Source organism: Salvia splendens, chromosome 15 (assembly GCF_004379255.2).
Source record: "Salvia splendens isolate huo1 chromosome 15, SspV2, whole genome shotgun sequence".
Classification (NCBI taxonomy): Eukaryota; Viridiplantae; Streptophyta; class Magnoliopsida; order Lamiales; family Lamiaceae; genus Salvia; species Salvia splendens.
In genome coordinates, this window is record NC_056046.1 from 34,153,910 (window position 1) to 34,225,998 (window position 72,089).

Genomic DNA, 72,089 nt, shown 5'->3' on the forward strand with positions numbered 1-72,089 from the left:
TCGAGATCTACATAGATCTGGAAGAATCTGTTTTATCTATCTAAGAAACAAAAATACTGCTTCCCAGCCAATCTCTCCAGCAGTCTGGTGTGATAAAGGGGTAATGGGAAATGGTCCTTCCTAGTTGCTTCGTTCAGCTTCCTGTAATCTATACACATCTTCCACCTGAATCCCTACTTCTTAGGCACCATGTGAACAGGGCTGACCCACTCACTATCTGGGATCGAATAGATAATGCCCAGAGATAGCAATTTCAATACTTCCTTCAGGACCTCTTTCCCTCATGTTCGGGTTCAACTTTCTTTGCGGATCCTTATGAGCTTTTGCACCTTCCTCCAAAGATCAGGGCTGATCCCCACTAGTCTGAGAGAAGTCCATCCAATGCCTTCTTGTTCCTTCGGATGACTTCCAATAACTCCCCTCCCGTTCCTGGGTCAGTTGCTGTTTACTATCACAGGGAACATCTCGTTCTCCTCCAAATATGCATACTTCAGACCAGGTGGAAGTGTTTCAGTTCTTTTCTGGGCACACTCATTGCTTGGGGCAAGGGATTCTTCTTCCATCTCTGGCCCTGGTAAATTTCCATACTCGCAACATGGGCTGATCTCCTTGACCTGACAAGTTCAAGATTTCCGCAAAACTCCAACGATCGCTTGCACAAGTTCCTCATCGGTCAACTCGAAAGTGTTCATGGCTTCACACAATCCTGCACTTCTCTGTCGATGTTGTGTGACTCAACTCTGAATTGTCCGATCTGTTACTGCATTAATTGAGTCTCAAGATATTCTTGGACCAGGGGGTTAATGACATCTATGGCATGCAAATTTTCTACATCTAAAGGTTTCTTCATGGCTTCATCTATGCTGAACGTGTATTTTTCCCCATGATAATCCAAGCATATGGTACCATTCAAAAACATCAATGATTGTCTTAGCCGTGCGTAGAAAGGTCTCCCTAGAAGTACCCCGCTAGACTCGGCAGATTCATTTTCACTCATCTTTATCACATGGAAATCGGCACGGTACAGGAAATCATGCACCTTTGACTATCACATTTTCTAAAACCCCCTTCTGGACAAATGCACGACCTATCCGCTAACATGGATTACCCACTTTCGTATCCACGATTCCTACTCCTACCAACCTCTTATAGATGGAAAGCGGTAAACATTTATTGACGCTCCTTGGTCACACATAGCATGCTCAATTCTGATATCACCATTAGAAATGGGTAGAGTGAACATACCCGGGTCCGTGTATTTTGAGGGCATCCTTGGCTTCTGTATCACTGCCGACACGTTTTCCCCGATCAATATCTTGTCACTGGGTTTAGTCTTCCCAACGATGAACTCTATGAAGAACTTGCTGAAGATAGGCAGCTTCAAGGCCTGCAGGAACGACAAGTTGATCTCCAGCTTCCCAAAGATGTCCATGAAGTCTACCGGTTCATCCTTTTTTCTTCTTGGCCTCTCCTCCGTAGGGAAATGGCTTTACTTGCTTCACCATGCTAGGGGAATCTCCCTTAGAGTATTCTCCAGTTTCCTTCATCACCTTTTCAACCTCTACCTTGGGCTCCGGGTCTAGGAAGAATGGGTCAGCCATCCGGGGTAGTGGTCTTCCCAAATCACCAGTCTGAACGTCATCCTCTGTTCTGGTCTCCCCTGTTTCAGTATAGCCTTTATAGGAACTTGGGTTCTCCTTCTCCTTGCTCATCGCGAGAGGTATGTTTCCATCCACTTTCATCGTAGGACCTTCATAACCATGTCCGGACCTCAGAGTGATTTGACTAATGTTTTCCCTGTCCGGTGGCTTGACTGTGGCAGGGATTTTCCCTTCGTTCCCTCGCAGCACACTTAGGGAGGTTGCGATATGAGATAACTGTTTTGCCATCATGTCCATCGCAGCCTTGTGTTCCATCTGAGCATCCTGAAGTTTATGCACCACGTCATTGTTGGACTGCAAATTGCTCTGCATGCGCTGCTGCGTACTGACTAGGTCGTGTACCATGTCATACATGCTTCTCTGTGATCTGGAATTCGGTTGACTGGTACCTGATCCTTGACTGTGATTAGGTCCATTTCCCTGATTCGAGCAAAAATTTCGTTGACCTCTTGAATTGTTGTTGTACTGATTTCCTGGCCCCTGGTTCCCCTGGTAATTGGGTTGGGAGTTCTGATAATTTCCTGGGTTGTTCCTCTGGTGCGGTGGCACATATGACTTCCCTTGGTTATTCTGGTTCCTATTGCCCCAATTAGAGTGGTCTCCTTGATTCCGATTGCCCCAGTTGTTCTGCCCCTCCTGGTTTCTCCCTGACCAGTTAGACTGCCTCTCTGGTGGGTGTGCATAATTGGTATTCTGCTGTGGAGGTGGCTGGGTTGGATCGTTGTCGGACCATCTAAAGTTTGGGTGAATTCTCCATGGAGCCTCCTTCTGTTTCCCTTAGTTCCAACTCCCATCTGGATTCCAGCTTCCCATCGAATTCACCTAGGCCTGGTATTCTCCCTTTTGAGGGCCATAGTACTGCTGGGGTGGAGTTTCTTCTGGGCCTGGAGTTTTCTCTATTTCTTGTGAGGCAGGGCTTTTCTCGATCGCATTCAGAAGTGCTTTTTCCAACCTGTCAATCCTGACCTCCACTCTCTCATCACCCAGTTCCATCACCGCATTGGCTGAGCCTCTCCTCATAATGTTGCGTGGGTTATCATATGCCTTCTTTGCATCAATCAACCTTCCCAAAGTTTCTCTAGCTTCACTTACTTACTTCTTTGTAAAATTTCCCCCACTCGAGGAATTCATCAGATCCTTTGACTCAGGGTTTGCTCCCTCGTAGAACAGATAAAAGGTTTCAGCCTCTATCATCCTGTGATTTGGACAAGCATCGAGCAACCCTTTAAAACGTGACCAATAGTGACTCAAGGACTCATCATAATCCTGCTTACACTCCAGAATATCCTTCTTGAGGGCATTGATTTTGTTCGAAGGGAAAAAGTAGTCTAAGAAGACCAATGTGAAAACTCCCCAGGTACAGATAGAATCATGTGGCAACCTTAACAGCCATGTGTTGGCTTCTCCCTTCAAAGCGAATGGAATTGCGCGTAGGCGATAGTCCTCCTCCGTTGCATAGTTGGGCCTTTTCTGAATACTGCACAGCTTGCTAAACTCGTTCAGGAACTCATATGGACACTCGTTCTTTCGCCAAGAGAACATTGGTAGAACGCCTAGCACATTCGTCTTGATGTCGATGGACCTCTGACGCTGATTTGTAAAAATAGCCTAGGCTGGCTCACCATCTAGATGGGCAGTGAGCGAACCGATCTCAGGATCGGGATCGACTACGTGTGCCATGTCACCGATCTTTTCTTCCTCTGTATCTGAATATGACTCAAACTCCTCTTTGACTGACGATTTATGATCCTCGTCACTATCTGAACTCAACGGTTCTGGATCTCCTGTTGTTAGTCCTGATCTGGTGGTAACTGGGAATGTTGTTTCCTTGAACTGCCAACTAGACTGGGCGCTTCTCCAACCAGGTGTGTAATTCCAATGTCCGAACCTTAAGCCCTTGCGCATAAACTGAACTGGAAAGAAAACAGACAATTTAAAATGAAACTACATACGCCAAAACCTTTAAACACAAACATACACAACGTCATCCATCCCCGACAACGGCGCCATTTGAAACTATGGGATTCAAGGACTGTGTGTACTTTGTTATGTCAAGTTTATCGGGTCCAGAGAATTCGCTAGATCACATGGTCTAGGAACTCAGAGAACCTTCAAAATCCAGGTCGTCGGACACACAATTTCCTGTTTCAAAACCCTCAACCCGCTATACTATTGGCTAGTACAAGGAAGTAGGGATCGATCCCACGAAGATGGATGTGTTTGCATGCATTTGGAGACTTTGGAAGGGGTTTGGCTGCCACCACGGAACTTGGGGTTGAGAAATTAGCTACTAGACTGGGAAACGAAATTTACCTGACAGCTAGACCTAGGAAACGGAAAATACACATGCATACATTAGGACTAAACTTTCTTAAATAACTCAAAGAAAACAGCGATGACAATTCCTCGGCCTGGCAAACAGATTTCCTAAACTAGCTAAACAGTAACAAAGCATGGAGTGGGGACCATTTTCCCAAAATAGAAAGGTACAAAAGAAAAATTGCAACAACGATCTTCATATCTTCATATCTTTCAACATTCTAAACAAACATGTGGAAAACAGAGCATTAAACCAGATCAAAACAGAGCATGACGATTTGAACGCCGGAAATTACGATTAGCCAGAAAATAAGTAGATCTACAACTACTAGACGAAGCAAACAAAAGAACAGGAACTAAACATCCACAACCACGCAGAATTCAATCAATCTGCTTCAGATCCACACATCGGAAGCTCAATCCACTCCTGATCCAAGCAATCTGAATCCAACTACAGTTAAACCTAACTCCATCAACGCCGATTGAAAAGATTCACTCCGATCAACTACAATTCAACCCCAATCCAACAGATCAGGTGCGAAAAGCATCCAAAACAAGTAAATTAACTCCAAACATCAGAAATCAACATCCAACATCAGAATCAACTCAACGATAACAGAAAATAACACTTCCATAACCATCAGAATCAAGTTTCAACAAAAGTAAGAAAACTCGAGCTTTGAACAGCAAAGTCTCGGTCGGAATTCAAATGAAAATTTAACTAAAAAGCAATAAATTGTTTCTTCGCCCTTATAAGGACGGTGTTACACCACGTTAACGTCAAAAACCCGATGAAACCCCCTATATTACCCCATTTCTGTGCAGTGTGTAGAGAAGTGTGTGTGCGAAAGCGTGAGCTAAGCGAGAAGGTGTGATGATGATTTTTCTACTGCGTGCTCCTCTATTTATAGACGGGGAGTTGATCTTCTAGATTCTTATTTGAAATCTTCAATTTTCCCCCTTTTGGGGATTTTCTCCGTCTGGTAAATAATGTTCTTTTGCTCTCTTTACTGCTTGATTCCTTCGCCCGACAATTATCTTCCTCCACTTCCTGGCCCTGGAGAATTTCTCTACACACCTGGCTTAAAACATGTGTTAGATCCTGGAAATTACTGAATTTACCCCCATAACCGATGCGTGAAATTAGCCTTATCAATATTTCTATCCAATAGATCTGCCCCCTTCAAAATGGTATGCTAAGGGGGTTTTCGGTTGCCAAGATAAAATCTCATGATTAAAAATGAATGTTTGGTTCATAAGACTGACCCCTACAACTTAATCCTAGATGGATAGTCTCATGATAATTAGTCATAGCCTCTCCCTTCCAAGTAAAATAATCTCACAACTTAATCCTAGATGGATAGTCTCATGGCATTAGTCAGGGCAACCGAACGCCACCTTTGTATTTGTGCTTGGTTTCTTTTCTGTTGTGCAGATTTTTATATCATAAAAAAAAACAATTGTGAACGCACACTAGATCAAGGAGTATACCGGTTTTTAATCAGCTCACATATCATAGAAGAGTACCGAGAGGCTTGGGGATTGAGAACTATCCGGGTTACCAAAGTCCAATCGAAGAGAACCCTATTTTAGTTCAAGTTCAGAAAGTTTGAGTGAGACAGAAGCAGAATCGATGGCTGAGAATGAGTACAATGACGCCCCACCACCTGTGGGAAGGTTTGGAGATATCCTTAGATCGGGAGTTGAACACCCGGGGGAGTTTGCTTATGCAAATGACAATGTCAAAGGATATGCAGTGTATTAATCACTGTAGGCAACATAAATCAAAACCAAATTTACCCTGTTCACTGTGTAAAGGGCCTCCACCATCAATGGAGAGCGATTGCTCACAACACTTGCAGTCTGTAGTGAAACACACATCCATCAGGATCTTATAAGTTTTCTCCCCTGTGGTGAAACACACATCCCTCAAGATCTTATTGTCTGTGATCACCCAAAGAAATTGGGAGTTGCATCAGTTGGATGTAAAGATAGCCTTTCTACATTGTGATTTGGAAAAACCATATACATGGAGCAGCCTCTCGGGTTTCAAGTTCCTGGGCAAGAAAGTAAAATTTGTTTGCTAAAGTAAAGCTTGTTATGGGTTGAAGCAAAGTAGCCGCCAGTGGTATAAAACTTTTGATGCACATCTGATGAATGTTGGTTTTGTCAAGTCTGCCTATGATAGTTGCATGTACATCAAGTCACTGAATGGAAAGGCAGTGGCATACTTGGTCTTGTATGTTGATGATATGTTGGTGGGAGCTGAGAATCTTACAAAAATTAGCACTATAAAGCAAGAACTCCAAAAGGACTTTGAAATGAAGGATTTGGGGGAAGCCCGGAGGATACTAGGAATGGACATTCATAGAGATAGAAGCAAAGGGAAATTGTGGCGGACTTAGACTGATTACTTGACAATGTTGATTCAGAAGTTTTGAAGAATTCTAAGAGTGTCTATTCCATTGGGACAACATTTTAAGCTATCACTCGAGCAGATCCCGAAGAAAGAGGTCGAAAGATTAGAAGTGCAAGATATCCCTTATGTCAACATTATAGGAAGCATTATGTACTGTATGATATTTACAAGGCCTGACTTAGCCCATGGGATAAGCGTGACCAGTAGATATATGAAGGAGTTTGGTAATGATCATTGGATGGCCTTGAAGTGGATTCTGAGATACATCAGTGGTACTAAGAATACTGGGATCTTGTTTAAGTAGCAAGGAAGTAGTGAAAATCCATTATTGGGGATTTGGAGTATTGCGATTTGACTCAACTTATTTCAACACAAGTAATACCCGCAAGTGTACGGGGCTAGTGTAGCAATTAGCAAGCAAGAGTATCGTATCCCACACAGACAAATTTGTATCAACTTAACTACCACGAACAAATGTTAACTACTATTTAGACAAACGGGAAAGGTTTGATTTGTTTTAACGCTAATAAAAGCATATAATAAGCAAGTAAACAAATGAAAACCAGTAAACAAGTTGTGAAAAAATAATATGGAGAAAATTGTAGAACTCAAGGATCCGATGCACAATTCCAAGCTCTTATCCAATCTATTTGCCTTACCTTTTGGTGTCCCTAGAGTTATTAATTCGATCACAATTATAGATTAAACCCCATCCCAAGGTGAGAAACCTGTAGATTAGGTGTTAGGTGCTAGAATTGAAGTCCACTTCTAATCCTAAACCCCTAACTCCCAAAAGCACGATAAGATCAAAGACCTCACTCAAAACCTCAAATCTCCCGAGTTCTATTGTATTAAGGTGTGAATTATTCTTATTTCCAGATTAATTATTTTATCTCCCGATTAATCTAATTAATCCTACACAATCAAGTGGTGATCAAGCAATTGAAAGGAATAAATCCAAGAATAATCAAATAACTACAAGAGCAAGGTAAGAACGAAATTGATTAAATAAAAACTATGAAATTAGTGCATCATCACCAAGAATTCTACAAAAAGTGTTTAGCTACTCATATTCATGGAGAAAACCAAGTTTAACACAAAGGAATCCAACAAACACATGAATAAAAGATACTAATTACTCCCGTGAGATAGATCTATGGAGTGAAGCTTCAATCTTCCGAAGGTGTTCTTGGGGTGTGTATGGAGTGTGGAGACGGTAGGTGTAGAATATGAATGTGTTGACTGCAACCCTAGCCTTTTTCTTCTATTTTTCTCCTGTCAAAAATCATGTTTTCTGCTAAAAGACCCGTCAAATCAAAGTACCCGGCCGGGTGATATTAATGTTAGAGTTTGTATACTAGAAATCACATTTCGAGTGATTGAATACTGTAAAAACTCTTATTTTATTTTACAAGGAATGAAACAAATTATTTTTGCCATAATGTTGTTATGTTTTACATTTAATGGATGTTTATTGCATGTTTAAATGTATAAGTAACTTAACAAAGTCTAAGTCTTTGTTTTAGTAGACCGGTTGTGGGCGACGTCAACTTTAAGGTAACACGGTCAGTTTTGAACAAAGAAAAACAAGAATTTCACAACCCAAATACGCCTAGACTACCTATCGTGAAAGGTTGCAATGTCAGTCCGCATATTTCTAAGCGTTACTGAAATAAGATGACATTGGTGTGGTAGAGCACTGAATTGGATCTAACAGCGAGACAAGTCTTTATGCTATCTACTGAAAGACGAGGTCTTGATAATTATTTATTTCTTATTCAATGTACGTTAGCATTGAGCATACGGTTTTGATTATGCACTACTTTGACTTACCAAATGGTTTGGGTGTTTCGCAACCCAGGACGGCGGCGCCGGAACCATTCTCGAGGTCGTTTTCCATCCAGGTACCATCCACATTCAGTTCAATCAACTTCCGCTAGATTTATGTAATTATCCTAATTAATTTAATTGATTAATTGAGCAGGGATGGGAGGGGGAATGAAGTCGTTCAAGGAGAAAGTCATGGTGGTGGATAACGAGAAGCGTGTGAAGGAGGCAGAGGTTGTGGAAGGTGGATTTCTAGATCTAGGGTTCACGCTGTATCGTATGAGATTCAATGTGATAGAGGTGGAGGGAAACGAGAAGCAATGTATAACTCGATCTACGATCGAGTACGAGCTCAAAGAAGAAGCTGCAGCGAATGTTGAAATCGCTTCCATTGTCTCACGCTGTATCCATTAAAAAGGATACAAATTATGATAATATTATTATTATCATACATGGCTAAGTACATAACTTCATGTACAAATTTTTAAAATGCATGTTACGTGGTAGCAACTGCAGAGATTGATAGTCATTCTATAATTAATTAAACAATTTATTGAAATTATCCGACTAAGGCGGGAGCATCACTATAAAAAAAGGGTTAAATAAAATGAAATCAAATTAATTATGCCATTCTATTGTTCAATAAATAAATGTTGAATTTGTTGAAAATTCGGTGCAATATCTCTCTCTAGGAACCGTGCATTTAGTTATATTATAAATCAAAATTGACAAAGTATTAGATGCAAGTGGTACCATAATAAGGATTCAAATCGATTAGTTATATATGCAATACATCAATAGGGAGTAATGACAAGTTAATCCGACTTAACTTCACATTCCTCCAACTACCCCACTAATTTTCCTAACACTAAATTTAGAGTAAAATAAAGTAAATCAATTAGTAGTATAATTCTTATAATCTCTACACAAATATAGGGATTAATTAAATTGAATTTAGTGTTTCCGGTATTAAATGATCATTTAAAGGACATGAAAAATGAAGTAAGGAATATAAGTTATTTTTCACTTTTCACCTGTCCAAAACCGTCTGCGACTTCCAGCTCCTTCCCCAGTGGCACTGCCCCTGACAGAACCATCCTAATCGAGCTCAGGTCGAAGTTATTCACCAACGGAATTATTATTGACATAGATGTTTCATATTTTAATTAGTGTGATAGTAGAACGTGTCGCAGAATTATTTCACCTACTGACATAGATCAATTGTTGTAACTAGGCATGCACAAGGGTCGAAAACCGCCGGTTCAGGGTCATGAACCGGCGGTTCAAGGGTCGGGGAATGTATGAACCTAAACCGGCCCGCCTAGCTCCCGGAGGTTCCGGTTCCGGTTCAAAAAACCGGCGGGTTACGGGGCGGTTCAAAACCACCGGTTTTCGGCTTGAACCGCCGGTTCCGGGCCGGTTCGACGGTTTGACGATTTTTTTTTTTTTTCCATTTTTCAACTTTTCAATTTTAATCAACTTACATTACACTTTTCAAGTTTGTTTTTTTATGAAATGTGAGTAAATAAAATTGAAAAAATACGGATAAAGTTGCAATTTTATTGAAATTGCATGTTTACAAATTACACGTTACAAGTTACAACAATTACAAATTGAAAACATATGGCGGTCTTGAAGTCTTAAACAAAATTTAAATACAAATGAGACTACTAGTGAAGAACTAATTACAAAAGACAAGAAACGATGTTGAAGTTCTTAAACGTATAAGTGTATTGTATATATACTCTTAACCGGCGAAGAAGATCTTTCTACATAACTAAATTAAGGACACCTTTAGCAATTCAACTTTAAATGTTGAGTTTCGTCTAACAATCAACAAATATAGTAGAATTGTCAAAAGTTTCCCTCATTTAGCCGTATAGAGAAATACACTTCATCGACTAGAGTATATACAAATACAATTATGTAATTGTTTTTGCATATACAAAAACATATGGCGGTTCAACCCTAAACCGGCGGGTTGTCCGCAGTTTCCGTCAGAAAACCGCCGGTTTCTGACCGATTTTGCAGGCCTACATACTGACCCTACGGCCTAGCCTCTGAAAAGTTGCCGGAACCGTCAGAAACCGGCTCCCGATCCGGCGGTTTACCCCTCAAACCGGCGGTTTACCCCGCGAACCGCCGGTTCCAACGGCTATACTAAACCCCTACGCGAACCCTACGAACCCCTAACCTACGAAACACTATTTAACCCTTTGAACCGGCGGTTCGAACCGCCGAACCGCCGGTTCAGGTTCAATATATTGCCGAACCTGAACCGGCCCTTCCGACCCTTCAACCCTTCTGCCGGTTCAACCCGCCGGTTCCGGGCCCGGTTCCGGTTCATGAACCGGCGGGCCCGAACCGGCGGTTAACCGCCGGGCCGGGTCGGTTTGTGCATGCCTAGTTTTAACACCCCATATTTTGTATTTACATTCACATACATACATATATATATTATAGGGATGGGGTCCTCTTCTATTGCTTATAGCATCATAATCCAAAATCAAGACCAAATCTCAACCTTAGATTTTAAAATGAGTGGATGAGATTAAATCTTACGGATCTCAATAAATAGTAGACATAATATCAACACAGTTTTATTGAGATTTTACATGTATTATATTGAAATTTTACATGCAATATATTGAGATTTTATATGCATTATATTGAGATTTTTTTATGTATTTGTTGATAAAAATATACTTATCAACATATACGAAAACTGAAACAAAAATCATCAAATTTCATCATCCGAACGTCGTCGGAACATATGCATGTGAGATCTCGTTAGAATCCCTATAAAATTACCTTTAATTTGATATATTTTTCGTGAAAAAATAATTTAAATCGAGAGAGTTACGTAAATTTAATGTTTTCGGATAATTTTAATAAAAGGGAATTGATATTAATGTCCTTTAATTTTATTTAATACTCATTTAAATTTTCCAGTTGACATTATATCAACTACTAGTTCTCATAATCTAATGGTTAAAAATTGGTCTTAGTTTTGGATTGCTAATTAGTTAGCAATTGATCACATCCCTATAGGGATGTATTCATATCCAAACGCTAAGTATAAGTGAAACACAAAACACATGCAATCCATTGGATTTTGTGATCTAACGGTAGATTAATGACGCGTGTCATCTAATAATGTAGATTTTTAGCCTAATAATGTACCTCGGCTAATAATGTAGCATTTCGGTTGAATAATGTACATTTTTAGTCTAATAATGTACCTCGGCTAATAATGTAGATTTTTAGTATGATAATGTAACTAATCACAACCATCCAATCTAATGATCCAAGGGCTGTGATTTGTGCTGCTTTTTACACTAAAATGTTGTAAGAACCCTAACACACTCAGTAATTACTCCTCATTAAATCCTCCAATAAAAAAAAGCACCAAATATTCTATTACTATTCACAGTTTTATGTTCGTCAACTTAATACTAATTTAAAAATATTAATAATCACAGATAAATTTCAAGATCAATTAAATGCATTCCATATACTACTCATTTTATCTATCCATTCCATGTTTGTTTCATGTCTTTTATTCCCTTAATCAAATTCTAAGTTACTATTTCCACTAGTTACTTTATACTCTGTAATTACTAATCTTACAGAGTAAATCCTCAAATTTAGTTTAACATCCATAGTCATTCTAAATCATATCTCCAAAGAGTCTTCCAAAAGAAACTCTAAAACTTGACATCCCGATCACTCACAATTGTCTTTGGAATCCCATGTAGCTTGACCACCTCTATAAAGAACAAAGTGGCAATGATCTTAACATCATTTGTCTTCCTACATGGAACGAAATGAGCCATTTTGGAGAATCTATCTACCACCACAAAAATGCTATCTTTTTTTCTAGGAGACATGGGTAGACCAAGCACAAAGTCCATGGAGATATCTACCCAAGGGTGTGTAGGTGGAGGAAAAGGAGTGTAATGCCCGAAATTGTTAGACTTAGATTTGGCTTGCCTACACTCTATGCATTGCCCACAAAACCTCTCAACATGTTTCTTCATGCAAGGCCAAAAGAAATGCTCACTCAAAATATCAAAGGTTTTCAACACCCCAAAATGTCCCATCAAACCACCCAAATGAGACTCCTTAATCAACAAGTCACGAAGAGAACAAATAGGGATGCAAAGCTTGTTCTCCCTATACAAATGTCCATCCAATCTATAGTACTTATCAAAGGCACCTTTTTCACAAGCTTCAAACATAGAAGCAAAATCATGATCATGCTCATACAAATCTTTAAGAAATTCAAAGCCCACATACTTGGAAGCACACAAGGCAAGCAATTGTTTCCTCAAGCACATAGCATGATTCTCATTCAAAGCATTGTCAAGCAAAAGATTATGAGGCTTTCTAGAAAGAGCATCGACAACCACATTTTCCTTACCCTTTTTATACTTAATCACATAAGGGAAGATTTCTAGAAAAGCACTCCACTTAGCATGCCTCTTATCAAGCTTATGTTGTCCCCCAAGAAACTTGATGGAATCATGGTCGGTGTGAATTACAAACTCCCTATGCATGAGATAATGTTGCCAATTCTCAAGGCACCTCACAATGGCATACAACTCTTTATCATAGGTGGGATAGTTCAATTGGGCTTGGCCAAGCTTCTCGGAAAAATAGGCTATGGGCATCCCTTCCTGCATGAGCACACCACCAATTCCTACCCCACTAGCATCACACTCCAACTCAAAGGTTTTGTCAAAGTTTGGTAGGGCTAGCAAAGGAGCATGGGTATGGTCATCTTTCAAGGTGTTAAAGGCTTTCTCTTGCTCTTCCCCCCACTTAAACTCCACATTCTTCTTCACAAGGTGATTCAAAGGGGAGGCCTTAGTAGAAAAATCCCTCACAAACCTCCTATAGAAACTTGCTAAGCCATGGAAAGATCGAATTTCACTCACATTCTAGGGTGTAGGCCACTCCCTAATCGCCTTCACTTTCTCCTCATCTACCTTCACACCATCCCTCCCCACAACAAACCCAAGAAACACAACTTCATCAACACAAAAAGTGCATTTAGGCAATTTGGTATACAAAGCATGCATTCTCAACACTTCAAGATGGCATGCATGTTCATCCACACTCTTACTATAAATCAAGATGTCATCAAAATACACAACCACAAACTTTCCAATAAAGGGACGAAGCACAGGTTCATTACACTCATAAAAGTAGAAGGAGCATTAGTCAACCCAAAAGGCATAACAAGCCATTCATATAAGCCAAACTTGGTCTTAAAAGCCGTTTTCCACTCATCTCCCTCTTTCATGCAAATTTGATGGTAACCACTAGCTAGGTCATTCTTAGAGAAGCAAGTAGAGCCACATAAGTCCTCAAGCATATCATCTAGTCTAGGTATGGGATGCCTATACTTAATGGTGATCTTGTTTATGGCCCTACAATCAACACACATTCTCCAACTCCCATCTTTCTTAGGCACCAAAATAATGGGCACGGCACAAGGTGAAAGGGATTCTCGAATCAAACCTTTGGCAAGAAGTCCCTCGACTTGCCTTTGAAGCTCTTGAGTCTCCTTTGGGTTTGCCTTGTAGGCCGCCCGGTTGGGTAGAGACGACCCCCGGCATGAAATCAATTTGATGCTCAATCCCTCTCACGGGTGGTAGCTCATTGGGAAGCTCTTCCGGGAAGACATCCTTGAAACCTTGCAAAACACTTTCAATCTCCAAAGGACAAGGGTTAGTATTAGCATTTAAACATAAATCGTTCCGGACCATGAGGAGAATGGTTGAACGGCTTTTTAATGCCCACCCAAGGTCGGGAGACTTAGCTAACAAGCAACCTTTTCCCTCCCTTGCTTGTGGTTTTTCTTGTTTTGGTATTTTGGTTTTGTTCTCACCACCCTCACTCTCACTTGGCTTTTTTAGCTCACCCTCTCTCACTAGCCTTTTCTCTCTATCCCTTTCCCTTTCCCTTTGTAGATGTTGGTGTGCCTCAAATACATCCTTAGGCAAGAGAGGCTTCAACCTAACCTTCAACCCATTCACCATATAGAATTATTCATTGGTGAAACCATTCTTTTACACTCTCCTATCAAACTCCCAAAGCCTTCCCAACAACACATGACAAGTCGTCATTGGAATAATATCACACATCACCTCATCCTCAAAGACACCATTCTTCAAGGGTACTAAGCATTGAGCCTTCACCTTTAGTTCCCCGAACCCCCCTAGCCATTGAAGCTTATAAGGATTGGGGTGTTTGTCCATCTTCAACCCCAACTTGGCCACCAATTGTTCACTAACCACATTAGCACAACTACCTCCATCAATGATCACTAGACAAGTTTTGGTTTGTACCTTACAATTAATATGGAAGATTTTGCACCTTTGCTCTTTATGCTCCTCAAGATCGGGTTGCACATTGAGCATCCTTAGCATCACTAGCGCCTTCGACCCCTCATCTTCTTCTTCCCCACTAGAATATGACATGCGAGGTTCCACACTTGCCTCCTTGTCTTCTACCAACCCGTCCTCCTCTTCCTCACTATACACGCTACCATCTTGCCCAATAACCATAACTCTTTGGTTAGGGCACTCACGCGCATAGTGTCCATACCCCTTACACTTGAAACATTGTACCTTGTTACTTTCCATGGGAGAAGGATTCTTGGTAGATTATGGGCTTGGGTTCGGTGATGCCTTGTATGGTGCTTTGCTTTGATTAGTAGGCGAGCTCTCCATCTTCTTGGGAGGGGTACTCCACTTGTTTCCTCCCATCCCAGTTTGACTAGAGGCCATTTTTGCCTTGCTAAGAGCCACCTCTTTGCCTTGCCTCTCAAAGGTCTCGGCAAAACTAAGCACTTCCCCCAAAGATATCCCCCTCATGGCCTCAACGCCTCAACTTGCACCTTATGCTTCAAAGTAGTGTTGAGACCATGGATGAAACGGTCTTGAGTAGCCTCTTCCGACTCTTCCACCCCTATCTTGTTCATCAAGGCGAGAAGCTCATAGTAGTAATCCATCACACTCATGGATCCTTGCCTTAGGTCTTGAAGCTCCCCTAGTAGCTTAAGATAATAGGACCTAGGCACAAAAGATTCATTCATGATTCGGCACAACTCATCCCATGAACGCAAATCCCCCAACATAGCTATCCTCCTCTTCCTCAACACATCATTCAACCAAGTATTAGCATTACCCCTAAATTCCGCCAAGGCAATCTTCACCTTGTCAACCTCGGAATAGTTGTGGAGGGAAAAGATTTTATCCACTTGGGATTCCCACTCTAAATAGGCTTCGGGATCAAACTTGCCATGAAATTCGGGAAGGTTGTGTTTCAAAGTTTTGGAAGGATCATCAAACCTCATACGGGGCTCCTCATCGTAGTACCTATCCCTCCTAAACCTATCCCCATAAGGTTCCATCCCTCCATGTTGGTTTCCTACCCCAAAACGACCATAACCCCCATTTCCTCCTCCAAACCGCCTATTGGCTCCATTACCCCCCCCCCCCAAACCGTCCATTCTCCAAGTTTTTGACCCTATCCCGAACATTCGTTCCTTGTCACCCCTCATATGCCTCCTCTTCAACAAGTTCCTCCGGGGCCTCATGGGGTATGGCATTGCCTATGGGAGTGGGAGGCCTCGTCCTCCGTTCTTCCTTCAAGGCATTGAACTCCTCCATCAGAGTATTTTGGACGGCTCGTGTGCGACCTTCGGAGGCTTGGATATCTTGTTGGAGATCACGTCTAAGATCCGCCAACATTTGGGACATCATGCTCACTAAATCTCCTTGGGGTTTGGAACTACTTGAGCCCGCGCCCTTCCCTACCTCCTCCTCATGGATGTCCCCCGTCTTGTTGGATCGAGTGATGGGAGGCATCAAGTGTGCCTACAAGAAATAATGAAAGCTAGGAACTAGTCCTAGAGGTTAGTAAAATAAGAAAGAGAGAATTAAGAAGCTAACTCACCCCAAAGTGTTATCCCAACCCCCCCAAGTCACTCACCAATGTCACTCGGTACGTTTAGAATATAGTGGGGCTAGTATCACACACTCTCGATCCAATTCCAACTTGTTGGTGCCCGGACAATTCAATCAAGGTATACACCTCAAGAAAATATAGACGCCAAGTAGTAAACACCAAAGTAATAATGATTAAACATATGAAAGCAAGGAAACTAGGCCTAAGGTAAACACACACATCAAAGAAAACAAGACATGGGATAAACTTTTTGGCTGAAATTTGGCTGATCTTCACGAATTTTTTGGTATTGATCCCCACGCCCAAATTGGATGAAATTTTGTGTATAGCTTCACTTTTTAGTTTATTTCAAGGATAAAATAGCCCCAACAAGTCAGATTTTGATATAGGGTATTTGGTTTTTTTCCCAACTACGCAAAAACATGGCAATGATGTAAATCCACACAGTTATCTAGGCAAACAAAGGAACTTTTCGATGAAATTTTTTAGGATGATTGGTCACATAACATAGATCATACACACCAAATTTCAGCTTAATCTAAGAACATTTGATCAATCCGATCATCCCAACAAAAACAGAGCAAAACAAGGAATAAAAGAAAACTCAAGGAAACAATAGATCAAACACCTAGTGGGTACTAGGCTCTAGATACCAAATGATGTAGATCCATGTGATTTAAGATCCATATCCTAAGGAATTACCCATTTGTGATCCTTGATCTAGATATTTTTGTGAGATTGATTTTCCATTTGACAATAAACACCAAAGATAACAAAAGATCCAACCACAAAAATTGAATCGAACAAGAAAGGATGGTAGATTAGAGATGGAAAGCATGTGTATAATAATGAGATAAAAGAGCTACAACCATAGGTAACTTTCATTATCTCCATCACCCCTTGGCTCCACTACTCAATGGATACACTCCATTGATGCATACCTCTACTTGAATTAATCTAGGATGGAAACAAGCAACCTTCGAGGAAGGAATTTGGATACAATCCTCAAAGAGGAAACTCTGTAGCGTAGAAACAAGCAACCTTCAAGGAAGGAATTTGAACCCTAAACCCTAAACCCTAAATAAATTACATCAAAAGGTATTTATACAAGGTTCCAATTCCCAAGAAAAAGACGCACAAAATCTGGCCGGGTGGAATATTAGTGTGTTTGTAACACCCGTACTTTTTATAGTACTTGGCACGTTTAAATCAAGGATCGGTGGAGGAATTTATATTTGGAACAACACAAAATTTTAGTGGTTGCGTTGGACGATTTTAATCGTTGTGAAGACAAGATAGTGAATTAATTAAAGTTTCCGTGAATTTTAATTAATTTAAAGAAATATGAGAATGTAAAGTATTTATATACATGGGCTTCTCTCAAATTAAAATGGGAGTACAAATGTTTATATAGAATGGCCTTGGGCCATAACAATCAAAAAGCCCAACAACTAAATAATTATACAAATTGGGCTTGCAACTAAATAAGCCCAAATCAATTAAATCAAATGGGAGCCCAATTCATTCCAAAATGTGGGAACAAGCCCAAGAACTTTTTCTCTTCTCCTTCCTCTCCCCCATGGTCGACGGTTTCTTCACCATGGAGACCCTCCATTTCTAACTCTTCCATCTTCCATCCTTCCATCTTCCACCATTAATCCTAGAAACCAAAGGTCACCCATTACTTCTTCATGTAATCTCTTCCCTAACTCCTCACAATACACACATTACATTTCAAACAAAGTTGTGAGAAAGAGGGCTAGAGAAAGAGCCGAGAGGTTTCAAGGAGTTACTTCCATTTTTGTTTCAACACCCAAGTTTACGTTCCAAGGTATAATTTCTTCCCTTTTTCCGAATCATGAACTGTTAGCATTAGTTCATAGCATTTGGCATCACATAAACCAAACACGAATTTGAACGCATAACTTGAATAGACGTAATCATCAATCGAACACTCGCCGTATTTAATCGAAAACCCGAAAGAACTTAACTTTGTTTTGAGAACGTAAATTGCGGCTTGATTCGGGGTGGTTCGGAGTGTTTCCGGAGAAGAGGAAGCTGCCGGCAGCGGCGAGCTGCCGGTGACAGCAGCGGCTCCTCCTCGTGGCAGCAGCAACTGTCGATGGAGCAGCAGCGGCGGCTGACTCCAGGCGGCGACGGAGCAGCAGTGGCGGTCAGCGGCGGCAGCGTTCGCACACCGACGGCACTGTGCAGCGGCTGAGTAAGCCGGCAGCTGGACCCCCACCGCGACGGCGTCGCTGACGGATCGAAGGCGACATCGGGAGTACAACGACGCTGAGCGACGCTCTGCGGTAGCACTCCTCTCACCGGGCAGGCGGCTCCGACGTGAAAAGGGAGGGGCAGCGGAAATTTTAAATGAAAAAGAAGAAGAGAGGAAGAGGAGAAGAGAGAGAGAAGAAGATGAGAGAGACGTGTAAAATGGTGGAGGAAAAAGGGATTTGGGCCTTTGTGATTTGGGCCTCATTCTTTTATTTCTTGTTGGGCTCATTTCTTTTAATTGGAGGAACAAGGTGGGCTAAGCAAATAGATCTTTGGGCCCGTCAATTAAATTAAATCGCGGGAAATTATTTAATTAATTTCCGAATAATTCGAGGTTGAATAATTTTACCCCAAGTCTGAAAAAAATAAAATTTGAAGGAGACTAATTGGTGAAAGTTAGTCAAGCGCTTAATTAAAATCTTGGGATTAAATCCTATACCATGGAGGAAAATATGAGGAGTCAACGAAGGAGTTAAGCGTAAACGGCCGACCGGCGCCGCACGCGACGCCTTGGGCTGCCGCCGAATAATCGAAAACGCACGAAAACTGAGAAAACGAATTAAAAGATTTTAATTAGAGTGCATGCATTCTAAATACCTTCGTTACCGAGAATTTATGTGAACCTTATGTATTTTCTAAAAAGGTGGTTCGCACGGCCGCTAAAGACGGAACGAGAAGCTACTTAAGCAAAACTCTAAGCTTTTGAGGTGGGCTTTCTAACTAAGTATTTTGTGAGCATTCGAACTAAATTATTTTCAAGAGCTTGCGATTTATTATATCCGGTTTGAGCATCTTTTAAAGTGATGAATTGCTTTCTAAGTGTGATTGCCAAGTATTATTTCATTCCATGACGATGTGATATATGTGTTTAAGGTGTGAAAGTGATGGTCATATGTTGTGAATTGATTGTGAAAGTGATAGCTTTTGAGTGGTTGTGAATTGCTCAACTTTGTGGATGTGATATGATGATGCTCGACCTTGACAGAAAAATGAGTTATGTTTTAAATATGTTTTTGAGGAAAAATAAAGTTTGCAAAGGGTATGTCATGCCATGTTTTTGTTTTGGAGAAATGCCTATCTGTTTGTTTAGCAAGGGAGTTGTCCCTACTAGACCTATTGAAATCGAATTCGGGTCTGACTGGGGAGTGAGTCCCTACTCAGGCTAGTGTACACCAATGGGGATCGTGAGCCGCCTTTTGGGTCGGCCGGTCTAGTGAACGAGTTTGCGGCCACATTCTCGTTCACAGGATGTTGATGAGATTGATGTTGATGTTGATGATTGCTTAGTGGGGAGTGAGTCCCTACTATGAGTTTAATCGAATTCGGGTCCTAGCAAGGGTGCGTCCCTACTCGGACTAGTGTACACGATGAGGACCGTGAGTCGTCGAATGGGTTGGCCGGTTTTCGTGCTCGTGGTAAGTGGCCCCTTACACGGCACCCTAAAGAACAGATATGGCAGTTTCTTAAGTAAATCAAAGAGAAATGATTGTTTTTGAAATGATGAGGAAATGATTTTAGTGTTTCTCGGCATTTTTAAAGTAAAATCCGAGTTTCACTCAACGGTGGCTTGACATAACTTTATTGATGAAATGTATTTTGGGCATGAGTTCACTGAGTGCATCAAGTACTCAGCCCCTGCATATGTTTTCCCTATGTGCAGGTTGAGCGTTGACGAGGACGGAGGATGTTGAGCATTTGGACAAAGACAGTATTCATTAAATATTCCAGTTGCTATTGTGTCTTCAAACATAGTAGTAACTAACTCTCAAATGCTTCCGCTACGTCAAGTTTTAAGAACTCTTATGTTTCTGTAATTCGTTGGACTACTTTTGTTCAAACTATGTTGCTTCGTAATCCAAGACTAAGATTTGATAATGAAATTTCGTCTTTTGATCGATATGTCGAACTCCTTTTGATTGTTTCCCCTTCTTCCCCGCTTCTTAATTCCCCCACTAGTCACGATTCCCCGTGCTTCCTATCCTTAGGAAGTGCGGTCGTGACAGAATGGTATCAGAGCAATTTTTCTTTCCGCTCTGGACCGAGAGTCTTTTATTCTATCTAGTCTAGACTCGTTTCGCTAGACTAAAAGAGTATTCATCGAAGGCTCAACATTCCGTTTCGCCGCGCTCAACAAGAAAGAAGGTAAAATGTTTTGAAATGAGAAATGTTTTTGCAATTGATGTTGGAAGGGATAATGAAAGAGAAGTAGCAGGAGTTGTTCGTTAGAGATGAGCAAATTTCGGGACGAAATTTCTGTTAAGGTGGATAGAATGTAACACCCGTACTTTTTATAGTACTTGGCACGTTTAAATCAAGGATCGGTGGAGGAATTTATATTTGGAACAACACCAAATTTGAGTGGTTGCGTTGGACGATTTTAATCGTTGTGAAGACAAGATAGTGAATTAATTAAAGTTTCCGTGAATTTTAATTAATTTAAAGAAATATGAGAATGTAAAGTATTTATATACTTGGGCTTCTCTCAAATTAAAATGGGAGTACAAATGTTTATATAGAATGGCCTTGGGCCATAACAATCAAAAAGCCCAACAACTAAATAATTATACAAATTGGGCTTGCAACTAAATAAGCCCAAATCAATTAAATCAAATGGGAGCCCAATTCATTCCAAAATGTGGGAACAAGCCGAAGAACTTTTTCTCTTCTCCTTCCTCTCCCCCATGGTCGACGGTTTCTTCACCATGGAGACCCTCCATTTCTAACTCTTCCATCTTCCATCCTTCCACCTTCCACCATTAATCCTAGAAACCAAAGGTCACCCATTACTTCTTCATGTAATCTCTTCTCTAACTCCTCACAATACACACATTACATTTTCAAACAAAGTTGTGAGAAAGAGGGCGAGAGAAAGAGCCGAGAGGTTTCAAGGAGTTACTTCCATTTTTGTTTCAACACCCAAGTTTACGTTCCAAGGTATAATTTCTTCCCTTTTTCCGAATCATGAACTGTTAGCATTAGTTCATAGCATTTGCATCACATAAACCAAACACGAATTTGAACGCATAACTTGAATAGACGTAATCATCAATCGAACACTCGCCGTATTTAATCGAAAACCCGAAAGAACTTAACTTTGTTTTGAGAATGTAAATTGCGGCTTGATTCGGGGTGGTTCGGAGTGTTTCCGGAGAAGAGGAAGCTGCCGGCAGCGGCGAGCTGCCGGTGACAGCAGCGGCTCCTCCTCGTGGCAGCAGCAACTGTCGATGGAGCAGCAGCGGCGGCTGACTCCAGGCGGCGACGGAGCAGCAGTGGCGGTCAGTGGCGGCAGCGTTCGCACACCGACGGCACTGTGCAGCGGCTGAGTAAGCCGGCAGCTGGACCCCCACCGCGACGGCGTCGCTGACGGATCGAAGGCGACATCGGGAGTACAACGACGCTGAGCGACGCTCTGCGGTAGCACTCCTCTCACCGGGCAGGCGGCTCCGACGTGAAAAGGGAGGGGCAGCGGAAATTTTAAATGAAAAAGAAGAAGAGAGGAAGAGGAGAAGAGAGAGAAGAAGATGAGAGAGACGTGTAAAATGGTGGAGGAAAAAGGGATTTGGGCCTTTGTGATTTGGGCCTCATTCTTTTATTTCTTGTTGGGCTCATTTCTTTTAATTGGAGGAACAAGGTGGGCTAAGCAAATAGATCTTTGGGCCCGTCAATTAAATTAAATCGCGGGAAATTATTTAATTAATTTCCGAATAATTCGAGGTTGAATAATTTTACCCCAAGTCTGAAAAAAATAAAATTTGAAGGAGACTAATTGGTGAAAGTTAGTCAAGCGCTTAATTAAAATCTTGGGATTAAATCCTATACCATGGAGGAAAATATGAGGAGTCAACGAAGGAGTTAAGCGTAAACGGCCGACCGGCGCCGCACGCGACGCCTTGGGCTGCCGCCGAATAATCGAAAACGCACGAAAACTGAGAAAACGAATTAAAAGATTTTAATTAGAGTGCATGCATTCTAAATACCTTCGTTACCGAGAATTTATGTGAACCTTATGTATTTTCTAAAAAGGTGGTTCGCACGGCCGCTAAAGACGGAACGAGAAGCTACTTAAGCAAAACTCTAAGCTTTTGAGGTGGGCTTTCTAACTAAGTATTTTGTGAGCATTCGAACTAAATTATTTTCAAGAGCTTGCGATTTATTATATCCGGTTTGAGCATCTTTTAAAGTGATGAATTGCTTTCTAAGTGTGATTGCCAAGTATTATTTCATTCCATGACGATGTGATATATGTGTTTAAGGTGTGAAAGTGATGGTCATATGTTGTGAATTGATTGTGAAAGTGATAGCTTTTGAGTGGTTGTGAATTGCTCAACTTTGTGGATGTGATATGATGATGCTCGACCTTGACAGAAAAATGAGTTATGTTTTAAATATGTTTTTGAGGAAAGATAAAGTTTGCAAAGGGTATGTCATGCCATGTTTTTGTTTTGGAGAAATGCCTATCTGTTTGTTTAGCAAGGGAGTTGTCCCTACTAGACCTATTGAAATCGAATTCGGGTCTGACTGGGGAGTGAGTCCCTACTCAGGCTAGTGTACACCAATGGGGATCGTGAGCCGCCTTTTGGGTCGGCCGGTCTAGTGAACGAGTTTGCGGCCACATTCTCGTTCACAGGATGTTGATGAGATTGATGTTGATGTTGATGATTGCTTAGTGGGGAGTGAGTCCCTACTATGAGTTTAATCGAATTCGGGTCCTAGCAAGGGTGCGTCCCTACTCGGACTAGTGTACACGATGAGGACCGTGAGTCGTCGAATGGGTTGGCCGGTTTTCGTGCTCGTGGTAAGTGGCCCCTTACACGGCACCCTAAAGAACAGATATGGCAGTTTCTTAAGTAAATCAAGGAGAAATGATTGTTTTTGAAATGATGAGGAAATGATTTTAGTGTTTCTCGGCATTTTTAAAGTAAAATCCGAGTTTCACTCAACGGTGGCTTGACATAACTTTATTGATGAAATGTATTTTGGGCATGAGTTCACTGAGTGCATCAAGTACTCAGCCCCTGCATATGTTTTCCCTATGTGCAGGTTGAGCGTTGACGAGGACGGAGGATGTTGACCATTTGGACAAAGACAGTATTCATTAAATATTCCAGTTGCTATTTTGTCTTCAAACATAGTAGTAACTAACTCTCAAATGCTTCCGCTACGTCAAGTTTTAAGAACTCTTATGTTTCTGTAATTCGTTGGACTACTTTTGTTCAAACTATGTTGCTTCGTAATCCAAGACTAAGATTTGATAATGAAATTTCGTCTTTTGATCGATATGTCGAACTCCTTTTGATTGTTTCCCCTTCTTCCCCGCTTCTTAATTCCCCCACTAGTCACGATTCCCCGTGCTTCCTATCCTTAGGAAGTGCGGTCGTGACAGTGTTAAACCACCCGGTCGGGTGAAACCCTCTGGACTCCTCATGCCTTCGTTGTCGCACCCGGCCGGGTGGAATTATTGAAGTGCTAAATCACCCGGTCGGGTGAAACCTCCTAGACTCCTCAAGCTTTCGGAAATGCACCCGATCGGGTGGCCTTGGTGTGACCCGGTCGGGTGGCACAACTTGAACTGGACTGCTCCAGAGAGTTGTACCCGGCCGGGTGACTTGGGTGCCAAATTGCACCCGGTCGGGTAGCAGCCTTCCTCCTTCATTTTTCAGCACGATTGAAACGCGCTTCTTTTAGACTCTAACTGTGTGTACTTTGTTATGTCAAGCTTATCGGGTCCAGAGGATTCGCTAGATCACGGGGTCTAGGAACTCAGAGAACCTTCAAAATCCAGGTCGTCGCACACACAATTTCCCGTTTCAAAACCCTCAACCCGCTATACTATTGGCTAGTACAAGGAAGTAGGGATCGATCCCACGAAGATGGATGCGTTAGCATGCATTTGGAGACTTTGGAAGGGGTTTGGCAGCTGCCACACAACTTTGGGGTTGAGAAAATACTACTAGACTGGGTAAAGAATTTTACCTAGCAGCTAGACCTAGGAAACGTAAAATACGGATGCTCGCATTAGGACTAAACTTTCGCAAATTACTCAAAGAAGAATAGCAATGACAGTTCCTCGACCTAGCAAACAAATTTCCTAAGCTAGCTAATCAGCAACAAAGCATGCAGTGGGGACCATTTTTCCCAAAACAGAAAAGTACGAATGAACAGCTGCAACAATGAAATTCTGACTCTAACGAACAACGATCTCCATATCTTTCAACATCTCAAGCATAAACATGTAGAAAACAAAGCATAAAACCAAATCGGAACAGAGCATGACAGATCGGACATCAGAAATTACGATTAGCCAGAAAACAAGCAAATCTACAACTACTAGACCGAGCAAACGACAGAATAGAAACTAAAATCAACGACCATGCAAAGTTTAACAACTCTGCTCCATATCCACACGTCGGACGCTTAATCCACTCCGGATCCAAGCAATACGAACCCAACAACAATCAAATCCATCTCCTTCTACGCCGATTCAACCGATTCACTCCGATCAACAATAATTCAACCACGATTCAACTCCAATCCAACAGATCATGTGCGAAAAGCATCCAAAACAAGTAAATCAACTTCCAACCTCAAAATCAACTCAGTAATAACACAAAATAAAACTTGCATAACATCAGATTCAAGTTCCAACAAAAGCAACGGTGCCGAGCTTCGAACAGCGAAGTCTCGGTCGAAATTCAGATAGAAATTAACTAATTAAAGCAGTAAATTGTTTCTTCACCCTTATGAGGATGGTGTTACACGACGGTGAACGTCAAAATCCCCGATAAACCCCCTGAATTACCCCATTGTGTGCAGTGTGTAGAGAAATTATGTGTGAGTAGTGAGCTAAGAGTGACGAGTGATGATCCTGGCCTCTTGCATGCTCATCTATTTATAGTTGAGGCTCGAACTTCTAGGGTAAGTCTTCTCTTGCATTGTCCGTTTTGCCCTCCTAGAAATCCTTCAAAATATCTGCTCAAAGCTGCTGCACCAAAACTCCCAAGTCAGGCTGCGGCTAGCTTTTTCGACTCCATTTCCTCCAGTTTTCTCCGCCTGGTGGATTCTTCCTCCAATTCCTGGACCTGGCGGATTCTCTACACACCTGGCTTAAAACATGTGTTAGATCCTAGAAATTACTGAATTTAACCCCATAACCGATGCATGAAATTAGCCTTATCAAACTGCTCATACTTAAATCATACTTGTCCTCAAGTATAAAGACAAGAAAAAGAAATAAGATGAATTTCAAGGCATGGTTATCCTACGACCGACCCTAAATTAAAGACTCCAGACTCCTAGACCTAGACACATAAGACTGACACGACAAAGAAAAATAAACACCTAAACAGAATAAAGACATATGCATGAACCAGTTCCAATGTTTAAGCAGCCGTCCCCACAAGCTTAAGGTCAATCCGATTGTCTACAGTCTGCAAAATCCTACCCTTCCCTTCTTCCACTTAGTCGGTTTGTCAGTTCGTCAAGATAGCCTATGGCTTCACCAATTGTTAGATTGGCTCGATCACTCATTCCTCACCAGGAATGTTAGGATCGTTCACTCTTTATATTTCCATACCATTGATGCCTCGGGTTATGAGAATTCCTCCTTTAATTCCAGGGTCAGGTTACTATTACTACCTGCCCTTGGATTTTATTCTCCCATTCCCTCCTGGACTTCGTCCAGCTTATACCTCCGAAATTTATATATATATATATATATATATATATATATATATATATATTTTTCATCCTCCCCTGAACTTCGTCCAGCTTATACCTCATTTTCCTGGACTTCATCCAGCTTATACCTCCAGTACCCTTTTCCCAGGCCCGCGAGGCTATACCTTTCGCCTAATAATTCTCCCTTCTATATTCTCTCCCTAAGCATCAAGTGGCAGCCCCCCTCTTTTACATGTTAGCTCAAAGTGTTTAAGGCTTATAACTTACTTTTATGAGGACTTCACAACTAGCTCAGCTAAGGCATTCTCTATCGTCCTAACTTCATTCAAACCGATTCAGCTTGTTAAGGAAAAAGGCCTCAAAGTTGACGTGCACACTCTCTTCAATTACTCTTACTAAGGGGATCTTGCTTTATTATTTCACCGGCTCATGCTAAACACACAAATCCTAAAAAAAATTGACTCTTAGACCAAGTACTTCTATGCATGCTGGACACAGACTGCACTAACTTCCTCCCCCCTCCCACTTCACTCAAGCTTGTCCCCAAGCAATCCCAGTGAAAGGGGGAAACAGGTAATTGGTGCACATATAAACCAATTAACGAAACACACATTACGAACGTATATGTACAAAACAAATTTCTCACACTTAGACCGAGCACCGGGCTAAGTGGGAGAAGATACTATTCCTAACAGAAACCAAAGCATGCCATATAAACACAACTTCTCACACTTAGACTAAGGATTGGGCTAAGTGGGAGAGAAAACATATATATACATAACCGAGCATGCTGGCATAAACACACATACTAACACTCAAGAATACCAACATGCATTATAAAAATAAAACAAAACAAAATTACTGAAATATAAATTTACTTGGTCATGGGGGTATCAATTCTGAGTCTGGCCCCCGCGGGAGCCAGACTTCGGTGGTACGTTGGGGCGGTTCATCTTCACTTTCTTCTTAACCGGCGACGCCGGTTCCTTTTTCTCGATCACAACTTGCTTATTATTGGCTTCTTCGCAGACAGGGTTGCCACGAGCTTGGACACGGACGGGGGCTTCTGGAGGGATGAACATCCTTGACCAGGCGGCCTGGTCACACTACTGGGACCAAGAGACAGCTTCTGCTGGGTCAGGGGAAATTTTTTCTCTAGCCAACAGCCATCTTCATCATTATTCTGACCGCATCCTCCATCCGATCATTCTGCAAGGATGATCTCTCTGCCCAGTCAGTAATCCTCCCCTTGATCGCCTGTATCTCTCTGTGGAATTCAACAAGTTCTTTCCAAACTTCCAGCATCTCCCTCTTTTGCTCTTCACCGTCCACACTAGCCGACGCCTCTGCTCCATCCATCTCGCGCTTCACCGTGGCCTCTGCCTTCCCTACTTCATAAAAGCACACATCTGTGCCATCCATGTAAAGGAGACCCTTGTTGAAGAAATACTCCACGTTGAATAGCTCTAGAGCCTCACACATGGGCACGTCAGGTGCAGATTTGGCTATTTTCCTCACAACATTACGCTGGAGGTAGGCACCGAGGATGTGGCAGGTGTACATGTGGCGGGAAGGGTTAGCGGTAATTTGATGCATCAACTTGAGCCTGGACTGGAACAAAAGCACCTTCTGACCTACTTGCAATTCCTTGACCCGGAGGTTTTTATCATACCACAGCTTTGTCTTCTCTTTGTACCACATTCCAGCATCATATGACTCAAGTCTCAATTCCTCCAGCTCTTGTAGTTGCAACTTCCTCTCTTCTTCACAAGCCTGTGCCTTAATGTTTATCACTTTGACTGCCCAATATGCTCTGTGCTCCACTCCGACAAGCAAATGGCACATTTTTCCGAACACCAGCCTATAAGGAGACATTCCTATCGGTGTCTTGAATGCAGTCCTGTAAGCCCACAATGCGTCATCCAACCGCTTGCTCCAATCTTTCCTTGACGGGTTAACCGTTTTCTCCAAAATGCTTTTTATCTCTCGATTGGAGATTTCTGTTTGGCCATTCTACTGGGGGTGGTAAGGAGTAGATAGCCTGTGGTGAACTCCGTATTTCCTCATCAAGGCCTCTATAGTCCGATTACAGAAGTGTGTTCCCTGGTCTGATATGATGGCTCGGGGCACACAGTGTCTGTTAAAAATGTTAGTCTTCAAAAATTTCGCCACTTCCTTTAACTAACAGGAGCTCATAACCTTGGCTTCTATCCACTTGGATACATAATCCACCGCGACCAGTATAAAGGTATTGCCATAAGATGATGGGAAAGGTCACATGAAATCCATCCCCCACACGTCGAAGATCTTGCAAACGATTACTGGAACTTGTGGCATCTCATCTCTATTTAAAATTCCTCCGATTTGCTGGCACCTCTCACAATTTTGACAGAATTCAAAAGAGTCTTTATTCAGCGTGGGCCAGTACAATCCACTGTCTAAAACTTTCCTTGCGGTCTTCCTTGGTCCAAAATGACCTCCACATGCTAATGCATGGCAATGATTAAGTATATCTCTTTGTTCCCATTCCGGAATACATCTTCTTATCACCTGATCGGCTCCCATCATCCACAAGTCCCAGAAATAGTACTTGGCCTCGCTCTTTAGTTTCATCTCTAGGCCCGGAAAATTTCCTGCGTTCAACGGATATTTCCCTTTTTCAGCACTTCCTGGACCTGTTGTCGCCAACACTTCCTCCCAACTAATGGGTCTAGGAGATTCTCATATGTAGTACAGATGTTTCTCCGGGAATGCATCTGGTATCGCTTCCTCTGTCTCTCCTTGAAAAATCTGACTTAGATGATCAGCCACCTTCTTCTCAGTGCCCTTCTTATCTCTCACTTCCCAGTCGAAATCTTGTAGCAGCAACACCCATTGGATTAACCTTGGCTTGGACTCCTTCTTCGCCAGTAAGTACTTGATAGCTGCGTGATCTGTAAAAACAATCACTCTCGACCTAAGCAGATACGGTTGAAATTTCTCGAATGAGTATACGACAGCTAACATTTCCTTCTCCGTGGTATCGTAGTTCTTCTGAGCTTGATTAAGGGTTTTTGAGACGTAAAAGATCACGTAGCTCTTCCCATCAATTCTTTGACCTAGTACTACTCCTACTGCAAAGTCGCTCGCATCACACACGACTTCAAACGGGTGATTCCAGTCGGGTGCTCTAATTATGTGGGCCGACACAAGCTTATCCTTCAGCAGTTGGAAAGCTTTCTTACAATCCTCGTCGAAGACAAATTCCACATCATTATGCAAGAGGTGGGTAAGCGGCTGCGCGATTTTTGTGAAATCTTTGATGAACCTTCTATAGAACCCTGCATGACCTAAGAATCCTCTGACTTCTTTTTGATTCGTAGGTAGGGTAACTTCGAAATCACGTCCACCTTTGCCTTGTCCACCTGAATGCCTTTCTCAGAAACCACATGACCTAGGACTATCCCTTCCGGTACCATGAAGTGGCATTTTTCAAAATTAAGGACCAAATTCTTTTCTTGGCATCTCTTCAACACAAGGTCTAGGTTGGCTAAGCACGATTCAAAAGAGTTCCCATATATGGTAAAATCATCCATGAAGATCTCGATACATACCTCCAGCAGGTCTGAGAAGATACTCATCATGCAACGTTGAAAGGTGCCTGGTGCACTGCACAGACAAAACGGCATTCTTCTGTATGCGTACGTCCCGAAGGGGCACGTGAACGTCATCTTCTCTTGATCCTCGGGATCTACATAGATCTGGAAGTATCAACTGTATCCATCCAAGAAACAAAAATAATGCTTGCCAGCCAATCTCTCCAGCATCTGGTCGATGAAGGGTAATGGGAAATGGTCTTTTCTAGTGGCTTCGTTCAGCTTCCTGTTGTCTATACACATCCTCCACCATGTGACAAGTCGGGTAGGCACCAATTCATTCTTGTCATTCTTGACTACCTCCTGACTTCTTCACTGTCTGGGATCGAATAGATAATTCTCAGAGACAGCAGTTTCAGTACTTCCTTCAAGACCTCTGTTAGAATTGGTATACTGAAAAGCATATTTCGAGCATGTTGCACGGATAGAATTGCTTGTATACAATAAACTCTACAATCCACTTTTATCCCAAGGCGAGAAGAAGTAATTTTGTCGCATTGATGTTTGCTTGTGCATTTATAAGATGTATCTCAAACATTTAAATGTATAAGAAGCAAATAAGCATAATTCTTCTGCATAGTAGACTGGTCGTGAACGACGTTCACAGAAGGTGACGCAGTCGGTCCTTTGTAGAAGAGAAATAGAATTTCACAACCTAGATAGGCTTTGGCTACCTATCGTGAAAGGTTGCAGTGTCAGTCCGCATGTTTCCTTACCTTAGGAAATAAACGACACTGGTGTGGTATAGCACTGAAGGATCTAATAGTTGAGATAAGTCTTTCTTGCTATTTACTGAAAGACGAGGTCTCGGTGATTGTTATTTCTTAATCATTGTTGATATAACATTGAGCATACGATATTGATTATGCACTACTTTGACTTATCAAATGGTGCGGATTTTTCGCAATCCAAGAATCCTGATATCTTGGGTAGTGGTGATTAATGTCTAGAGGTGCTAGTATTGTTATTGCAAAGAATAGTGTGCTGGGTGAGTCCAGTTTTATAATATCCTCAAGAGGTGTTCGAAAAAGGTTTTATTATTCAGAAACCCGGCCGGTTGGAATTTATTCCAGAATAATAAATAAAGATTTTGAACTAGACAACTCTTGGAAAAAGATATTAATTAATTAAAGTCAAATAGCAGGCTTAAATTAATTCATGGATATTTATATCTTAAACACGGGAAATAATAAATTAAAGAGGTAAAGCCCGGATTACTCGTAATTTGGGATTGAACGGGCAGTCAATATTATTATACTATAGTGGATGATAATAATATTCTGTTTGGATTTAAATTAAATTGGGGCTCAATTTAATTAGTAAAAGTCCAACAGGTTTGGCCCAAGTCCAACCTCCATGGATCCCTAATCTGGCCCATTATAACTCAATATAAAAGGAGATTATAAAGGAGATTATTAATGAATTAATCATCAATTTTCGTGCTCCCCTGTGGGAGTGGACGAAAAATCGGTTTTTGAGAAAACTGATATTCTGTCTTCTTTCTAATCAAGCCCTTTTCGATTCTGACAAGCTTTGCCCACCCAAAGGTCATTATCTGAGTTCGGGATACAGATTAGAAGATTTGTGGTTGAGTACGAAGAACATCACGTGGAGAAGGCGCAAGCAATCGTCGATTCTTTGGAGAATCAGATCGGTAATTCTAAACCGTAGGAATTCATGTTTTAGGTTTTTTATTCCTTTTACATGAATTATGTGCGTTCTTGGATGCAATTCTGTGTTTAACATATAGTTAATTAATCTCATAATCGGTCAAATAGATCCGTAGATCTGATTTATTTGTGAATGCATGACTTCCGCTGTGCAAGGGGCTCCAAACCCCAGCAATTGGTATCAGAGCCAATTTTTGGCTCTGATTATGTGGATTAATTTCATGTTGTGTGCATTGCTTGATCGCATGAGTTTCGTGACATATTTGTCGTTTTATTTGTTCTATAACATGAAGTAGAACGACTGAAATATGATTGTTTTAATCTCAAATTGCGTGATTGCATAACTGCCGGAAAGATGGAATTCTTGTTACGTGTATTACTCCAAAGTTATTATTCTATTAGTAATAATTGCGTATTATATTATGCGGATTCAATTGCGGTGATACACATAAGAATTCATTCGGTTTGTTAATTCAATAGTTTGAATTGTGTGAAGTTTTGCTTTATGTGAATATATATTCCAAGTCGGCAAATCGGGAATTGTCGCGGTAGCGATTCCAAGGGCGATCGGGCAGCAGCGGGTGCGACGACGCAGCGTCAGCAGCGTCGGTATCCCGCAGAGCGACCCCGGCGGTGGGACATCGACGCAGCAGCGTCGGAGATGTCCAGCAGCAGCGGTGCGCGATGCAGCGGCGCTGGCGGCTGGAGAGACAGCGATGTCCCAGCAGCAGCGAGCAGCGCCGGTGTGCAACGGCAGAGGTCCGGCGAAGTGACGTCGACGCAGCAGCGTCGGAGGCGTCAAGCTTGGCGAGCTCGCGAGACGAGTGGAAGCCCTTTGCGGGATGCTCCCGGACTCGAGACGTGATTGCGAGCTGCCGGAAACAAGGCAGCGGCCATGGATTCAGTGGGAGTCCAGCCGAGCCATGCAAGGTTCGGTTAAGATTCTTTCCAAATTTTGATTAGGATTTCGAAATCCTTGGAGTTAATTTTGGAGAAATTTCCTAATTTTGTTAGGGTTTCCTAAACCTTTGTAACTAAATTTGGAAATAATTCAAGATATAATTTGGAATAAGTTTTGAATATACCAATTTAACTGGATCATCTAAAATTTAATTTTCTAATTAAATTATGGATTAATTGAATTTTTATCCTTATTTTATGGATTTAGATATATTTAATTATATCTAGAGAAATCCTAGATAAATTTGGATGAATAATTAAATTTATTTCTGTCATATGGATTTAGATAGATTTATTCTATCTTGTTGAATCCTTGATTGACTAAGATAAATATTAATTAAGTTTATCCATATCTTGTAGATATTGATAGATCTATATCTATCAAGAATATATCTTAGTAGATTTGGATAATTAAAATCCATGTTTATCTTTATCTTGTGGATATTTATAGAATTAATTATATTTAGAAAATATCCTAGTAGATTTAGATAATTAAATGTATCTCTATCTTATAGATATTGATAGATTTATATCTATTCAGAATATATATCTTAGAAGATTTAGATAATTGTTAATCCAGTATTGTAAATATCTTTTGGATTTAAGATAGATTTAGTTCTATCTAGTTAAATCCTAGTTGAATTAATTAATATTAATTCTAGTTTATCCTAATTTTACGGATATAAATAGATATATTTCTATTTAGAAAATATCCTAGATAAATTTGGATAAAGATAATACAAGATAATCCTAATCTAATTGGATTTTGATAAGGCTAATTTTATCTAGAATAAATCCTAATAGATATGATATATTCTAGTTTCTTATTCTAAATAATCTAAGATTGTTTAAATCTTAGAATGATTGGATTTTATCTTCGTCTTATGGATTTGGAGAAATTTGTTTTTATCCTGAAATATCCTGGTAAGATTTAGATAATAATAATCCAATGTCAGTTTTATCTTGAATTTTAGGATTTGATTTTATCCATATAAAATGTAGAATAATCCTAAGAGGATTTAGATAGATTCCATTCTATCTAGATAAATCCTAAATTAATTTGGATAGTCATTATCCAAATAAATTTATCAAATCTGAAATTCATATTTTGGATAAGATAAGGAATTAATTATTTATTTAAATCTCCCTAGATTTATTAAATAATTTCAATAATTATCCAATGTGATTAATCACCATGAATTAAATGGATTTATCTATTTATTTGGTGTTAATATGTTTTAATTGGATTATCTGTCTTATCAACTTATGTGATAATTATCCAAAAACCATGTTTAAAATGACTAAGCGATAATTACAACAGTGCGTTGTATATGGTCTCCTTAAATTGGTCTATATATGAAGCAGTTTCTAATATTATCGCGACTCGCCTTAGTGGGAGCAATAATCCTACGAAATAGCGAGTTCATAAGATTAGACTTCTTAATGGTAAATTGTTTAAACTGGAAGCATGTTTCTAATATTATCGCGACCCACCCTAGTGGGAGCCGTAATCCTACGAAATTGCAAGTTCATGTGTTTAAACATATTTATAAGATAGCTATGGAACTTTGTTAGTGGCGTACGACCTTCCCTAGAAGGAGTATCAAAACAGAAATGAAATTCCTAAATGCAAATATTTATGGTAAATGCTTAGGCAATATTTGGCGGCCATGCCACCTTAGTGGTCTCTGGACTATCCGTCGGTATTGTGATCAGGAAATTGTTGGAATCCAAATTTGTATGACCTCCCTAGAGGCGTACTTATTTTGGTTTTCACGGTTGCGAGATACATAAATTGTTTTGTGGTTGTTTGCGATTATGTATTAAGCATAGTATGTGATAAATAGTTTTATTTCTTCTTAGCCAAATTCTTATTAATGTCTGCGAACCTTAAAGAAATCAAACTCGAAGGCCAAAATTATGTAGACTGGAAATATTAAATGGATAAGATTCTCATTGCTGAAAACTTAAAGTTTGTACTCACCAATTCACGTCTTCCATTTCCTCGACAAAATTCTAAAAAGAAAGTTTGAGAATGCATTTTATGCATGTACTCGATAAGTTCTTTGAGATAGAAGGTCAAACTACTTTCTTTTAAGTAGTAAGACACGTCTTGGTTTATATTGATGAAAGAGGGATATCCAATGAGGACGTTGTCCAGATTCTATTGGAATATCCACAAGAGATAGAATGTTTTGAGGAATCTTCTGATTCAGTTACTCAAATAGTTTCTACACTCAGTTCATCGCCAAATATAATAGGAAGTGATTATATGAAGGTTGGTACTTAAAAGTTGGAAACCTTCTACATGATATTCACTTTATTACTAATAGAGGAAGATAACATGATAGATGATAAATTCGTTAAAGCTGCATCTTTCCTATGTCTTAGTTCAATCAAACAGAAGACTAGCAATGGAAAGAGGGAAGAGCTGAATTGTCATCAATGCCTGCTGAAAGCAAGAAAGGCAAGAAAAATTTGGTGAAAAGGCAAAGAGAAGATGCATTGTAAGTTGGATTGACATCTTATAAAGAAGGACAATGACTTAGATAACAATGCAATTTCTAAAAGAGAGATCTAGATCCAGTTGGGCAGTTGTTGCAGTGGGAGCTATTTATTTATGCTCACTTTATTATTTTGTTTTGATGTTAGAGATTTTATTTTATTGGTACAGTCTTGTTTAGAATGAATTTATATTCAGTTTCTAAACTCATTTATGATTCTACGATGTTCAATTTCATTTTATAATGCTTGCATTATGGAGAAATGTGGATTGAATATCAATCATGGTACCATAGAAAAACAAATTATACATCATAGTATCTAAACAATGTAATTGCAACAAGATTGAGTTTAACACGACAGTTCAACTTCTTATACAATGAACAATAAAGTATTTATGGCACTTAGACTTAAGGCCAAGAAAGTACATAGTAATTGTTCAAACTGATTTTGTCTAACTCAAGTGACTATCGAGATTTTAACAACTTGCTTGTTAAATTGCGTGAAGGTCAAGAAAGTCTGGTTGATGCACTAAAAGTTAGAATCCTTTGGTGGTTCAAGGGATTCAGAATACTTATAGAGATGCAACATAGAAAGACTAGTAAGTCTCAATGGTTTATACCATGGGAGACGAGCAAATGAGTTAAGATCAGTAGTGGGAGTTAAATCCTAGTTGACTACTCCAAGCATTCTTCTAAAGAATGGGATAGTCATATAAGAAGATATCGAAGTCTCTCGAAGACAAGTTCGATAAGTGAACAGTTTTACTCAATAACACCTTATCATTGATGGGATATACGTTGGAAACAACGAGTTATACCTTAAAGAAACTACCATAACATCGCTACCTTCTACAACACACGAGTTGTGGACTAGAGGTAAGTTTAGTCCAGCACTTCTCAAGGTGTGGAGTTATTCCAAGACATGTTTTGGAAAATGTATCCAAGTAATTGGAGTTGTGTACTGAGGTAGGTTTTAAGGTTATCCCAAATGATAGAAAGGTACAAGTTCTATAATCTTCACGGCAAGATATGTGTTTGTTTACATGAATACTAGATTCTTTGATGAAGATTATGAGGAGAACTACAAGCTTAACAAACATGATAATTCTCAAGATAATGAGAATATCTATTTTCCATCTTAACCAAGAAGTCATACCATTAGAAACTTATGCACTAAGAAAATCAACGTTTGTACCTAAGATTGTAAGAGTCGTGTCGTAGTGGGAGCGTTCTTTGCGAACAAAATAAGTTCATGGGTCTAAAAGAGTCTTAAGACTCTGTCTTAGATCAACTTGAACATAATCCCTGTAACTATAAGGACGCAATGACTTATTCAGATAATCATTCTTGATAAGATGATAGATTCTGAATAACAATCTTAAATAAACAAGAATGTTTGCAAGACTTGCGATGCTACCCATACTCTATTTCAGTCAGTGGGACCTAGTGGACCTGCAAGTGTAAGCATGGATCTCAAAAGGCTAGAATAATGGCAAAGGTTTATACCTAGAGAGAATTATATTCTCGCCTGCCATTTTTGCCTAAGTCGATCTGTATATTTTCTATTGTAGCCTACATAAATTAGGATGTATGTACTATGATTGTCAAGACAGTTTTCTTTAAGTAGAAGTCTTGAGGAGATCATCTGCATGGAACATCTTAATGGTTATGTAATACAGGGCAAGAAAGTTGAAAGTGCACTATATTTGGTATTCTTGGTACTCTACGATGATGACATCTATGAAAGTTGATAAACAACTAAGAGGGTTATCTAGCGTAGGAAACTGGTCGTCTACCCAGTTTAAGGATGATGGATTTAAGTTAATCTAGTTACATTCTAAGCATCTGTGTCATTAGATTGCTAGAAAAAGAATGTATGTTTTCTTAAAGAATCCTACATCAACACAATACTTAGACACTTTAGCATTGAAAATTCCTAGAAAAGGTTTTTCTTTTTCTAGATGGAATTATTTTGTCTCTAGTCAAGTGTTTTTCAACATTGAATGAGATAAAAAAAAAAGAATGAGACAAGTTCCATAATTGGAAGTCTCTTATATGCTATAATGTGTATTAAGTTAGATATTAGCTTTGCCGTTGGCATAGAAGCATGATATCATTTTAACCATGGCCAAGGACATTGGATTGGTAAAGAATATACTATAGTACTTGAAAAAGACTAAACGGTATGCTCTAGTTTACCAGACATCCATGTTATGTCCTTTAGGTTACATCGACTCGATTTTATAATTGATTGATGATCGAGTTATCCTCTGACTATGTGTTAACGTTAGGAGTTGAAAACTGAGTCATGAAGGAGTGTGATTACATCACAGACTCTATCATGAAAATTACAAGTGTGGTTTCATCAGAAACTACTAAGGTAGTTGTTAATCTCAGTAACTTCCTAATAGCTTTGACCGTGATTCCGAGTATGTGTATGAGTATTATATTTTGTTATAATTACTCTAGTCATATGTCTAACTCGAGGAAAACACGATCTGATAAAGCTAAGCAATCACATAGAGATGAAGTATGAAATTAATTAAGGATTAAGTGCGCAACAAGACGTTATGGTTTCCAAGATATCATCAGAGAACAACCTGGCAGAACTTTTCACAAAAAGCCTATATGGCAACATGTTTTACACATGAGGTGAAAAGTACGGTAGTTCGATGTATCATGGCCCGAGACCTGCTTAGAGTATAAGTGGGAGAGTTTTGGCACTGGGTATACTCGAAAGCATGATTTTGAGTATAAGTGGGAGATTGTTAGAATTGGTATACTGAAAAGCATATTTCGAGCATGTTGCACGGATAGAATTGCTTGTATACAATAAACTCTACAATCCACTTTTATCCCAAGGCGAGAAGAAGTAATTTTGTCGCATTGATGTTTGCTTGTGCATTTATAAGATGTATCTCAAACATTTAAATGTATAAGAAGCAAATAAGCCTAATTCTTCTGCATAGTAGACTAGTCGTGAACGACGTTCACAGAAGGTGACGCAGTCGGTCCTTTGTAGAAGAGAAATAGAATTTCACAACCTAGATAGGCTTTGGCTACCTATCGTGAAAGGTTGCAGTGTCAGTCCGCATGTTTCCTTACCTTAGGAAATAAACGACACTGGTGTGGTATAGCACTGAAGGATCTAATAGTTGAGATAAGTCTTTCTTGCTATTTACTGAAAGACGAGGTCTCGGTGATTGTTATTTCTTAATCATTGTTGATATAACATTGAGCATACGATATTGATTATGCACTACTTTGACTTATCAAATGGTGCGGATTTTTCGCAATCCAAGAATCCTGATATCTTGGGTAGTGGTGATTAATGTCTAGAGGTGCTAGTATTGTTATTGCAATGAATCGTGTGCTGGGTGAGTCCAGTTTGATAATATCCTCAAGAGGTGTTCGAAAAAGGTTTTATTATTAAAGTCAAATAGCAGGCTTAAATTAATTAATGGATATTTATATCTTAAACACGGGAAATAATAAATTAAAGAGGTAAAGCCCGGATTACTCGTAATTTGGGATTGGACGGGCAGTCAATATTATTATACTATAGTGGATGATAATAATATTCTGTTTGGATTTAAATTAAATTGGGGCTCAATTTAATTAGTAAAAGTCCAACAGGTTTGGCCCAAGTCCAACCTCCATGGATCCCTAATCTGGCCCATTATAACTCAATATAAAAGGAGATTATAAAGGAGATTATTAATGAATTAATCATCAATTTTCGTGCTCCCCTGTGGGAGTGGACGAAAAATCGGTTTTTGAGAAAACTGATATTCTGTCTTCTTTCTAATCAAGCCCTTTTCGATTCTGACAAGCTTTGCCCACCCAAAGGTCATTATCTGAGTTCGGGATACAGATTAGAAGATTTGTGGTTGAGTACGAAGAACATCACGTGGAGAAGGCGCAAGCAATCGTCGATTCTTTGGAGAATCAGATCGGTAATTCTAAACCGTAGGAATTCATGTTTTAGGTTTTTATTCCTTTTACATGAATTATGTGCGTTCTTGGATGCAATTCTGTGTTTAACATATAGTTAATTAATCTCATAATCGGTCAAATAGATCCGTAGATCTGATTTATTTGTGAATGCATGACTTCCGCTGTGCAAGGGGCTCCAAACCCCAACAATTGGTATCAGAGCCAATTTTTGGCTCTGATTATGTGGATTCATTTCATGTTGTGTGCATTGCTTGATCGCATGAGTTTCGTGACATATTTGTCGTTTTATTTGTTCTATAACATGAAGTAGAACGACTGAAATATGATTGTTTTAATCTCAAATTGCGTGATTGCATAACTGCCGGAAAGATGGAATTCTTGTTACGTGTATTACTCTGATGGTTGTGCGAATTTTTGATGGTAGTAAATGCAGGTAATAAATATAGATCACGACACAAGGAATTACGTGGTTCGATTTACTGAGGTAAATCTACGTCCACGGGAAGAAAGGAGGGCAAGATTGTATTGCTTGATCTGGTTTACCAGCTTACAAATACAGACTTGCTATATGATATTTGATGTCTAGAGAGCTTTCTCCCTTTTTTTCTGTCTATCTGATCTAAGTTCTATTTATACATTGAACTAAGATCGTGGCTTGCATCACCACTAACTAGGTCGTGGCTTACATCATCACTAATTAGGTCGTGGCTTACATCATCACTAATTAGGTCGTGGATGTCGTGGAGGTCATGAGATCCTGCATGGGTCCACCATCTCTTTGTTTGGTCCGCTATTCTGCATGAGATCCTGCATGAGTTGACACCACTAAATAGATCGTGTAGTGGAGGTCGTGGAGGTTCTGCATGAGTCCACTATCTCCCAGTTCGGTTGAATACTGAGACCGAACTGCTGAACTATTGCCGAGCAGCTTTTGCCGATCTGAGAGTAGAGCTTGATTGGTCGGCTTTTACCGAGCTGTAGGCTGGGGCCGAACTCTTTGGTAATGCCGAACTGATACTCTTCCTTGGGCTTTGGGCTGATGGGCCGTCACTGCTATTGGGCTTGTTTAGTACGTACCCCATCACTACCCCCCCGAAAAGCGAAGTGAATCACTTCGGCGAAGCGAGTCACTTCGGCATTCTGGATAAAGGTACGAGGGAGGCTGACGTTAGGGGACGTGCCTTGCGCGTGACTGCATTAAATGCGACAGTAAAATCCGGCCGTTGAATCCTGAAAAGGTGGGATTCGAAACGGTGCGATGATTTTGAAATCTTCTCCGAATCTGATAAATACGTCCTTTCTTCATCATTTGAACACTTTTGCCATTGCTTCTTCTGCATTCTCTCTCTTTTGCGTAAAAATTTCCTTCCACTTTCAAGAATTTCTTCAGAATTTCTTCAGACTTTCAAAGAGTAAGAACCATGTCTTCTTCTTCTTCTTCTGAGTCAGGTAGCGGTAGGAAAGGGGGTAAGGGGTCTTCTAGCCGGAAAGAATCCGGGGAGAAGACCGTAGAGTATTTTCACAGCATCTTGAGTAAGGATACTGTGATATCCTTACACGAAAAATATTTTTTTCCTGGGGGGAAGGTTGCGATTCCCGACGACCTTCATAGGGCTGACTCGCCGCCGGAGGGTTACGCCACCGTTTATGAAGCCGGCTTGGAATGCGGGCTTCGTTTCCCTCTTCCCCCTGCCTTTGTAGAGCTGCTAGATTTTTTTCAACTCCCTTTAGGTCAGGTGACTCCGAACTCTTGGAGGCACTTATCGGCCTTTGCTGCCGAACTGCGTAGGCTAGATAAGGATCTGTCTCTGAGGGCAATCCTTAATTTCTTCCAGTTTAAGAGGAAGGGATCTTGGTTTTACTTGATCCCTTTACAGCCCTTTAGAGCCTTTTGTAAATCCAAATGGCCGAAATGGCAAAATCGCTTCTTTTTTTATAATAGGACTTCGGGTTCGGACTTTTCCTGGAGAGGGCCGAAGTCCGTTATTCCTCATCCTCGGGTAGAACCGTTGGACGAGCTCGAGGCCGAGCTCAATAAGATTCCCATGATTAGGAAGCAGTACTCGGAGTCTGAGCTCGTCAAGGGCGACTTCGTGTTCGACTCCTCGTCTTCGGACGAAGAGACTGAGGGTGAGGATTTCTTTTTTATGCATTACTGCCTTGACGACGAAAACTAACCTTGTTTTCTTGCTTTTTGGCAGTGAACTTGCTAAACAAGCTCGGTCGCAAATCCTCCGAATCTAAGGAACCGGAAAGGCCGAAAACCACCAGCTCGGCGTCTGATGCCGAGAAGAATCCGAAGAGGCAAAAGACCTCTTCGGATCCAAAGAAGCCGGAGTCGACTTCGGCAAGGGGGAAGGGGAGGATTCAGAAACCCCCAAGAGCGCCAGAGAAAGACGTGGTCTTGGCGCCTCCTTCGGATCATGTCTGTGAGCCTTTTGCATGGCCAACGGACTTTGCCGAGGTAACTTCTCTTCTTGATTCTTTGGCTTTGCTTCTTTCCTGTATTTTTTGTGGCCCCTCGGTTGACTTTTTCCTTTTTCCATTTTCAGAGGAACGATATGCTCTCCAAGCTCGTCGCCGTTGAACTCTCCAAAGCGTCCAACGATTATGCTGAGATGCAGAGGAAGTTGGCGGCTGCTCGTCACCAGGCCGAACAGGCTAAGGCAGACTTTGAGAAGGCCAGAGCTGCTAGGATCTCGGCCCAGGATGAAGCCCAGTTTGCCAAAAACCAGCTCGTCATCCAGCGAGAGCAGACGAAACGGAGGGATGCTGCCGCCGTGGTTGCCCAAGGGGAGGTTCTCCGTGCTTTCGCGGAGAAACTCTTTCTGAGCAATCAATTTTCGGCCTTTGTCGGTGATCTGCTGAAACTGATGACCGATAATGCCGAGCATGGGCCCGAAGTCGTCCTGCCGCTGTACGGCCGAGAGATAGCAGCTCGTCTCCAGAGTCTGCCGCTCCTTGAGGAGCTTGCTTCGTCCTCAGTCCTGCTTTCTGCTGACCGAGTTCGTAGTTGCCGAGCTGACCGGGACGAGAATATGGAGGCTATCTTTGCCTCCTTAGGGCCAGTTTCACCCGCTCCAATTTTCCACGGAGAGGGTGAGACCGAGCAGCTTGATCAGCAGACCGGAGACAGGCAGGCCGAGCAAGAGGTGCTGCTGATCGGTGATGGGGGCACCGAGCAGGCTGGGGGGAGCAGGGGGGCCGAGGCTGAAGCTGAGGCAGACAAGGAGAAGGAAGCTGAACCTCACCGAGGAGCCGGAGACGAAGCTGGCGGAGTATGATTTCGTCTCCCTTCTCTTAGTTTAGTTTCTTCCTTCTTGTAAAATGGCCTTGAAGCCCTCCTTGTGTAAAATATTTTTTCTTATGAATGAAAAAATTCTTCTTTCTACACTTGTGTCTTCGTATAGCTTTTCGTACTCTCTTTTACTCCTGTTGTGGTTTACTACCTGCTCAGTAAAATGAAATGCCGAACTGACATAGCTGCTTTGTATTCGTAACTCTTAAGGAGCTGGAGGTACTTCACTGGAAGCGGCTGTACTCTTCTGCTTTAGACGAAGCTGAGAAAAAAGCCATAGCTGACCAGATGAAGAATGACGAACTCTTGGCTTGTTTAGTGAAGCTGGAGGCCGACAATAAGGACTTAGAGTCCGAAAAGAAAGATCTGGAGGCCGAGCTGAACACTGCCGTCGCTGAGAGGACTGCATATGAGGATTTCATCTGCAGGCGCGGGGGAATGACCATCTCTGAAGTTCAGGAACGAGTTGACGAACTGTGGGAGGAATATCATGTACTCCGGAGGAACAATGCGCTGGAGAGCTCGGCTTGCCAACAAGTCGTGAAATCATTGCGGCGCTGGGCTTCTCGGTACGACATCATTCTCTCCCGGCGTCCCTCAATCGAGAGATTCCTTAGGCATTTCCCGCCAACAGATGGTCGCACTCCAGCTCAAACCTCTGATTCATTTGCTCAAAACCCTACTCCAAGTCAGCAACGAACTCAGGAACAACCGGAGACATCAAGACGAGGACGGACTGAAGTTCGCAGAGGAGCGGTGACTATGAGTGAGCAAGATCGGCAAATGATTCGTGACGAGACTCTTCGCCGCCGAGGTGCTAGAGCTTCCCGGGCTCAGGGAAGAGGCGGTAGGTCGATTAGAGCATCTCGTCGACCTGCTTATTCTTCAGCTGCCCGGAATGGCCGAACTCGGCTTCACGAGGATTTTGTGAATAGATGGCTCAACTTTAGCAACCATGGACAGTAGAATAGTCCTTTGTAATGGCGTAACGCCTTCTCGTAGGGTAGCAGAATTATATGCCGAACAAGATTTAATAAATGAAATTTTCATTTCGCTTCTATCACTGCGTATTTACAGCTCAGCGAAAAAATTTCATCGTGCTCGTCCTCGGTCTTATGAAGTAAACTTCTTTGACCGGACTCGTCCTCGGTCTTATGAAGTAAGCTTCTTTGACCGGACTCGTCCTTGGTCTTATGAAGTAAACTTCTTTGACCGGACTTGGTCCTCGGTCTTATGAAATAAACTTCTTTGACCGGACTCGTCTTTGGTCTTATGAAGTAAACTTCTTTGACCGGACTCGTCTTTGGTCTTATGAAGTAAATTTCTTTGACCGGACTAAGCTTGTGTCCTAATTTGGCGAGTTTTATCGCTCGGATCGGACTTTCCCTTGTCCTAATTTGGGGATCGGACTTTCCCTTGTCCTAATTCGGCGAGTTTTATCGCGTGGATCGGACTTTCCCTTTGTTGCAGTTCGTTTCAGACGAACTGCTTGTTTCTTAAGCTGAATTGTGGTCTTGTATCCTCCTTAGAAGCTTGGACTCACAATCGTTGGCTTATATATGTTCTAAAAAGGGGATCAGCCTTCGAAGAACAAGATACCTCAGTAACATTTGTAAGAGACGACACGCACATAGACAGACAAAACGCACATAGACAAACATGAAAAACAAGTAAAAAACAAAGAAAGCACATACCCCTAGGACCGAACTAGACACAAGACTGACTGACCGGACTGTCTCTTACAAATGGAACTTCTTGAGGTTGGAAATGTACCATGTTCGGGGTACTTGTTCTCCTGACATGTGGGTCAATTTGTAAGACCCTTTGCCGAGGACTTCTGACACCCGATATGGACCTTCCCATGTGGGTTCGAGTTTGCCCAGCTTTTCTGCTCGGCTTACTTCGTTGTTTCTCAAGACGAGATCTCCCACTTGAAATTGCAGCTTTTTCACCCTTTGGTTATAATACCGGGCTACTTGCTCCTTGTACTTGGCTGCTTTTATGCAGGCCAATTCTCTTCTTTCTTCGGCAAGATCTAGTTCGGCTCTCAGTCCGTCATCATTCATTTCTGAGGAGAAATTTAGAGTTCGGGGACTGGGTACGCCGATCTCAACCGGAATCACGGCGGGCGGGCGGCTTCTCAGGATTGAGACGTGGCCCCAATCGGTTTTGCACCGGAGTCCTTTGAATCCTTTCAAAAGGAGTTCGGCGAGGATGTCCCTGATCGCCAAAAGGAGTTCGGCGAGGATGTCCCTGATCGCTATGATCGGGCTTCCTCCTGTCTCCTCGGGATGAGCTGTCTAAAGACCGTTTGCGACGGTCTGCCTCATCGGCACGGGAGAACTGGTCCGCAATGTCCCACATCTCTTGAGCTGTTTGCGGACTGCATTCCACGAGCTTTCTGTAGAGAGCTCCGGGCAGGATTCCATTTTGGAATGCCGAAATGACAAGTAGATCATTGAGATCGTCTACTTGTAGGCATTCCTTGCGGAATCTCGTCATAAAGTCGCTGATCTTTTCGTCGCGACCTTGACGTATAGAAAGCAGCTGAGCCGAAGTGATTCGGGCTTCCGCTTTCTGAAAGAACCTCCTGTGGAAAGCATCCATTAGATCTCGGTAAGATCTAATGCTGCCTTGGGGGAGGCTATCGAACCACCTTCTTGCGTTCCCGATAAGCAGCTCGGGAAACAGCTTGCACATATGGACCTCATTGAGACCCTGGTTCGCCATGTTATACTGATAGCGTCCCAGGAAGTCATGAGGATTCACTAACCCGTCATAAGTCATCGACGGAGTTCGGTAGTTCTGTGGCAAGGGAGTTCGGGTGATATCGTCCGCGAACGGAGTCTTCAATGCTCCGTACATGGCGAACCCGACATCTCTTCGGTATGGAGGAGATGGAGTTCTCCTGTGATTCCGGTACCGAGGAGGAACAGGAACATGTCGGGGTTGAGGATTCTTCTTCCTGGAAGACACGGCACTACTGCGGTAGTGACTTTCATGTCTGGATGAGGAGGGAGAATCCACCGTTTTCGTCTCCGGCTTTTGGCCCTTTTGCAGGAAAATTAAGAACTCTTCCTGCTTCTCGGCCAAAAACAACTTGACAGCCTCGTTCAAATCGGGCTGCTGGGAAGACTCGGTGCGATGAGTCTTTGAGCGGCTTGTTCCTTTTCCGTGAGAACTGGAAGTAGATTTCTCCCGAGGCTGTTTTCCTAACCTGCGGGCTGGACTAGCTTCCTCATGGTTATCACGAACGGAAGCACGGGTATTATGAGATCTGGTATGCATTTTTTTGGTGGAAGAGGATCAAAAACTCGCTTTTATCACAGATTTGGTTCTCTGTTTCCCACAGACGGCGCCAGTGATGGTTGTGCGAATTTTTGATGGTAGTAAATGCAGGTAATAAATATAGATCACGACACAAGGAATTACGTGGTTCGATTTACTGAGGTAAATCTACGTCCATGGGAAGAAAGGAGGGCAAGATTGTATTGCTTGATCTGGTTTACCAGCTTACAAATACAGACTTGCTATATGATAATTGATGTCTAGAGAGCTTTCTCCCTTTTTTCTGTCTATCTGATCTAAGTTCTATTTATACATTGAACTAAGATCGTGGCTTGCATCACCACTAACTAGGTCGTGGCTTACATCATCACTAATTAGGTCGTGGCTTACATCATCACTAATTAGGTCGTGGATGTCGTGGAGGTCATGAGATCCTGCATGGGTCCACCATCTCTTTGTTTGGTCCGCTATTCTGCATGAGATCCTGCATGAGTTGACACCACTAAATAGATCGTGTAGTGGAGGTCGTGGAGGTTCTGCATGAGTCCACTATCTCCCAGTTCGGTTGAATACTGAGACCGAACTGCTGAACTATTGCCGAGCAGCTTTTGCCGATCTGAGAGTAGAGCTTGATTGGTCGGCTTTTACCGAGCTGTAGGCTGGGGCCGAACTCTTTGGTAATGCCGAACTGATACTCTTCCTTGGGCTTTGGACTGATGGGCCGTCACTGCTATTGGGCTTGTTTAGTACGTACCCCATCATACTCCAAAGTTATTATTCTATTAGTAATAATTGCATATTATATTATGCGGATTCAATTGCGGTGATACACATAAGAATTCATTCGGTTTGTTAATTCAATAGTTTGAATTGTGTGAAGTTTTGCTTTACGTGAATATATATTCCAAGTCGGCAAATCGGGAATTGTCGCGGTAGCGATTCCAAGGGCGATCGGGCAGCAGCGGGTGCGACGACGCAGCGTCAGCAGCGTCGGTATCCCGCAGAGCGACCCCGGCGGTGGGACATCGACGCAGCAGCGTCGGAGATGTCCAGCAGCAGCGGTGCGCGATGCAGCGGCGCTGGCGGCTGGAGAGACAGCGATGTCCCAGCTGCAGCGAGCAGCGCCGGTGTGCAACGGCAGAGGTCCGGCGAAGTGACGTCGACGCAGCAGCGTCGGAGGCGTCAAGCTTGGCGAGCTCGCGAGACGAGTGGGAGCCCTTTGCGGGATGCTCCCGGACTCGAGACGTGATTGCGAGCTGCCGGAAACAAGGCAGCGGCCATGGATTCAATGGGAGTCCAGCCGAGCCATGCAAGGTTCGGTTAAGATTCTTTCCAAATTTTGATTAGGATTTCGAAATCCTTGGAGTTAATTTTGGAGAAATTTCCTAATTTTGTTAGGGTTTCCTAAACCTTTGTAACTAAATTTGGAAATAATTCAAGATATAATTTGGAATAAGTTTTGAATATACCAATTTAACTGGATCATCTAAAATTTAATTTTCTAATTAAATTATGGATTAATTGAATTTTTATCCGTATTTTATGGATTTAGATATATTTAATTATATCTAGAGAAATCCTAGTTAAATTTGGATGAATAATTAAATTTATTTCTGTCATATGGATTTAGATAGATTTTATTCTATCTTGTTGAATCCTTGATTGACTAAGATAAATATTAATTAAGTTTATCCATATCTTGTAGATATTGATAGATCTATATCTATCTAGAATATATCTTAGTAGATTTGGATAATTAAAATCCATGTTTATCTTTATCTTGTGGATATTTATAGAATTAATTCTATTTAGAAAATATCCTAGTAGATTTAGATAATTAAATGTATCTCTATCTTATAGATATTGATAGATTTATATATATCAAGAATATATATCTTAGAAGATTTAGATAATTGTTAATCCAGTATTGTAAATATCTTTTGGATTTAAGATAGATTTAGTTCTATCTAGTTAAATCCTAGTTGAATTAATTAATATTAATTCTAGTTTATCCTAATTTTATGGATATAAATAGATTTATTTCTATTTAGAAAATATCCTAGATAAATTTGGATAAAGATAATACAAGATAATCCTAATCTAATTGGATTTTGATAAAGCTAATTTTATCTAGAATAAATCCTAATAGATATGATATATTCTAGTTTCTTATTCTAAATAATCTAAGATTGTTTAAATCTTAGAATGATTGGATTTTATCTTCGTCTTATGGATTTGGAGAAATTTGTTTTTATCCTGAAATATCCTGGTAAGATTTAGATAATAATATCCAATGTCAGTTTTATCTTGAATTTTAGGATTTGATTTTATCCATATAAAATCTAGAATAATCCTAAGAGGATTTAGATAGATTCCATTTCATCTAGATAAATCCTAAATTAATTTGGATAGTCATTATCCAAATAAATTTATCAAATCTGAAATTCATATTTTGGATAAGATAAGGAATTAATTATTTATTTAAATCTCCCTAGATTTATTAAATAATTTCAATAATTATCCAATGTGATTAATCACCATGAATTAAATGGATTTATCTATTTATTTGGTGTTAATATGTTTTAAGTGGATTATCTGTCTTATCAACTTATGTGATAATTATCCAAAAACCATGTTTAAAATGACTAAGCGATAATTACAACAGTGCGTTGTATATGGTCTCCTTAAATTGGTCTATATATGAAGCAGTTTCTAATATTATCGCGACTCGCCTTAGTGGGAGCAATAATCCTACGAAATAGCGAGTTCATAAGATTAGACTTCTTAATGGTAAATTGTTTAAACTGGAAGCATGTTTCTAATATTATCGCGACCCACCCTAGTGGGAGCCGTAATCCTACGAAATTGCAAGTTCATGTGTTTAAACATATTTATAAGATAGCTATGGAACTTTGTTAGTGGCGTACGACCTTCCCTAGAAGGAGTATCAAAACAGAAATGAAATTCCTAAATGCAAATATTTATGGTAAATGCTTAGGCAATATTTGGCGGCCATGCCACCTTAGTGGTCTCTGGACTATCCGTCGGTATTGTGATCAGGAAATTGTTGGAATCCAAATTTGTATGACCTCCCTAGAGGCGTACTTATTTTGGTTTTCACGGTTGCGAGATACATAAATTGTTTTGTGGTTGTTTGCGATTATGTATTAAGCATAGTATGTGATAAATAGTTTTATTTCTTCTTAGCCAAATTCTTATTAATGTCTGCGAACCTTAAAGAAATCAAACTCGAAGGCCAAAATTATGTAGACTGGAAATATTAAATGGATAAGATTCTCATTGCTGAAAACTTAAAGTTTGTACTCACCAATTCACGTCCTCCATTTCCTCGACAAAATTCTAAAAAGAAAGTTTGAGAATGCATTTTATGCATGTACTCGATAAGTTCTTTGAGATAGAAGGTCAAACTACTTTCTTTTAAGTAGTAAGACACGTCTTGGTTTATATTGATGAAAGAGGGATATCCAATGAGGACGTTGTCCAGATTCTATTGGAATATCCACAAGAGATAGAATGTTTTGAGGAATCTTCTGATTCAGTTACTCAAATAGTTTCTACACTCAGTTCATCGCCAAATATAATAGGAAGTGATTATATGAAGGTTGGTACTTAAAAGTTGGAAACCTTCTACATGATATTCACTTTATTACTAATAGAGGAAGATAACATGATAGATGATAAATTCGTTAAAGCTGCATCTTTCCTATGTCTTAGTTCAATCAAACAGAAGACTAGCAATGGAAAGAGGGAAGAGCTGAATTGTCATCAATGCCTGCTGAAAGCAAGAAAGGCAAGAAAAATTTGGTGAAAAGGCAAAGAGAAGATGCATTGTAAGTTGGATTGACATCTTATAAAGAAGGACAATGACTTAGAAACAATGCAATTTCTAAAAGAGAGATCTAGATCCAGTGCAGTTGTTGCAGTGGGAGCTATTTATTTATGCTCACTTTATTATTTTGTTTTGATGTTAGAGATTTTGTTTTATTGGTACAGTCTTGTTTAGAATGAATTTATATTCAGTTTCTAAACTCATTTATGATTCTACGATGTTCAATTTCATTTTATAATGCTTGCATTATGGAGAAATGTGGATTGAATATCAATCATGGTACCATAGAAAAACAAATTATACATCATAGTATCTAAACAATGTAATTGCAACAAGATTGAGTTTAACACGACAGTTCAACTTCTTATACAATGAACAATAAAGTATTTATGGCACTTAGACTTAAGGCCAAGAAAGTACATAGTAATTGTTCAAACTGATTTTGTCTAACTTAAGTGACTATCGAGATTTTAACAACTTGCTTGTTAAATAGCGTGAAGGTCAAGAAAGTCTGGTTGATGCACTAAAAGTTAGAATCCTTTGGTGGTTCAAGGGATTCAGAATACTTATAGAGATGCAACATAGAAAGACTAGTAAGTCTCAATGGTTTATACCATAGGAGACGAGCAAATGAGTTAAGATCAGTAGTGGGAGTTAAATCCTAGTTGACTACTCCAAGCATTCTTCTAAAGAATGGGATAGTCATATAAGAAGATATCGAAGTCTCTCGAAGACAAGTTCGATAAGTGAACAGTTTTACTCAATAACACCTTATCATTGATGGGATATACGTTGGAAACAACGAGTTATACCTTAAAGAAACTACCATAACATCGCTACCTTCTACAACACACGAGTTGTGGACTAGAGGTAAGTTTAGTCCAGCACTTCTCAAGGTGTGGAGTTATTCCAAGACATGTTTTGGAAAATGTATCCAAGTAATTGGAGTTGTGTACTGAAGGTAGGTTTTAAGGTTGTCCCAAATGATAGAAAGGTACAAGTTCTATAATCTTCACGGCAAGATACGTGTTTGTTTACACGAATACTAGATTCTTTGATGAAGATTATGAGGAGAACTACAAGCTTAACAAACATGATAATTCTCCTAGATAATGAGAATATCTATTTTCCATCTTAACCAAGAAGTCATACCATTAGAAACTTATGCACTAAGAAAATCAACGTTTGTACCTAAGATTGTAAGAGTCGTGTCGTAGTGGGAGCGTTCTTTGCGAACATAATAAGTTCATGGGTCTAAAAGAGTCTTAAGACTCAGTCTTAGATCAACTTGAACATAATCCCTGTAACTATAAGGACGCAATGACTTATTCAGATAATCATTCTTGATAAGATGATAGATTCTGAATAACAATCTTAAATACACAAGAATGTTTGCAAGACTTGCGATACTACCCATAGACTATTTCAGTCAGTGGGACCTAGTGGACCTGCAAGTGTAAGCATGGATCTCAAAAGGCTAGAATAATGGCAAAGGTTTATACCTAGAGAGAATTATATTCTCGCCTGCCATTTTTGCCTAAGTCGATCTGTATATTCTCTATTGTAGCCTACATAAATTAGGATGTATGTACTATGATTGTCAAGACAGTTTTCTTTAAGTAGAAGTCTTGAGGAGATCATCTGCATGGAACATCTTAATGGTTATGTAATACAGGGCAAGAAAGTTGAAAGTGCACTATATTTGGTATTCTTGGTACTCTACGATGATGACATCTATAAAAGTTGATAAACAACTAAGAGGGTTATCTAGCGTAGGAAACTGGTCGTCTACCCAGTTTAAGGATGATGGATTTAAGTTAATCTAGTTACATTCTAAGCATCTGTGTCATTAGATTGCTAGAAAAAGAATGTATGTTTTCTTAAAGAATCCTACATCAACACAATACTTAGACACTTTAGCATTGAAAATTCCTAGAAAAGGTTTTTCTTTTTCTAGATGGAATTATTTTGTCTCTAGTCAAGTGTTTTTCAACATTGAATGAGATAAAAAAAAAAGAATGAGACAAGTTCCATAATTGGAAGTCTCTTATATGCTATAATGTGTATTAAGTTAGATATTAGCTTTGCCGTTGGCATAGAAGCATGATATCATTTTAACCATGGCCAAGGACATTGGATTGGTAAAGAATATACTATAGTACTTGAAAAAGACTAAACGGTATGCTCTAGTTTACCAGACATCCATGTTATGTCCTTTAGGTTACATCGACTCGATTTTATAATTGATTGATGATCGAGTTATCCTCTGACTATGTGTTAACGTTAGGAGTTGAAAACTGAGTCATGAAGGAGTGTGATTACATCACAGACTCTATCATGAAAATTACAAGTGTGGTTTCATCAGAAACTACTAAGGTAGTTGTTAATCTCAGTAACTTCCTAATAGCTTTGACCGTGATTCCGAGTATGTGTATGAGTATTATATTTTGTTATAATTACTCTAGTCATATGTCTAACTCGAGAAAAACACGATCTGATAAAGCTAAGCAATCACATAGAGATGAAGTATGAAATTAATTAAGGATTAAGTGCGCAACAAGACGTTATGGTTTCCAAGATATCATCAGAGAACAACCTGGCTGAACTTTTCACAAAAAGCCTATATGGCAACATGTTTTACACATGAGGTGAAAAGTACGGTAGTTCGATGTATCATGGCCCGAGACCTGCTTAGAGTATAAGTGGGAGAGTTTTGGAAGTGGGTATACTCGAAAGCATGATTTTGAGTATAAGTGGGAGATTGTTAGAATTGGTATATTGAAAAGCATATTTCGAGCATGTTGCACAGATAGAATTGCTTGTATACAATAAACTCTACAATCCACTTTTATCCCAAGGCGAGAAGAAGTAATTTTGTCGCATTGATGTTTGCTTGTGCATTTATAAGATGTATCTCAAACATTTAAATGTATAAGAAGCAAATAAGCCTAATTCTTCTGCATAGTAGACTGGTCGTGAACGACGTTCACAGAAGGTGACGCAGTCGGTCCTTTGTAGAAGAGAAATAGAATTTCACAACCTAGATAGGCTTTGGCTACCTATCGTGAAAGGTTGCAGTGTCAGTCCGCATGTTTCCTTACCTTAGGAAATAAACGACACTGGTGTGGTATAGCACTGAAGGATCTAATAGTTGAGATAAGTCTTTCTTGCTATTTACTGAAAGACGAGGGTCTCGGTGATTGTTATTTCTTAATCATTGTTGATATAACATTGAGCATACGATATTGATTATGCACTACTTTGACTTATCAAATGGTGCGGATTTTTCGCAATCCAAGAATCCTGATATCTTGGGTAGTGGTGATTAATGTCTAGAGGTGCTAGTATTGTTATTGCAATGAATCGTGTGCTGGGTGAGTCCAGTTTGATAATATCCTCAAGAGGTGTTCGAAAAAGGTTTTATTATTCAGAAACCCGGCCGGTTGGAATTTATTCCAGAATAATAAATAAAGATTTTGAACTAGACAACTCTTGGAAAAAGATATTAATTAATTAAAGTCAAATAGCAGGCTTAAATTAATTAATGGATATTTATATCTTAAACATGGGAAATAATAAATTAAAGAGGTAAAGCCCGGATTACTCGTAATTTGGGATTGGACGGGCAGTCAATATTATTATACTATAGTGGATGATAATAATATTCTGTTTGGATTTAAATTAAATTGGGGCTCAATTTAATTAGTAAAAGTCCAACAGGTTTGGCCCAAGTCCAACCTCCATGGATCCCTAATCTGGCCCATTATAACTCAATATAAAAGGAGATTATAAAGGAGATTATTAATGAATTAATCATCAATTTTCGTGCTCCCCTGTGGGAGTGGACGAAAAATCGGTTTTTGAGAAAACTGATATTCTGTCTTCTTTCTAATCAAGCCCTTTTCGATTCTGACAAGCTTTGCCCACCCAAAGGTCATTATCTGAGTTCGGGATACAGATTAGAAGATTTGTGGTTGAGTACGAAGAACATCACGTGGAGAAGGCGCAAGCAATCGTCGATTCTTTGGAGAATCAGATCGGTAATTCTAAACCGTAGGAATTCATGTTTTAGGTTTTTATTCCTTTTACATGAATTATGTGCGTTCTTGGATGCAATTCTGTGTTTAACATGTAGTTAATTAATCTCATAATCGGTCAAATAGATCCGTAGATCTGATTATTTGTGAGTGCATGACTTCCGCTGTGCAAGGGGCTCCAAACCCCAGCAACCTCTTCCCTCATGTTTGGATTCAACTTTCTTTGCGGATCTCTATGGGCCTTTGCGCCTTCCTCCAATCTGATGTGGTGCATGCAAAGATCATGGCTGATCCCCACTAGGTCTGAGAGAGTCCATCCAATGGCCTTCTTGTTCCTTCGGATGACTTCCAACAATTCCCCTTCCTGTTCCTGGGTCAAGTTGTTGTTGACTATCACAGGGAACGTCTCATTCTCCTCCAGATATGCATATTTTAGACCAGGTGGAAGTGTTTTCAGTTCTTTCTTGGGTACACTCGTTTCCTGGGACAAGGGATTTTTCTCCATATCCGGCCCTGGTAAATTTTCCATACTCGCAACATGGGCTGATCTCCTTGACCTGGCAAGTTCAGGATCTCTACAGAACTCCATGATTGCTTCCGCAAGTTCCTCATCGGTCAACTCAAAAGTGTTCATAGCTTCACACCATCCTGCAACTTCTCTGTCGATGTTGTGGCTCAATTCTGAGTAGTCGATCTGTTCCTGCATCAATTCCGTCTCAAGATACTCTTGGACTAGGGGGTTAATAACATCGATAGCATGCAGATTCTCAACATCCAATGGTTTTTTCATAGCCTCATCAATGCTGAACGTGCATTTTTCCCCATGATAATCCAAGCATATGGTGCCACCAAAAACATCAATGATTGTCTTAGCGGTGCGTAAGAAAGGTCTCCCTAGAAGCACTCCACTAGACTCGGCAGACTCATTTTCACTCATTTTTATAACATGGAAATCAGTAGAATACAGGAAATCATGTACCTTGACTATCGCATTTTCTAAAACCCCCTCTGGACAAATGCACGACTTATCCGCTAGTTGGATTACCACCTTCGTATCCACCATTCCTATTCCTACCAACCTCTTATAGATAGAAATCGGTAAAACATTTATTGACGCTCCTAGGTCACACATGGCATGCTCGATTCTGATATCACCAATGGAAATGGGTAGAGTGAACATACCTAGGTCCGTGCGTTTTGAGGCCATCCTTCGCTTCTGTATCACCGCCGATACGTTTTCCCCGATCAGTATCTTTCCGGCTATGAACTCTTTAATGAACTTGCTGAAAATAGGCAGCTTCAATGCAAGTTGATCTCCAGCTTCCCAAAGGTGTCCATGAAGTCTACCGGTTCATCCTTTCACTTCTTGGCCTCCCCTCGGTAAGGAAATGGCTTTACTTGCTTCCCCATGCTAGAGGATTCTCTGGTTTCATTTATCACTTTTTCAACCTCTACTTCGGGCTCCTGGTCTAGGAAGAATGGTTAAGTCATTTGGGGCAGTGATTTTCCCAAATCACCAGCCTGAACGCCATCCTCTATTCGGGTCTCCCCTGTTTCAATATACCCTTGGTAGGAACTTGGGTTCTCCTTTTCCTTGTTCATCACGGGAGGTACATTTCCGTCCACTTTCCTCATCGGACCTTCATAACCACGTCCCGACCTTAGAGTAATTTGACTGATGTTTGCCCGATCTGGTGGTTTGACTGTGGCAGGAATCTTCCCTTCATTCTTCGCATCTCGCTTAGGGAAGTTGCGATCTGGGACAGTTGTTTGGCCATCATGTCCACGCCGCCTTGTGCTCCATCTGAGCGTCCTGAAGTTTATGCACCATGTTATTGTTTGACTGCAAGTTATTCTGCATATGCTGTTGAGTACTGACTAGGTCATGCACCATGTCGTCCATGCTTCTCTATGGTCTAGAGCTCGGTTGGTTGGAACCTGATCCTTGACTGTGATTAGGTCCATTTCCCTGATTCGGGCAAAAATTTCCTTACCTCCTGCATTGTTGTTGTACTGATTTCCTGGCCCTTGGTTCCTCTGGTAATTGGGTTGGGAGTTCTGATAATTTCCTGGGTTGTTCCTCTGGTGTGGTGGTACATAGGAGTTCCCTTGGTTATTCTGATTCCGGTTGCCCCAGTTAGAGTGATCCCCTTGATTCCGGTTGCCCTAGTTGTTCTGTCCCTCCTGATTTCTCCCTGACCAGTTAGTCTGCCTCTCTGGCTGGTGCGAATACTGGGCATTCTGCTGTGGAGGTGGCTAGGTTGGATCATTATCGGACCATCTAAAGTTTGGGTGGGTTCTCCAGGGAGTCTCTTTCTGTTTCCCTTGATTCCAACTCCAATCTTGATTCCAACTTCCCATCGAATTCACCTGGGCCTGGTTTCTCCCTCTTGCGGGCCATAGTATTGCAGGGGTGGAGTTTCTCCTTGGTCTGGGGTTTTCTCTTTTTCTTGTGAGGCAGGGGGGTTGCTTTTCTCGATCGCCTTTAGAAGTGCCTTTTCCAACCTATAAATCTTGGCCTCTACCCTCTCATCGCCCTGCTCCAACACCGCATTGGCTGACCCTCTCCTCATAATGCTGCGCGGGTTATCGTATGCTTTCTTTGCATCGATCAACATTCCCAAAGTTTCTCTAGCTTCACTTGCTTTATTCTTGGTAAAATTTCTCCCACACGAGGAATTCATCAGTTCTTTTGACTCAGGGTTGGCTCCCTCGTAGAATAGGTAAAAGGTTTCAGCCTCTATCATTCTGTGATTCGGGCAAGCATCTAACAATCCCTTGAATCGCGACCAATATTGACTCAGGGATTCATTGTAATCCTGCTTACACTCTAGAATCTCCTTCTTGAGGGCATTGGTTTTGTTCGAAGGGAAAAAGTAGTCTAAGAAGACCAACTTGAAATCTCTCCAGGTACGGATAGAATCCTGAGGTAGCCTCAACAATCATGTGTTGGCCTCTCCCTTCAAGGCAAACGGAATTGCGCGTAGGCGATAGTCCTCCTCCGTTACATCATTGGGCCTTTTCTGAATGCTGTACAGCTTGCTAAACTCATTCAGGAACTCATATGGACACTCGTTCCTTCGCCCAGAGAACGTTGGTAGAACGCCTAGCACATTCGTCTTGATGTCAATGGACCTCTGACGTTGGTTTGTAACAATAGATGGGCAGTGAGCGAACCGAACTCGGGATCGGGGTCGACTATCTATGCCATGTCACCGATCTCCACTTCCTTTGTATCTGAATATGACTCAAACTCCTCCTTTACTGATGACTTAAGATCCTTGTCACTTTCTGAACTCAACGGTTCTGGATCTTCTGCTGTTAGCCCCGATCTGGTGCTAACTGGGAATGCTGTTTCCTTTACCTGCCAACTAGACTGGGTGCTTCTCCAACCAGGTGTATAATTCTAGTGTCCGAACCTTGAGCTCTTGCTCATAAACTGAAACGGAAAGAAAATAAACGATTTAAAATGAAACTATATATGCCAAAACCTCTAAACACAAACGTAAACAACGCCATCCATCCCCGGCAACGGCACCATTTGAAATGCGCTTCTTTTAGACTCTAACTGTGTGTACTTTGTTATGTCAAGCTTATCGGGTCCAGAGGATTCGCTAGATCACAGGGTCTAGGAACTCAGAGAACCTTCAAATTCCAGGTCGTCAGACACACAATTTCCTGTTTCAAAACCCTCAACCCGCTATGCTATTGGCTAGTACAAGGAAGTAAGGATCGATCCCATGAAGGTGGATGCGTTAGCATGCATTTGGAGACTTTGGAAGAGGTTTGGCTGCTGCTACGCAACTTTGGGATTGAGAAATTACTACTAGACTAGGGAATGAAATTTACCTAGCAGCTAGACCTAGGAAACGTAAAATACGGATGCTCGCATTAGGACTAAACTTTCGTAAATTACTCAAAGAAGAACAGCAATGACAATTCCTCGACCTAGCAAACAAATTTCCTAAACTAGTTAATCAGCAACAAAGCTGCAGTGGGGACCATTTTTCCAAAAACAGAAAAGTACGAATGAAAAGCTACAACAACGAAATTCAGACTCTAACGAACAACGATCTCCATATCTTTCAACATCTCAAGCATAAACATATAAAAAATAGAGCATAAAACCAAATCGGAACAGAGCATGACAGATCGGACGTCAGAAATTACAATTAGCCAGAAAATAAGTAAATTTACAACTACTAGACCGAGCAAACGACAGAACAGAAACTAAACATCAACGACCATGCAAAATTTAACAACTCTGCTCCAGATCCACACGTCGGACGCTTAATCCACTCCGGATCCAAGCAATTCGAATCCAACAACAATCAGTTCCATCTCCTTCTACGCCGATTCAACCGATTCACTCCGTTCAACAATAATTCAATCACAATTCAACCACGATTCAACTCCAATCCAACAAATCATGTGCGAAAAGCATCCAAAACAAGTAAATCAACTTCCAACCTCAAAATCAACTAAGTAATAACACAAAATATAACTTGCATAACATCAGATTCAAGTTCCAACAAAAGCAACGGTGCCGAGCATCGAACAGCGAAGTCTCGGTCGAAATTCAGATAGAAATTAACTAATTAAAGCAGTAAATTGTTTCTTCGCCCTTATGAGGATGGTGTTACACGACGGTGAACATCAAAATCCCCGATAAACCCCCTGAATTACCCCATTGCGTGCAATGTGTAGAGAAATTATGTGTGAGTGCTGAGCTAAGAGTAACGAGTGATGATCCTGGCCTCTTGCGTGCTATTCTATTTATAGTTGAGGCTCGAACTTCTAGGGTAAGTCTTATCTTACATTGTCCGTTTTGCCCTCCTAGAAATCCTTCAAAATATCTGCTCAAAGCTGCTGCACCAAAACTCCCAGGTCAGGCTGCGGCTAGCTTTTTCCACTCCATTTCCTCCAGTTTCCTCCACCTTGTGGATTCTTCCTCCAATTCCTGGACCTGGCGGATTCTCTACACACTGGCTTAAAACATGTGTTAGATCCTAGAAATTACTGAATTTAACCCCATAACCGATGCATGAAATTAGCCTTATCAACGATCCTCACCGCGGGCTCCTCGTTCTTCATGGATTCCTCCAGCATGGCCTTTTGCACAAAAGTAGAGAGTCCTTCACGTAGCCGCCTCGCCATGGACCTCGTCATGGGGCCCCCACGTGGGGTCGTATCAGTAACACCCCATATTTTGTATTTACATTCACATACATACATACATATATATATATATATATATATATATATATATATATATTATATGGATGTATTCATATCCAAACGTTAAGTATAAGTGAAACACAAAACACATGCAATCCATTAGATTTTGTGATATAACGGTTAGATTAATGTCACGTGTCATCTAATAATGTAGATTTTTTGCCTAATAATGTACCTCGGCTAATAATGTAGCATTTTGGTTAAATAATATACAGTTTTAGTCTAATAATGTAAATTTCTAGTCAAATAATGTACCTCGGCTGATAATGTAGATTTTTAGTATGATAATGTAACTAATCACAACCATCCAATCTAATGATCCAAGGGCTGTGATTTGTGTCGTGTATTACACTAAGATGCTGTAAGGACCCTAACACACCCCATTATCTTATAGGTATATATATATATATATATATATATATAGACTGCAGTAATTACTCCTCATTAAATCCTCCAATAAAAAAAAATCACCAAATATTCTATTACTATTCACAGTTTTATGTTCGTCAACTTAATACTAATTTAAAAATATTAATAATAATAGATAAATTTCAAGATCAATTAAATGCATTCCATATACCACTCATTTTATCTATCCATTCCATGTTTGTTTCATGTCTTTTATTCCCTTAATCAAATTCTAATTTACTATTTACACTAGTTACTTTATACTCCGTAATTACTAATCTTACTTAGTAAATCCTCAAATTTAGTTTACCATCCATAGTCATTCTAAATCATATTTCTTTTACCAAATCTTATAAATAAAACTCATTAACCTTATCAACTAAATTTCTTTAATCTCAATTATTTGCAATCGTTAGAATATGCTTCAATCATCAATTCTAGTTTCATTTCTATGGTTAATCCACTCACATAATCACACTTAGATATTAGTCATTAACATATTCAATTCCTTACTCCAAAAAATATCTTTCACTTCAATATTCCAATCAATTTTTAAAAATATATCAAATGACCATTATAAATCTAATAAATTTATTTTAGTCACTAAATAAGATATAGTATTCATTTTCAACAACAATTTAACAATTAAGATTCATGGATTAATGCACTTAGATAGTCAGTTCATACCAAAAATCATACATAGGTTCAACTCAATTTAGTTCAATGGAAAAACTTATGTTTCCGACGTCTACGGACAAGGATTGATTGATAAACTCAAAACGTAACACACACCTTATTTGACAACCGACGAGGTCAGAAAATTTTTACCTCATAACCTATCTTAAGTTTCAAATATAAGAAAAATAGGATAAAAGAGAGCCCTACCTTGATAACCCTATGTTGGTTCGACTGGTTCAAAGCGTCAACACAAATTAAGTGAAACTTTCATAGACTGCAACTTCTTCTTTCTCCTTTGATTACTAATCGGTTGATTCTCCAAAGTGGGGTGAATAGCAGGCTAGTAGCTATATTTGATTTTATAGCAAGAGCCACTATATTTAATTAATTATGAATAGTAAATTACAAATGGCACTATTTTGATCATTCATATTCTTTCTAGATGATTCCATGTATAATTTTCTTGATTGTGGTAATAAAAAAAATTACAAACCTAAAAAAATTGTGCCTCTCGAAGATTTTTGGAGATATATATAGCATCTTTTATGCAAAATGACCATTTCTCCCTTCTATTGTATACGCTATATAATTTCCAATTTAATTCTATTTTCTTGCTCAATCTTACTGGTGTGATACTCGTGTTACCCCAATTCTATATAAAATAACATTCAGTGTTGTGCACAAATTATAAGAATTTCACCCTAAATTGACAAATTTGTGTAGAAAGAAATTTTCCAACTAAACCCTGATTTAGGGTGTTACAATTATGTGTTGAACTAGTATTTTCAGCACAACTTACTCGAAGCGAACCGCTCCAGATTTTCATCTTCGACATTTAGCTATCTTTTTAGGCTCAAATTTGCACATTTCTCACAAAACACGTCAAAATATCAAATTAGATCAAATATGCAATTATTGGACATGTAATGAATTATTGATACTCAAAATGGACCAAATAAAGGCTCTAAAATAGTGCAAAAACCGAGCGTATCAAAGAGTATTACTCCCATTTCATTAATTTTTTCAATTCAAAATAGTGCAAAAACCGAGCGTATCAAAGAGTATTACTCCCATTTCATTAATTTTTTCAATTCACTTTCTATTAAATGACTTGGAATGTGGCCACAAACCAAGTAGGGTTTGCGGCCCTATAAGGATCCGAATTCGATTTAAATAATAATGGCAAAGCCATTTCAGATTGGCGTGTTAAAACCAAAAATACGGCATGATAAACATATTCATATTTCATTCTCATTGATAAAAATAGTTAGGACATTGTCCTTATTTAAAGGAAGCCCACCTCGAATGCTAATCCACAAATATACTTTCCCTTGCAATCACCATTCACTTGCAAGATAGCACCTTTAGAATTTAAAGTAACACATAGATTAACACAAGGAATCAAGCAATAGATAAGATGCATGCATCCTATGTCTCCAATTATTTTCTCGATCAAGATTACAAATTTCTTTCCAATTAGGACTTGGTCTTTTAGATAAATTTCGGATTTAATTAACTTCGTTCCAGCTCTCACAATTATTTTAAAACAGTCCGACGAGAAAGGAGAAACAAGCAGCCCAACTCAAAAACAAAACGGCCCAAGAATAAACATTAGAACAACCCAAGAAAATAGAATAAGGTACTGCCAAGCCCAATTCAAAAACAACATTATCCCAAAGAAAAGGAGAAGAAAGCATTTATTCTCCCATTTTAAAACACATACACCATCCACTTCCACTTTAACTTATTCATCAAATAATGAGTAAGAAAAAGACAAATACTTCTTTTTTTAAAAAAAACAAACGTACTGCATTCCATCTTTATATAAAGAAAAGACCCCAACTAATATTAATTGTTTTAAAACAATGGAAACAAATACTCCCTTTCCAGGTCCAACGTTTTCCCTATCTCTCTCAACCCCTCTTTTCTTCTTCCCAAAAACACAACACGAATTGAAAAGAAATTAGAGCTCCGTCGCCCTGCACCCATTGACCGGTCACCGACGCTGCTCCCTTCGTCAGCTCACTGGCGGCTTCGTCAACCCCTCTTTTCTTGTTCCCAAATAATGATGAATGTAGCCAAATTGAAGAACAATTACCGGAACTTATGGAGAAAACGTTGGAAATCGACCAAAATCGCCGGACATCACACGAAATCGCATACACCCGAGAGGAATTAGAAGTGTTCGCTGCTTCTCTTCTGTGCGAAGCCTTCTGCCTTTTTCAAACCCGACGGAAGACGCATAAGTGTTATGCGTCATTACACTAAGACGCAAAAGAGTTTTGCGTCTTTAAAAATGCATAGTGGTTGTGCGTCATTACTTAAAGACGCATGATGGTTATGCGTTTCATTAATAAAGACGCATGATAGTTATGCGTCACTCCCTGAGTCGGAATAGAGCTAAACTCCTTCATTAAAATGGAATGCTATTAGGGGCTTAGAACAAAAATAGAAAGAGCTCTAAAATATACCAACTCCATTAAAAGGTTTGATTGTCTTGCAATAATAGAACATATCATGTCAAGACAGACATGCATCAGACACTTTGTACCTCTTGGTCCCAAATCCACCCACTCTACCAATCCACATATCTAACATTGCCTTCATAAAAGAATTTACATTTTTAGAAGGGCTATGGATACACAAGAAAGGATCCTTATGGCTTGTAAGACTAAATTTAGCAAGTAATGATTCAAGATTATCATGCCACATATCAAACAAACCACAAGTGATACGAGTATCAACAGAAATGGGCATTTGAAAACTATTCACATTCACTTGTTTCATTAAATCATTATCACAAGTTAAGGTGAGAATACTTGAACCTTGGGAAAGAGGTGATTCAACTTGACCTTGCTTCCATGAGTTCATCACCGTTAAAAAGTTACTCGGTGTATCCATGATTCTGGGTTCACATTCCAATCCTTCCAATTCTTGCTCATAAAGTCATCAAAGAGAAAAGACAAGTCATAAGAGTTAGTGAAATAAGGGTCATTATCCTCACCAAGTGCAAAGAGGATAGGGTGATTTTGAGCCTTCCCAAGGTTGATCTTAGAATCTACCAAGCAACTTTTTTTTCTCACATGCTTGTAGTTTTTCTCTCTTGGTTTCTTTGATTCACACTCACCCTCACCACTCTCTCTTGGCTTTTGCATCTCACATTTCAGCCTTTTCTCACAATCTATATTTTCTTTTCTCTCTTGCTCATTCCCCAAGTACTCATTTACTTTAGCAATTTCATTTGGCTTCGTTTCAATGCTCAAGACTTGAAGGGCTTTTAATGGCTCACACTCGTCTTCGGCTTCCATTATGCTAGACACGCCATCATTAAAAGTTGGGCGTGCGTCTTCTTCATGCACGGCCGTGGACTCTTCTTCATCATCATCGGCAATAAAATCCACCATATGCTTGACATGCTCTTTAACAATGTGGTTAACATCGCCACACTTACTTTGAATGAAGCTCTTTGAAGGAGTGAAGTTGGATGACTACCACGACGAAACCTTCGTGTGATAGCTAGGATGAGATAGGTCCACCTTCTTTGGTGGGATGCTTCTTCGGCTTGTGTCACCACCATAATGTCGAGGGTTTGAGCTCTCTCTTGATTTACTTGATACTTCCTCCCCCATTAACCACTCATGCACCTTATGATTACCATGATCCCTCATCCTCCTAGAGTGAGACTCTCCATGGAACTTTGGTACTCTCCCTTCTACTCCCTCTATCAAGTCCTTCAAGATGGTACCTTGACTTGTAGCCACTCCTATCATGTCTCTCTCGGTCACTAGGTGCTATTGAATGATTATGCCTAACTCGATCTCTAAGGAGAGCTATACCTTCGTGGAATGACGTAAAGCCCTCTCGCATAGAATTCATGTTTCCCCGCCCATCGCCATCTCCTTCATGATTGAGGAAAACATCTCTTCGATAGTAACATCGGATGATGAGACGACTTCCTTTACAGGCGAGTTATGCCTAGAGTTCACCATTTCAAGTACCTACAAAACAAATTGTACAAGACTAGGGATAAGTCCCTTTTTGTTAGTAACACAAACAACACACACACCCGAGAATGGAGAATTTAGTGAGGAGCTCACTTCCCATAATGTAAATCCCCTTTCCTCAAACTCACACCCAATGTCACTCGGATGGCTTAGAAATTTGTGGCTAGGATACTCCCCTCACTTGCTCTCAAGATGTTAATTCACAAGGGTAGCACAATTTCAATAAACATGATATGCAACTAGCCAAGTAATTACTAGTTCTAGAAGCCAAAAGATATGTGAAAGTAAGGTGCTAGGCCAATGGGACAAATCAACAAACACTTTGTGTGCACAAATTTCACCCAACAACAATAGACCCAACATTTGATGTAATTTTGGTCTACAACTTTAGAATAATCACATTGACATACCCAATGACACATATAACAATTTATAGCTAAAGCCCATGGATATATTTTGAAGTATGACTCTTTTTTTTGACAATTTCTTTTTTTTTTCTCTAACTTACAAGAACAAGAACCAATGGCTCTTGATACCAAATTATGTGAATCTTATAGATTGAAGACTCATGAATTTGCCCTGAACTTATTCTTGTAAGTAAACCCAACAAATAAATAAGATAAACCAAGAAATGGAACAAGAAAAATGGATAAAAAGATAGAGGATGGATTAGTGTTATGATTTAGGTGAAGAACAAGAAAGAAATCCCAAAGGCACTTTCACATACAAACACCTAATGGCTCCACAAACTAGCAACACAAGAACTAGCAAGTATACCTTTACAATCAACCTTAGCCCGGCAAAAGATCGAATGCAACCCGAAGGAATTTGATAAGTCTTCAAAAGATGAAGAAGGTGACCTCTCAAATATGAAGAAATTGTCTCTTACGAATAATCAAAAGCTAAATGGCAAAAGCCCTAGATATGGGTATTTATACAAGAGGATAAAAAATGCTTAAAAGAGCTAAAAAAGTTCAAAAACGCGCACAAAATGCCCGGGTCGGGCGAATTCTCTGTGGTCAGGCGTTTTGCTTGTTGGACTGTGCGGCTTTCGTAAAACAACCATAACTTCCTCATTCGGGCTCCAATTGAGGCATGTAAGGTACTCACGCGAAGCTGTTACGACGATGAAGACAATGATGGTATTAGAAGAGCATTTGGACACCATCTTGATAGGTATATTGATGTTTGAAATGGACCCCAGCTCCGGAGTGGTTCATTGGATATCTTCAATCCTTCTATTAGTTTGGCGCTTCCCGGATTCACATCAACTCCCTTTCCAGATCCAACGTTTTCCCTATCTCTCTCAACCCCTCTTTTCTTCTTCCCAAAAACACAACACAAATTGAAAAGAAATTAGAGCTCCGTCGCCCTGCACCCATTGACCGGTCACCGCCACTGCTCCCTTCGTCGGCTCACTGGCGGCTTCGATCCACTTAGCCCCGTTTTCCATTAAAGGTACGATCTTGATTTATTTAATTCGGGTTTTAATTCAGTTTGCTTCGGTTTTCCGATTAGAGATTGAGTTCAGATTGTAGCATACGATGGTGTTGGATGCATGGACGAAATTAAAACATAATTGGATGTTGGTGTTGGTATGAGAGGTGTATACCTTAGATTGGCAGATTTGCAAATGAACAAACAGAAACTCCCTCTCTTTAGCTCTCGGTTTCTAACAGGAAGAATGAATGAGTTGATTTCCAAAAAAATATAGAATAGCAGGGGGTAAATTCTACATATGAGATTACCTTGAATCTGTTTCGATTGGGAGAGGAAGAAAGGCAGCCTTGTCCTCGCAAGTGGAACTTTATTGTGAATGAAATATTATGGAGGAGTGGCGGTAGAAATAGAAGGAAGATTTAGGGTTGAAATAACGTGTCTTGCAGCAGTGATTTTGGTAATTGATTCTCAAAATAATTGAAATCAAAGGCTGATGGGTGGTTATTTTTGGAGCATATTGAAAAGTGGAGGAAACGGTAGAAGCGTGAGGAGAGGGTGTAAAAAGAGTAATTGATTTCACAAATAAATTGTTTTTTGACAGATTTGAATTGAAACTTTATTTTGCAGATAATGGGAGAGGAAAATCACGGTAGAGGGAGAAGAGATCTGCATTAGGATTTCTTGGAATTATTTAATATAGAATTTAATTCATTTGGGCTCAAGACCCTTTGTATTATATTTAAATTGTGTAGCCCATAATTTTTATTCCACATGATTGGACTTGTATTATTTATTTAATTTATCATGCTCAACACGGAATCGAGTACAATAAATATTCCTCAAGGAAAGGAATTATTAATATTCTATTTGTGATTTCTCCATCACGAATTTTAAATTCGTAAATCAAGTTATCTCGTGCCTTGGTAATAATTCCAATTACTCAAATAACAATTAATTTCACCAAGCATTATTTATTCAAAGCCATATCACATAATCAACGAAGTTGACTCAGTCAGCGCACAAGCAAAACCTTAAATCCAATTAGGTCACAAGAATATCAAATAACAATTTCACTCGTAAGAGCGTCACGGTAGCGTTCAAACTGAATGGGAGAAACTACCCTCTATGGTCAAGATTGATCAAGGTGAAAATAGGAGGCCGAGGGGCCTATTTCTACATCAGAAACGAGCCTCCAAGACCCGGGAGCAAGGGCTTTGAGGAATGGGAGGAAAACGATCTCATCGTGTTCTCCTGGATCGTGGATAACATCGAGAACGACATCATCTCCGATTCTGCACACCACCAAACATCAAAGGCGTTGTGGGATAGCCTCGCTGTGACATATGAAAACAAGGCAGATAAGTATTTGATTTACGATCTAGAGGAAAAAGTAATTACAGTCAGACAAGGAAATATGGATTTAGAGACATCTAACCGAAGGATCCACGGGTTGTGGATAAATATAGATCGTTGCCAGAAGCAGCCTGTTACTTGCTGCGACAAGCGAATCGACCAATACATGGTACACTCGAACGAGAAGCGCTTGGTGAAATTTTTTACAGGGTTGAATCAGGAGTACGATTCAATCAGACGAGAGATCTTGAAGGAAGATCCTTACCCATTAGAGGAGGCTGCTGATAAGGCTCATTTCATGCATCGGTTTAAAGGGTAAAAAGTACGCCACTTGATCTGTTTATTGCGCAAAACAAGTGCTAAAAGTGCAGGAATGCAGCTTGACCAAGGCATCAAGGCTAAACTGATCAAGTCAGCACAAAGGATGCAAAAGGCCAAGAAATCATGAAGATTGATCAAGGGGAGTGATCAAGCAGTTAGGAAGGGACCATTGGCAAAGAGAAGAGGACACGTGCCGATACAAAGGACACCATTCTGCTATGAAGGGACCACTGTCTTCTAGAAGGAGGAGTACGTGTCGACCAAAGAGACGCGCGGTCCTGGCTGGAAGCGAATATTCGCCGACAAGGTTGTTATCCCTGCTGGAGGATCGTTGCGGCGTGCTTATAAATAGAGGCTGCAACACCACAATAAAGAGACTCCTTTATCCGCTTTCTAGTTAGTTCTTAGTTTTAGCTTAGTTTAGTTAACTTTCGTTCCAGTTCTTAGCTAGCTTAGTTTAGAATTTTAGTTAGTGAAGCGTAAGTGATTTAGTGCCACAGAGGCTCCAGTTCAGTCCGGCGTTGTTTCCAGTTTCCGACCGAGAATCGTTCGGCCTTACTCGCTTTATGTTCTTTCAATTTCGTAGCTAGTTTTCGCTTTGTATTTCATTTTGGACGAGATCTATTCAGGAATCAAAGTTCTTTTGTTTTCGGATCTTCAAGTTCATTGTCACAGTTTAATTTCTCGCTTTTAAATATTGTTCCAAGTGCCTAGTTATAATGAATGTTAAAACGATTTATTGTTCCGTGGTTTAATCAAGTAGTTAGTTTAAATTCTGCCTAGCATAAATCCACTAGTTAAAACAAACTCCCAAGTTAAAGCGTGACCGCAGCAAAAACCCCCTGTTCACTAAACAAACACTCGCAGCACATTTTTCTCTGTGGGATCGACGCCTATTCTTGCCACTTTACTATTAAAGTAGTGCGAGTCTTTGGGAGTTTATAAATTTATCTTTGCGTGAGTCGGTTTGAGGATTGACTTTATCAAGTGGCAACGACAATTTGCTAACTGATCCACCGGGTTCGGTTATCTTCCACATAACCTTAATTAATCCGATACGTCGTTCCGAGCCTCACCAGCTGTCTACGGGTGGGTGAAGACGGAGGCGGCTCGACGTCGAATCATGCCACCAACGTCCGCCGCACCCACCGTAGATGCCGACGGCGAAAAGGCCGATTCATCATATGGGGAAATCAGGCAAGGCTTGGCCACACAGAGCAACCGGCCGCCGAATCGGAGCGGGCCACCACAGCGCCCTGCAGCCACCACAGCCACCGGCCGACCAGGGAATCACCGTCCCGACACCTCCAAATTGTGGTGCTCCCACTGTGGAAAACAAAAACACACATGGGAGACTTGCTTTAAACGATTGGGGTATCCGGAGTGGTGGGAGGAGCGGCAGAAGGCAAGGGCTGCGTCGGCGCAGGTGAAATTCGCTGTTGTAGTAAGTAGTGAGGGGCAGCTCCGACAGGCAGATGTCGGAAATCAGAAGGAGACAACCGGCGGAGGGGGAGGAAACCGCCAATATGGTCAATCCGGTGGCGGCGGCATACGAGGTGCCGGAAACCTCGCCGAATGGACGACTGGGATCGGCGCGGGAATGGCGGCCGCGCAACAATGAGGTAAAGGTTTTGGTTTTAAACCAAACCCTAATAATTCTTTTATCTCATATTTTAAACCCCCAAAGTTTGAAATATTAGAAAAAACACCCCACCATATTAAATACCCCCCCCCCTGACCTGCTAAAATATAAAACTGACCCCAAACGTTTCTAGAAATCTCAAATAATACTTGTGATTATGTGTCAGAAAACCCTTTTGCACCCTTACAAAATATTTCCGCTGCATTTCATGTTGAAAATATGGCTGATACACATACGAGGGGATGGATTTTTGATTATGGGGCAACCGATACTATGACTCCGGAGAAAAATGATTTTGTTGATCTATGTTGTGAAGCTGATAAATCCGTTATTAGAACTGCGAATGAGGAACTGATTACAGTTGTACGATCTGGAACTATTGAGATATCCCCTACTCTTCGTCTTACGAGCTGCCTATATGTCCCTAGTTTGTCTCAACGACTGATGTCTATTAGTCATGTTACCAAGGAATTAAACAGCACACTCCTAACGCACCCTGACTTTTGTATCTTGCAGGATATTCAGACGAGGAGGATTCTTGGGCGTGGCACTGAGAAGCAAGGACTCTACTACGTGGACGAGATAGCTCAACATGGTAGTGCGATACTGGCTCACGGGTCCACGAAACAAGAAACTTGGCTTTGGCACCGAAGACTAGGACACCCCTCCCCTGGTTATTTTAAACTTCTTTATCCGAACCTTTCTATTCCTGCTGATTTTTCTTGTGAAACTTATGTTTTGGCCAAGAGCCACAGACAGTCTTTCAAACCTACGAATACTCGAATGAATTCCATGTTTTCTCTAGTACATTCTGATGTGTGGGGTCCTGCTCCAATTGTGGGTGGAAATGGTTTTAGATATTTTGTGATATTTGTTGATGATTGCACTAGGATGACATGGGTTTATTTCTTGAAACATAAGTCTGAAGTTTTTGATAGATTTGTCTCATTTCTCAAACTTATCCAAACACAGTTCCACACTACTATTAAAATTCTTAGATCTGATAATGGGAGGGAATTTGTGAATAATGCCATGATCCAATTCTGCAAAGAAAAATGAATAATCCACCAAACTTCTTGCCCTTATACACCTGAACAAAATGGGGTAGCCGAAAGGAAAAATAAGACGATCCTAGAAATGACCCGAGCCTTGATGATTGAATCCAAAGTCCCGAAATCTTTCTGGCCCGAAGCAGTAGCCACCTCTATCTACCTCATGAACCGCCTCCCTACTAAAATCCTCTGCTTAAAAACCCCCCTTGATACCTTGTCCAAATTAGCCAAAATCCCCGATCATCTCAACCTCTCACCAAAAGTCTTCGGCTGTACCGTTTATGTTCATATCCCGAAACATGAAAGAACCAAACTATCCCCATGTGCAACCAAATGTGTCTTTGTGGGATATGGGTTAAACCAGAAGGGTATATCGATGTTTGACCCTCACACCAAAAAAAGTCATCACCACTATAAACTGTAATTTTTAGAAATACCGAAGAGGTCTTTTACAAACCCCACATAATACGATACATACGGCGGCTAATTTGACAAACAAATTTACCAAGAATTCCAGTGTAATAGGAGAGAGGCACATCTATAGAAGGGATTTATAATAAATGTGATGTATATTAAATTCAACCCTACTTATATTTTTCTTTTGTTTCTTGAACTTTGTTTATAGTTTGGCGTTTTTATATATTAAATTAAGTGAAAGATATGCATTAAAATCCCACTAGTCACGAATAAATATATTATTTTCATACGGTTAATTTTTACCGTGAATTATCCAAGTTTATACATTCAAAATATTATTCTCGATTCTCACATAAAATGTGATTTTCACATTAATCCATAAACACAGATAAAGTGATGTAATTATGTTATGACTATGAAAAAAAAAATACACTAGAACATTTAGTGTCTTAATTCCTTCATAAATAACTTTATAGCGCCTAAATTAACACTTTATTAAGCCATAACGTGTAGTTTCTTCATAGCCTCCAATAAATATAGTATAAATTTTCAATTGATCCTTGATTAACACTCTCCTTTTCATTAGCCGTTGCATATCTGCTATTCTTTCTACATCATTGGGTCGAAGACTTGAAGCACAACGACAAAAGCTTGATTCTGGCGGTATTCATGGGTCGGCGGTGGGGTCGGTCGGCCCCCCTCGACCCCAATCGCCATATTAAAATAATAATTTTGTTAATAACTAATGGTTAATTAATCTCATTTTGACTTGATGAATGAGTTAAATATGGATTGACTTGATTAACATGTTAAATATGAATTGAAATATATAGGTTAGGACCAGAAGCGAAGACACTTAATTTATTATTATTGTATAGGACAAAATATGCTTTTTTAATATACGAGCCTAATTTTGGACTTTAAAATACAAGTACTCTACTAATTATTAATGTATAGGATTAAAATGTTTTTTTAATACATGAGCCTAATTTTAGACTTTAAAATACAAGTACTCCACCTAATGGACAAAATCTTTAAACAGTGGATCCAAATATCTTTTGAAATAAATATGCGAGACAAAATTTAAACTTTAGTCAAACTAAATAAATAATAAGTCTAATATTGTGTCGCATTTTTACGAAAAATTGAAAGTATTGAAAACAACTTTACAAATGTTGTGAGTGAATTAGTCAAATGTAGTGAACTTAATACCTAATGACCTGTAAATACAATAAATTTTGCCAGCCATAACCTAAAGTCATAAAAGAAAATACAAACTGAGACTCGTTCAGTTTCCCTTATATGGCCTGGTGGGCCCACGTAATTGGATCTTTTTTCAAGTGTTCAGTGTTGGAGAATTGCGGCTGGTTAGGGGCTTTAGGTGTTAATATTTGTTTTTTAATTAAATGGTTGCTGAAGAAAATACCCCCGCCTATTATATAGTAGAAGGAATATTTTTTTAGTCCACGAACTTTGTCAATGTATCATTTTAGATCCGTGAACTTTAAAAATATCATTTGAAGTCAGTCAACTATGAGTTAATATCAATCGAAATATTTTTTTACTATTTTCAAGTTTTTTGGATGAAAATACCCTCAATACCGGGTACATATTTTTAATAAACTTATCACATACCCATATTTTTTTATACATATTTTTACTACTCCCTCCGTCCCTGAAATTTTGTCACATTTCATTTTCTGCACTCGTTTTGAACAAATGATACTTCCTCCGTCCGCAAAATGTTGTCCATGTTTGACTCGGCACGTGTTTTGAGAAATGTAAAGAAAAGTGAGTGAAAGAAGTTAGTGGAATGTAGGTCCCATATTTATATATTGAATTTATAATAGAATGTGAGTGTAATGAGTTAGTGGAATATGAGAACCATTTACCAAAAAAGTAAAATAATAGCAAAGTGGACAACATTTCACGGACGGACCAAAATGGAAAAACTGGAAAACATTTCCCGGACAGAGGGAGTAATATATAATTAATGAAGAAAGGGTAAAGTAAGATAGAGAATAATGTAGATAAGACTCTCTTCTACGTTATTCTCTCTCTTACGTTATTCTCTCTTTTTTACATTATTAAGCAGTACATTTCCATTACTCGGTTGATTACATCCATTATATATGTTGTGTTTACGACATCAGACACTAGTACCAAAATATGCT

General features: G+C 40.1%; 1 protein-coding gene and 1 long non-coding RNA gene across 2 annotated transcripts; one reads left to right on the forward strand and one right to left on the reverse strand.

Moving 5' to 3' along the window:
* Window positions 1-8,259: 8,259 nt before the first annotated feature.
* Window positions 8,260-8,619, forward strand: LOC121766499. The gene is made up of 2 exons (XR_006043007.1): window positions 8,260-8,303; window positions 8,384-8,619. It is a non-coding gene; the product is annotated as an uncharacterized LOC121766499 (long non-coding RNA).
* Window positions 8,620-28,884: 20,265 nt separating this feature from the next.
* Window positions 28,885-54,425, reverse strand: LOC121767077. Its single transcript, XM_042163278.1, has 4 exons — window positions 54,111-54,425; window positions 53,709-54,062; window positions 29,757-29,916; window positions 28,885-29,567 (listed from the first exon to the last, which is right to left on the reverse strand). Exons 1-4 carry the CDS (start codon window positions 54,423-54,425, stop codon window positions 28,885-28,887), a joined length of 1,512 nt encoding a protein of 503 aa, XP_042019212.1.
* Between the last annotated feature and the right edge of the window lie 17,664 nt (window positions 54,426-72,089).

Excerpts from the sequence above, each read along its gene's own strand:
- LOC121767077 (XM_042163278.1), bottom strand. The coding sequence starts at position 54,425 with ATGGTGGATACGAAGGTGGTAATCCAACTAGCGGATAAGTCGTGCATT. Across the intron at positions 54,063-54,110 it reads AGAATCTGCATGCTATCGAT|GAACAGATCGACTACTCAGA; the intron begins GTTATTAACCCC and ends GAATTGATGCAG. Across the intron at positions 29,568-29,756 it reads TCTTCTCAGACCTGCTGGAG|GTGGACAAGGCAAAGGTGGA; the intron begins GTATGTATCGAG and ends AAAGGCATTCAG.